The sequence below is a fragment of the Euphorbia lathyris genome, chromosome 5 (assembly GCF_963576675.1).
Source record: "Euphorbia lathyris chromosome 5, ddEupLath1.1, whole genome shotgun sequence".
Classification (NCBI taxonomy): Eukaryota; Viridiplantae; Streptophyta; class Magnoliopsida; order Malpighiales; family Euphorbiaceae; genus Euphorbia; species Euphorbia lathyris.
In genome coordinates, this window is record NC_088914.1 from 7,870,615 (window position 1) to 7,942,703 (window position 72,089).

General features: G+C 34.9%; 4 protein-coding genes across 8 annotated transcripts in view; 2 read left to right on the top strand and 2 right to left on the bottom strand.

The window, feature by feature from the left end:
- The first annotated feature begins 7,717 nt into the window (after positions 1-7,717).
- On the top strand, positions 7,718-19,918 carry LOC136229534 (mannosyl-oligosaccharide glucosidase GCS1). Of its 2 annotated transcripts, none has more exons than XM_066018391.1 (22): positions 7,718-8,207; positions 8,291-8,364; positions 8,518-8,769; positions 8,949-9,123; positions 9,690-9,776; positions 9,904-9,972; positions 10,084-10,180; positions 10,382-10,464; positions 11,018-11,125; positions 11,769-11,890; positions 11,989-12,096; positions 12,236-12,309; positions 12,827-12,952; positions 13,356-13,423; positions 13,557-13,706; positions 13,801-13,851; positions 13,987-14,043; positions 14,960-15,103; positions 15,627-15,718; positions 16,528-16,637; positions 17,189-17,252; positions 19,078-19,918. In XM_066018391.1, exons 1-22 carry the CDS (start codon positions 7,911-7,913, stop codon positions 19,217-19,219), a joined length of 2,550 nt encoding a protein of 849 aa, XP_065874463.1. In that variant the 5' UTR covers positions 7,718-7,910; the 3' UTR covers positions 19,220-19,918. The 2 variants fall into 2 exon arrangements, with proteins under 2 accessions (XP_065874463.1, XP_065874462.1); XM_066018390.1 differs by having other exon boundaries at positions 7,719-8,207; positions 14,954-15,103.
- A 1,176-nt stretch (positions 19,919-21,094) lies between these two features.
- LOC136231019 (nuclear pore complex protein NUP54) lies at positions 21,095-28,017 on the bottom strand. Its single transcript, XM_066020248.1, has 9 exons — positions 27,417-28,017; positions 27,256-27,309; positions 26,956-27,021; positions 26,716-26,826; positions 25,612-25,677; positions 25,446-25,532; positions 23,833-23,934; positions 23,592-23,732; positions 21,095-21,558 (listed from the first exon to the last, which is right to left on the bottom strand). The coding sequence occupies exons 1-9, from the start codon at positions 27,825-27,827 to the stop codon at positions 21,436-21,438; spliced, it is 1,161 nt and encodes a 386-aa protein (XP_065876320.1). The 5' UTR covers positions 27,828-28,017; the 3' UTR covers positions 21,095-21,435.
- Positions 28,018-29,222: 1,205 nt separating this feature from the next.
- On the bottom strand, positions 29,223-35,337 carry LOC136229058 (F-box/kelch-repeat protein At1g67480). 4 transcript variants are annotated; one of them, XM_066017623.1, is made up of 5 exons: positions 35,106-35,337; positions 33,096-33,166; positions 31,376-31,767; positions 30,885-31,297; positions 29,223-30,115 (listed from the first exon to the last, which is right to left on the bottom strand). In XM_066017623.1, the coding sequence occupies exons 3-5, from the start codon at positions 31,412-31,414 to the stop codon at positions 29,488-29,490; spliced, it is 1,080 nt and encodes a 359-aa protein (XP_065873695.1). In that variant the 5' UTR covers positions 31,415-31,767; positions 33,096-33,166; positions 35,106-35,337; the 3' UTR covers positions 29,223-29,487. The 4 variants fall into 4 exon arrangements, with proteins under 4 accessions (XP_065873695.1, XP_065873696.1, XP_065873693.1 ...); XM_066017624.1 differs by having other exon boundaries at positions 31,555-31,767; positions 35,106-35,333; XM_066017621.1 differs by having other exon boundaries at positions 30,885-31,767; positions 35,106-35,335.
- Positions 35,338-72,081: 36,744 nt separating this feature from the next.
- Positions 72,082-72,089, top strand: part of LOC136230876 (small ribosomal subunit biogenesis GTPase RsgA 1, mitochondrial) — a 3,387-nt gene continuing 3,379 nt past the window's right edge. The window contains exon 1 of the mRNA XM_066020070.1: positions 72,082-72,089. This exon is cut by the window's right edge and continues 771 nt beyond it. The gene's annotated coding sequence lies outside the window, so the exon portion shown is untranslated.

Sequence of the window (72,089 nt, forward strand, 5' to 3'; positions counted from 1 at the left end):
GAGCTCCCATCAGTGGAGTCAGCTTTCATGACAAGAGATTTTTGCTTCTTGTCTTCAGACTTTTCCTTCACCTCAAAATTCTTCATTGAGATCTCATGGGTCAGCAATGAGCCGATGAGTTCATCATATTTGTAGGTGGTTAAGTCTTAAGCTTCCTCAGTGAAGATCTTCCCAAGTCTCTTGAGCTCATTAATGATGTTTGTAAACCTTGCATTCATGTCAGATATTCCTTCATCATCATTCATTTCGAATAGCTCGTATAGTCTCATCTGCTGGTTCACCTTGGACTCCTTCACTTTGTTGGTTCCTTCGTAGGTGACTTCCAGCTTCTTCCAGATCTCTTGCGCCGACTCACTGATAGCGCGACGTCTAGTGTAGTGTTTTCTAATGACGAAATGTATATATTATGAGTACGGACTCTATGTCTATGGATGTGTTCTTTATAAATTGCTCTTAACTCTACTAGACGTTACGACTACTTAGGGGCAAGTGTACCCCATCGTATCAAATAATAATCCGGTTAAGACCGGGTATCGAATCCACGGGATTTATAACTGCAAGTATTAGACGACTCGGTTTTATACGTTATTTAAGCGGTGAATACTTTTAGTTGGTGTGAGACACAACTACAAACTACTCCTAACCTATTGGTGAGACAGATTTATGTAACGGAAAACTTCACAGAGTGATATGGGTGACGATAAGTTATAAATATAATGAGCAATGACTCCGAATATATCCGATTGACGATTTACTCTTGCAAAGACGATTATGTGTAGTTTGATCGACCCGTGAAGTACTTAGACTACGTGGTTCCTAGTCAAGGCATGTCTAATGCTAGGGATCAGAAACTAGGGCCTGTAAGTTCTGTGGCTTATCAATTCCTACGGTTTCCGGAGCGTCACTTCCGGTAAGGCAACACCTATACGACTCCCTAAAGATAGCCCGAATGGCGTCGGAGATCGCGTTCCCCTACACAATAATCAATTAAGAGTATCAAAACAAGCAATAAACATCAACACGTATATAGAACGGAAATTGCAAATCATATATTATAAATATGGAAAACGTAAATGTGGAATACAACCAAGCCTAGTACATAGGAAGAGTGCAAGCTAATTAAAAAGTAAAGAGGGAAGAATCGGCCCTCGGAACTAGCTAACCGGACTCAAGGCCGTCTCTTAGGTCTTGGAGGTGGAACTCTCGAGCTTGGTGAATGGAGGTGGAACGGAACTTCGACGGAACGCCGGAATGAACGAACAAGCTCTCGAGGTGGGAGAGTTTTGCTACAAAATCTGAATCTAAAACTAAAATAACAAGAATTCTATCAAAAGAAGTAAAATGTAGCTTTGTACAAGGTGTCAAGAGATGTCTAATTGAGTGCTAGTCACTCTTATTTATACATCAAGCTAGGGGAAAAAATGTAACTTCACAAGGTGCAAGTATGGAGCAACATCATTGAGTGCAGAAATCCCATAATACGCCCCGCGTATGGTGAGGCACGCCCCGCGTATATGCCCATTCCGTCAGAAATCTCCTGCATGTGGACCAATTCTATGTCTTGTTGTCTCAAACACGCCCTGCGTAGCTGAAGTACGCCCCGCGTAAATGAGTTTCTGAGATTTTATAGCTTGAATTGGAGCTTTTACGCCGTGCGTAGCTGAAGTACGCCCCGCGTAAAGGATGATACGCCCCGCGTATGGAGAGTTGACTCCGGGAGACAATGCAGTCTGACTTTCAGGATTAGGCCAATTATTTCTGACATGTGTCATACGCCCCGTGTAGGGTGGCATACGCCCCGCGTATGCTGAGTAAATTTCACATGGTGTCTGCGGATAAGGCAATTATTGCTGACACCATGTTTTACGCCCCTTGTAAGGGATGATACGCCCCACGTAAAGGATGATACGCCCCGCGTAAAGAATGATACGCCCCGCGTATTTGAGTAGATTTTTGCTCCTTGCTCGTACCTGAAATACAAATCTTAAGAGCTGAGTTAGCTTGACGTTTTTATTTCCTAAACTAATCAAAAACACGGAAAATTAACTGAAAGTACGAAATTTATTCTTATTTCTTTATTTTATCAAAACGCTTTATTTTTGTAATTAAACTTATTTATTTCTTCTAAAATTAAACTGTAAATCACGCTAAAAGATAGGGACGAAACGCCCCTATCACTCACAACCTGATATCTTATTATATTCTGCAGCATCAAGCGCACAGTGAAGCATATTTATAGCCGAAGCGTGATTTTGTAGCTTCTTGAGATCATCCTCTGTCCATTTGGCCTCAGCTTTGACAACTGTTTGGCCAGCCACAACTTCAACAAGAACAAACGGGCCTTGGACTATTGAAAGCCATGCACTCATGTTTGTTGCCTGAATAAAGTTTTTCATCCTATTCTTCCAGAAGGTATAGTTAGACCCGAAGAATAGGGGAGGCCGAGTAATGGACAGCCCCTCAGGTAAGATCTGAGTTGTTTGGTTTCCTGGGAGAAACCAAGTGCTGTTTTCAGCCATAGTGGGGATCAGCTCAAGGTAGTTAAACCTTTTACAGCGAGCTTTTAAGCTCTGATACCACTTGTTGGTCCCTTATAACGTAACAAGTTAGTTCCAAGAGGGGGGGGGATAGGAACTATTTTAAAATTTAAGTACGTTAAGGCTGACTTCTTTTTCCTTTAAAAGGATTACACAGCGCGCTGAGTCAATAAGACACTAGCTTAGTCAACTGGTGACTAAGTCAGCTTCTTTCGTTGAGTCAGGAGATAACACTTTGAGTCTATTCCTGAACTTAGATACTCAATACACACAACTCAGCTTGACCTCTTTACTTGGTCAGTTTTATTTAAGCAAGCAATATATATATTAAGGAGTTTAAGGTTAGAAAGATATTACTCAGCAGATTTATCTAGGTTCGGCCTCCAAGCCTACGTCCTGTCCCCGGAACACGTTCCGAGATTTCGAATTCTCTACTGAGCTCTTTAACGGTAGAGCATCAAACCTTTTACAATCTTAGAAGCTGAGTATAACAAGAGTACCTTCCTCTATACCTCTACTCACTCCTAATCTCTCGCTGAGTACTATAACCGAGTACTCAGCCTCTCCTTTCTAATCTCTAGAAATGATAAAGATTTGTCCTAAACAACAATTGCTAAGACACCTTAGATGATTGAATAATCACTCTAGACTTTTACACAAAAGATATGAGATTTGGTGTAAGAATTTGCTTTGTTTTTTCTTGCAGAACTTTGAGTAGAATTTTGTTCAGCGTAATGGCTTGATCAAGTTCTGTGTTTTTTTGAAGCAACTGAAGGGCTCTATTTATAGAGACGTCTGAGACATCGGTCATTTCGAATTTTGAAATAACCGTTGGAGGGAAACGGCTTCCTATCGTTGTCACTCAGTCTTGCTCAGAGCTCTCGGCCAATCAGATTTGAGTATCTTCTGTCCTCGGTCAGTGTTGAGCAGCTTTTAGTCAGCTCGGCAGAATGTCTCTCCATTTATGGCAAGGTCAACTAGACAGCGTTCTGTGTCTTCTGAACTTTACCCGAAGTGGAAACACTTTGTCTGGAAGTTGTTCTTGCTCAGCTGCTGTCTTGTACTCTTTGTCGATTCAACTCAGCGGCTTCACTCCGAAGTTGTTCAACGAAGGTCTTCTAGATCCTTCTCTTGCTGAGTTGCGTTTTGATCAGAACGACAGCGTTTTGCACACGCGGGCCGAGTTGTCTTGATCTGTTTGACTTGGGCCTTGACTTCCGTATGGGCCTTGGGCTTTTTATTCTTTATGTCTTATAAACAATTTTAACTCAACATTGAACAAACACATTAGTATAATAAATCAAAACATTTAAACTTAGTGTGTTTAGAATATATTTAATTTTACTTAAATAATTTTGTCAAATCAAAATCATGTGGAAAGGTGTTTCAACAATCATATCCTGGATTATTTTAGGTCCCTCTTCACTACTGAATTTTCTGCAAATCTGTCCGTTGTTGAGACTTTGCCGATGGTAATTACTGATGAGATGAATGAGAGTTTATGTTATCCGTTTGGTTATGAGGAATTCAAGGTTGCCATTTTCCAAATGCATCCCGATAAGTCACCTGACCCCGATGGCCTTAATCCAGGTTTTTTTCAACACTTTTGGGAGTTAATTGGTATGGATGTTTATAATGCTTGTATTGTTTGGTTTGAGAGAGGTTTTTTTCCTTCTAGCTTAAATGATACTATTATTGTGCTAATTCCCAAATGTGCTGTGCCGGAATCTGTCAAGGATCTTCGCCCTATTTCGTTGTGTAATGTGCTTTACAAATTAATTGCAAAGGTGTTGGCGAATAGGTTGAAATTGTTTCTACCTGATATTATCTCTGATAGCCAATCGGCGTTTGTCCCGGGTAGATCAATTATGGATAATGTGATGGTGGCCTTTGAATCTATCCATTATATGAAAAGACGGAACAGATCGACGAAGGGGAATGTTTCTCTTAAGCTTGATATTAGTAAAGCTTATGGCAGGGTGGATTGGGAGTTTCTGCAAGCTGTGTTAGTCAGAATGGGCTTTCACAATATTTGGGTTAATTGGATAATGTTGTGTGTAACTTCTGTATCTTATTCTGTATCAGTGAATGGTTCCCTGTTTGGTCCAATTAATCCTGGTAGAGGACTTAGACAAGGGGATCTGCTATCTCCCTATATGTTCATTATGTGCTCAGAAGTCCTTTCCCAGTTAATTTACAGGGCTGAGGCGGATGGTCTTATTCATGGGTGCCGTGTTTGTAGAGGAGCTCCATCTGTTACGCATCTCTTATTTGCTGACGATAGTTTTCTCTTTTTTGATGCCCAAATTTCTGAAAGCCAGGTGATTAAGGGAATTTTACAGGATTATGAAGAGGCATCTGGCCAAGTAATTAATGTTTCAAAGTCTGGTATACTTTTCAGTCCAAATGTGCCTGATGAGAATAGGACGACTATTTGTGAGTCACTGAATGTTATGCAACCGCTGGATACTGGCAAGTATTTGGGGCTGCCGTCCTTGATTGGAAGATCTAAGACCGCCATCTTCGGATATCTGAAGGAGCGCCTGTTAAAAAGATTCAGTGGTTGGGGGAATAAATTCTTATCGATAGCTGGTAAGGATGTGTTAATCAAGGCTGTTGCTCAGGCACTACCCACATATTATATGAGTGTCTTTTTGCTTCCAAAGGGTCTTTGTGATGAGCTTCAGCGTATGATGAATTCTTTTTGGTGGGGTACGAAGAATAATGGAAGATCAGGAATTCATTGGTTTGATTGGACAAAACTGTGTTTAAAGAAGGAGCAAGGAGGTCTTGGATTCAGAGATCTTAGACAGTTTAACTTGGCCCTATTAGGGAAGCAAGGGTGGAATTTCATTCACAAGCCGAATACGTTGGTTAGTAAAATCTTCAAAGCGAAATATTTTCCTAATACTAACTTTCTTGCTTCTAAATTGGGATCAAATCCAAGTTACATTTGGAAGAGTATTTGGAGCTCTATTGGTGTACTAGGAAAGGGTTTGATGTGGAATATTGGTGACGGGGAGAAGATCTCTGTGTGGAAGGATCCGTGGTTGATCAACGACGAGAGCTTTTGTGCGAAAAGAATTGGAGAAGTGGTTGATTTGAATCTCAGGGTGGCTGATTTAATTACTGCAGGTGAACGTAGTTGGGATTTCAACAAAGTGAATGATTTGTTGTCAAGAGAGGATGCAATTTGTATCAAGAAGATGATTATTCCTTTTCGGCAGCGTGAGGATAGGTTAATTTGGCATTTCTCGAAGAACGGGTGCTATAATTCGAAGTCGGGCTATTATGTGAATGAAAGACCTGATATCAACCGTCCGAGTCATGATGGTTGGACACGTTTGTGGCAATTGTTTATTCCACATAAAATTCGTTTTTTTCTTTGGAAGTTGGGTTCTGCGTGTTTACCCCTGAGAGTTCGTCTTATTGCCAAGAGGGTTTTGACTTCGCCTTTATGTCCCTTTTGTGAGAGTGCGGATGAAGACCTGTGGCACTTATTTACAGAGTGCGAGTTCTCAAAGGATTGTTGGCTATCAGCGGGTCTTAGTATTCCGGCTGGGGACCCGTTGGCTGTATCTGTTGATTTTGAAGGTTATTTGCTGCATTTATGTTTGATTCTGTCTGCTGATATTATGTGTAAAATTGCTGTGCTGTTCTGGGTGATCTGGGGGCAGAGAAATAATCTGGTTTGGAATGGTAAGTTGCTGTCGTCGTCGTTAGCCGTTCAGCAAGGTTTTAGTTATCTATCGAGTTGGAGGTTGGGTCAAAATCGCAGTTCAGTTGGTGAAGGGGCTGGTCATGGAGCTGTTCCAAGGTGGGAGAAACCTAAGAGTGGCTTTGTGAAATGTAATCTGGATGCCTCGTTATTTGCGGGTTCCGGTCAAGTCGGATGGGGTGCAGTGATTAGAAAGGACGATGGTTCGTTTTTTGCTGCTTGTAATTCTGTTAGTTTTGGATCCTATGCTCCTGTTCTTGCAGAAGCTTTAGCGTTGAAGGATTGTTTGGAGTGGCTTATCGCATTGCGTATTAATCGAGTAATGGTGGAAATGGATGCCAAGTCAATTGTTGACAAACTTCGGTCTAGAGAGCCTGATATTTCTGAATTAGGTGGTCTGTTACAAAGCTGTAGGGAATTAATTTCTGTTATTCCCGAGTGCGAAGTTAATTTTTGTCCTAGATTAGCGAACGGTGTAGCTTATAGCTTAGCTAGAAATGCCCGTTCCAATGCTAGTCAATTTACTTTTTTTGAGTTGCCAACATGGTTGGTGGATGTGTTTTTTAAGGATTGTTCTAATCCAGTTTGAATGAATGAGTTTTTTCCCTTAGGGCTTGATTGGTTGAGAGGTTTGGGAAGGTTAGTAAAGGAAGGGTTAGTAAGGGTTTGTGGAAACCCTTGTTTGGGAGAAATAAATTTAGAAGGGTAAGGGATTTGAGGGGTTTGGCAAGGGTTTGAAAGAGTTAGGTTTCTTCACTTTTCTTTCAATTTTCAAACCCACCAAATTGGGGGGTTTAGAAGGGTTCAAACTTTTATTTCCAATATTGTCCTTATAAAAATTACTTAATACCCAAACCGGATTTTATTTATGATCTATGTTCTCACTTCCTCCTCCCCTCTTTCCCGATTTCTCTTCCTCACCGGCAGAACTCCGTCACCGGCCAAACTCCGTCAACGTCGATTTAAGTCAATTTTCTTCTTTTTTTTTTACTGTTGATGTTGTGCTTTCTCTCTTCATGGTTGCTATGTACATTTTAGTCATTTTATAATGTTTCATTCCCTTACAAACCCTTCATTCCAAACAAGGGAAGGGTACGAACCTTTATAAACCCTTACTATCCAACCAAACAATGGTAAGGTTGATGCTTCCCTTCCCCTTCCTTCCCCTTACTCTCCCTTCCATTCCCTTCCTTTATTTACCCTCCACAACCTCCCATCCAATCAAGCCCTTAAAAAAAATAATAAAATTATAACTAAATCAGATCAGTAAATTTATTTCTGAATATGTCATCATTTTCTATATATAACAAATAAAATATGATTTTACATCCTAATTTAAAAATTCTAAACTCCATTTCTATGTAAATTTCCAAAGAGCTTAAAGATCTTCGAAAGCCTTAAAAGGCCCAATAGGTTGAGCCCAAACACTTGTACATAGCCCACTATGTTTTGCACAATTCCAGTTTCCATTTCTCATCTATACCAGCTTGGAGACTTCAACTCCCACTGTGAGAAACTGAGACGATTGGAGAAGAAAGCAAGCGCCGGCTAAGGCTTGTCTAATCCTCTTTCTCTACATTTCCGTCCCCTTATTCTACTTTCTCCACCATTCAAATGCTATAAACACTGGTCAATTGGTGTTCGTCGAACCTGAAATGGCAGGAAGTAGCCGGAGTAGTGCCCGGAGCAGAATTAAATCCTCCACAGACACAGCCGACGATGGCACTCTTCGGAGCACAAAACCTAACTTGAAATTAAGGAGAGAGAGAAGTAATGATCGAAGTTTGATTCGAATCCTAAATGTTGATCTCAAAATCGTGCTAGGAATTGGCATCATCTCGTGCTTGATTATCTTCTTTCTGATTCATAATCTGATCAAGCCCGTTGAAGAAGCTGAAAGGCCTAGAGTTGTCACTCCATTTCCTGCGCCGAAGCTCATGGACCTTCCTCAGGTAGCCTTACTTCTCTAAGTTTGAAACCTTTATCACTATAAGAGTTGAATGTTTGACATTACTTTCCATTTGGCTATGAAAAGTTTCAAGGAGAACATAAAGAGAGTTTATACTGGGGAACATATCGTCCTCATGTTTACCTCGGAATTCGGGCCAGGTATTCGTTAATTTTGGCTTACATGAATTGGCACTTGATTATCGTGCTATTGATCATAGTTTGAAAAATTATGTTCAAGTTCTTTTATTCAGTTTTCTGCTTCAATCTGCCTGCCATGTATGGGTTTCTAAATGTGTGGCTTATCGCTGGTAGGACTCCTCGTTCTCTGGTTGCTGGTTTGATGTGGATTGGCATAAAAGACGGGAGATATTTCATGCGACATGTATGCCAAGATGCTGATGAGCTTAGCACGTATGGCTGGACGCAGCATAATGGTCGTGATTTTGGACGGCAAGTGCTGGTCGATCAAGGCTTGAGGTTGGAAACTAGTTTCTTCAAATCTAAAAGTGAAGGTAGTGGCTATGGAGGAGATTGGGCAGTTCGAATTGATGTGCGAAGTGACAAGTAAATAACTTATACTCTGCAATTTGGAGGATTCCTCTTTAAGTCAAACTATGCTTCCTAATGTCATGCTATGCCTTTCCTTTTCTCTGAATAGAATTTTGAATGAAAGAAGGAAATTTCAGTATTTTGAGCAGTTCTATATCATAAAATAAATAAATAGCCTCATGGAAAACTTTCAGGTCTGACGAGGATAATGAAATGCATCAAAATGGACATTTGTTTTTCTATATGGCGGATGAAGATGGAAGTGCTCTAACTTTGAAAACAGATGGCACAGACATGCATAAGAATTCGCTCTTGGCATCAGGCTCACGTGTAGATGTTGGCGGTTGGCAGTTACATCTCCAATCAAAGGTAATATAGTGTTAAATTATTGAGGTGAAGAGCTTAGACTTTTTCACTGCTGGTGAACAGGGTTTATATGGCGACAAATTCGGCATAGTTAAATTCAACTCAGTTTTGGATGGCAGTTGCCTTAATCCAATAGTGTAGCTAGTTTAGCGTGCCTTGAAATTGTAAGATCAGATCCGGAATCTATACTTACACTGAATGACCCTTCTAGGGTGAGTTGGAGGATTAATCTTGTTAAAGATTTGAGATATACCTAATATATATATATATATATATATCTGAATTTATCACAGGTTGCTAAATTCTCATATCCTCAATTAAAATTTTCTTGTTGTTGCTGTTATTATCATCATTTGAAATAAATAATGAAACACAAAAGCCTATGAACTTAATTGCTGTAGTTATGTGTCTTCACCAGTTAGTTATAAGGGTTGACATCTAGAATTTTGAAGTTGCTAATGTTATATGCTTCAAAAAGTAAACTACGAAATAAGATATCTGCTTTTATGTTTATCTTCTCTGACTTGTGCTGATTATTTGCTGTTGATGTTAACTTATTTCTTCCCTAGGATGTTTATGAGACCCACTATTCTGGCTTCAGGACTCCTCATATTCACAATTTGTCTGATCTTGTCCTGCAAAATCTCGCTGTCCAAGTAGGTTTGCTGTTGTCTCTTTGTTAAACTCAAAACCTTAATATTGTTATACCAACAGAGGAAGTATGCATCTTATAAGTTTTCTAATGTCTTTTCTTATTGATCTACCACGTGAAAATCTTGCCAGGCAAGAAAGTTTGGCCAGCTGCAGCTATCTGACTCATCTGAAGATTCTTCGAATATCTTAGTTTTCCAGGTAGTGGATGTTGTGCAGTTTCAGATACATGTAGCCTTCTCTTTGCTCAAGCAGCCGCAACATGATGCATTTTTCAAGTCCTGAATCTTCTTTGACATGCATCTTATGCAGATTTCTGCTGAGCTTCCATTTAAAACTGATATCGTTTTTGTATCTGGAACTGAAGTGAAAAATTCAAGAGTGAAAGCTCGTGTAAACAGTCTGACAGGTTTCTTCCTTGTCTATAATTTTAGTAATAAAGTTATCTGCTACTTACTTTTCTTAAAAATATTATTCATCTTTCAATTATGTTCTCCGGCATTCTTACATTTTGTGACCCTACACAAGACAAGCCTAAGGCTAGTTCTGCTGTCAATTGGAAGAAACTTTTCATTTATCTGTAGTCAATAATATCTTTATATGTTTCCAGATACCTCCCTCACCAATAAATTACAAGAGAAGCAATCTGAATTCAGTACCAAGTTTGAACAGTGTTTCAATATAGCTGGCAAGGTACCAATCTTCAAACTTCAGTGCATTGTACTCTGCAAAATGCAGGACATAATTTGAGCACCTTACTAGCACTACATAATTTATTTGCTGTCACGTTGAAGAGAAAACTTACACACTGTCCCTATTTTAAGGAGAAAACTTGCCATGTCCTCATTATACTTTATTTCCGGTGTTTTCTCTTACCATTTCTCTTGGACATGCAACTGTTGAAAGCATATATTTGTCTCTTTTGCTTATACATTTCCCTTTTCTTCCGAGCATTAGAATCTACTGCAAACATATTTATCATCTTTCAAGTATGTTCACAGTTACATAGAAGTAGGTAATGTGCACGTACTTGCCATCTGATTTCAGGGTCAGAGGCAGAGTAGCATAATGCATGGATATTACAAATTATAGTATTTCATTCTCAGCTTCAAAGATGTTTGCATCACTAGAGTTTATAGATTATTTTGTCAACTATTCGTCATTTTTGTTTCCCTGAGGTGGCAAGTTTCAGTAGCCAATACTTTAGCTTGAAAAGGAAAGTTGACATTATATTAATATTTTTCAGCTCGACTCTGAATCCATAATTGTTGGCAAGGCTGCTGTTGCCAATATGCTAGGAGCCATTGGGTACTTTTATGGTCAATCAAAAATTTCATACCCAAAAAATTCTAATGTAAGTTACTTTTTTACTGTTTATTTTAATGCAATTAATGATCTTTTAGATGACCAATTATTGGTATATGGACATTAACAGACTAGCCTATATTCTTCCTCTTTAATTTAGATTGTATCATGCATATCTTATATAACCTAGGAGGTCTTAATTTGAATGCATTTCAAACTAAACATTCCTAGCCGTTTGTACGATTTTGAACTATTCATATGACCACAATCTAGACCACTCTATAAAACCAAGGATGGATAAAGTGAACTTAGGAAAAATAGGAGAGAGAGAGAGAGAGAGAGAGAGAAAAATTAGTGATGGAAGCTCTATGAAAAGACCGTGAAAAAAAGGAGGAACTGGTAATATCAATGAAGTGAGAAGACAAGACATTCATTGAAATAATTGGCACTAGTGAGGGTAAATAAGTGGTTCCTTTTCTACTCTGTACGCTCCCCTTGTTTGGAAATGATCTATTTGGTTGAAATATACCCTTAAAATAAGCTCTTCTGTTTTTATTTTTCCACATCAGAGCATGTTGTTTGCTCTAACTATTCACTTCAGCTGGCGTAGACTGCTATATTTGTACTTGTTACTGGCCGTAATCAATTGGAACATCTGACAAAGTCATACAGTGGAAAATATCTCATTGCAGCATCATGGTCATGATAATTTTATTGCATATTGGCCGGCTGACCTTTACACAGCAGTTCCAAGTCGACCCTTCTTTCCTAGGGGATTTCTATGGGATGAAGGTTTCCATCAACTGCTAATCTGGTAAGTTGCCTAATGCAATTTTTCTCTTAATTTTTATTTTTTAAGAAAAAGGAAGTAAAAATTTGATAGATGGGTGTAACTTTATGTGGCATGAGCAGGCGCTGGGATATCAGAATATGTTTGGATATTCTTGGCCACTGGTTAGACTTGATGAATATTGATGGATGGATACCACGGGAGCAAATACTGGGATCTGAAGCTCTAAGGTAATGTTAATATATTATCAAGTAGATGCAGAAAATCTTCATGGGTATATCAATATCAATTTGAAGAGAGAGTCAAAATATGGCTGTCATTTCTTCTTTCATCACTGAAGCAACGATGTCTTTTCTGGTACAATTGCAGTAAGGTTCCAGAGGAATTTGTTGTTCAATATCCAACTAACGGAAATCCTCCAACATTATTTTTGGTAATTCGTGGTAAGGCTATATTATTGGTTAGATTCTAATTTAAAATAGTGGGATTTCAATAGCATGATTATCTATTCTTGATTGATGAATTGTACCTTGCGGTACAGTTTCAAGATTTTATTTTAAATAATTGGATATTATCTATCACTTTTTCCTTTCTCAATAAAGCATAACCTTTGTTAAAAATCCTTATGTGCCAACTTTTGTTTTAGATTTTGTATGGTTGGTTGCAGCATCATGTGTAGGATCCCTAATTGATATGTAAGCGTTTGCCTTATCCTTCTAAAAAGCAAAGACCATCGTTAGAAGTAAAAGAAGCACTCCTTGAATAATTTCTTTCTATTCCTTCTTGCCTGTGCTCTTATTTACCGGACCAATCCAGCTGTGTGCATCTTGTAATCAGCTACTTCCTCATATTTACTGTGTATTATAATTTTGGATACTCTCTTTCTATTGTTTTAATATTTCTGTTGAAAATTGCTACAAACAATTTAAACATAATAATGTGATACTTTGCTCATTCCAGATCTACTCCATGGCTTAGAAGAACATAAGTTTACCTCTGCTGAAAGCAATGAGATCACTTCTTTTCTAGATCGTGCTTTTGTTCGTCTTGATGCTTGGTTCAACTGGTTCAATACTAGCCAGTCAGGTATTCCATCCATTATCTTCTTCTATATCTTCTATTATCTTTTCTATTGGCGGGGGCTTGGGAAGGAGGGGTTTATGGGGTTTGGAGATCAATGAGATGTAATTCTGCTAGAATAGTCCAATGTTATTTGCAGTATAATATATGTCAAAATTCCTAAATAGTTACAAGGTTGTTTGAAACTAAGTATCTTATACATGTTAACCGAAACATTAGTGTTTGATTTATGTATGCTACCAAAGTCCTTGAATTCAAGGCTTGATATTGAATTTTCTCTTGGTGGAACTGGGTAAATATGCCCTTCCAAATTATTTGGGCATGTCTAGAAGAGCAGAGTTACTAGATGAAACATTTTCTGAGTTCAACTGTTGTGTTGATTTTATTTGTTCTTTTTTGTCTAATCCAGGGAAGGATATTGGAAGCTATTTTTGGCATGGGAGAGACAACTTAACAACCCGTGAACTAAACCCAAAGGTTTTATACAGCATCCCAAGTTATCGATGACCTTAAAACGGTTTTGTCTTCAAAGTTAAATTTTTGAATGACTAATTATTGAAGTTCAGCCAAATATTTGGCCATATTGTGACATTAGTTCTGGCATTTCTAGACATTGTCGTCTGGGCTGGACGATTATCCCCGTGCTTCCCATCCTAATGAAGATGAACGTCACTTGGATCTTAGGTGTTGGATGCTTCTTGCTGCAAATTGCATGCATTCTATCACACAGCTTTTAGAGAAAGAGCACAAATCTAAAAAGGTATGGTAGAAAGATAATGTATCTGAAAATTATGAATGGTATTGAATTTAATTGAATGCTTTACAGTCATTAGAATTTTTTTGCTATAATTCAGGATTATGGTTCAACAGCGGAGCTACTTTCAAATTTTGAAATGCTGAATCAGGTTTGTCTCTTCCAACACTTAAATGCTTTCTTATTGATGGGACATAAAACTTTGGAGGTTTTTCAGTATGCATGCAGTTGGCCTACTGTAGTGTTATATCCTTTTTGACCTGAAACTTATTTGATATTTTACCAGATGCACTTTGATCCTGCATATGGAGCATATTTTGATTTTGGAAATCATACAGAAAAGGTACTCGGCTTACTCGTCACTGTTTTCCCTCAGAATTTAGTTCCTTTCACTTTTGATGATGATGATGTGCTGTGTAAGTGTTATATGCTATGTTGCATGAAATCTTTGGTTTTAAAGCGTTTCGGTTTACAAAACATTTCGGAAAATGGAACTCTTGGAAACTTGTATAGAACGTTTCGGGTCATGTTTGGAAACTCGTTTCTTAAATTTGGAAACTCATTTCCTAGGATATAATATGTTTTCAGAAGTTGATTAATACTAATCACATGTTCAGTAAATCTCTAATATTATCTTGATCATCTTCTATAAGCTTCCAAAATGGAAAAAAAAAAACTCTTTATTCCCTCTATTATGTGACTTGTATATAATTTTTTAATGTGTATATGTATAGAATTTAACATACATTCTTATAATTTTAAATTTTTTTAGATATATTCCTGAATTTCACTTTTCCGGAACAACTGGCAGTCCGTGGGTTTTGTCTTCCTAAGGCACATTTTCATCCATATATTTTTATTATCTACATGTTTCCTTTTCCTATATTATTTAGAAATGTCGTTTCTGTTTCAGTGTATCCATTTCCATGTAACATAGGATATATGTTTCTGATGGAATATTACTTAGTTGTAGCTTGTACTCTCTTGATGTACCTATTATTTCTTATGGAAAGTGTTAAAGTATTGGTCACTTTCAATTGGTTTACATGTTGCTACCCTGTTGGAATAAGCATGTAATAATGTAATCTAAAAACCTTAGTTTTATATTAGGGGTGTCAAAACGGGTTATCATGTCATAAATTCATAATCATGTGATGTGATCTATATATTCCACATATGTCATTGTGTCAGAAAATGACAACCCTATTTTACATACAATTTTTATAATGGAATTCCCAAATTGATTGCGGAAGGTAAAGCTAAGTTGGAAAGAGACAATCATCGAGAACAGCTACAGAAAGAGAGAGCTAGTTCGGGAAGTTTTGGAAAGGCCAGAACTGAGACTGGTTCCTCATGTTGGATATGTCAGCCTTTTTCCATTCATGGGGAGGATAATTCCATCTGTGAGTTGCTTGAACATTTATCATGAATGTACTGTTTCGTTGATTATTGCATGGGTAAAATACATCCATGACTCCTCAACTTTGGCATTACTAAAATGCTAGCCCCTGAATTTCAAAACCGGATATAAAAGTCCTTGAGTCCTTGATTTTGACATATACTAATATAAATATCCAAATAACCGTTGACCAGTGTAAACACCGATTGACCATATGAATTTTCGGTAAATCACACAGGTAAAATACACCCATGGCTGCTCAACTTTTGTGTTGCTAACATGTGATTTACACTAGTCAACCATTATTTGTACTTTTATGTTAGTGTCTGTTAAATTTCAGGGACTTTTATGTACGGTTTTGAAGTTCAAGAGCCATTATGTTAGTAATGCCAAAGTTGAGGGGCCATGGATGTATTTTACCCATTATTGCACACATATCTCTCTGTTGTTCTAATATCATGTTGTGCCAAGATGGAATTTATAGGTCTTAAATGAGCTTATTATAGATGTTCTTGTTTACACCTTAGGATTCATGGATTCTGGAAAAGCAGCTGGACCTCATCTCAAACAGGAGCATTTTATGGACGGATTATGGCCTTCGATCTCTTGGCAAAACCAGGTGATCGTTTCTGGACTTTCAATGTCATTTGGTATTTTATTTGATTTTCGTTATTTTTAGTAGGTTAGGGGTGGCAATTCGTGTAAGTGAGTTTAGTTCATATCGTGTCAATTGCCGGGTTAGTGAAATGAGTCAACCCTTACCCAATCTCAACCCAATCGGGGTTGTCCTGTAAATTCCTACCCCTTTTCTGTGACAACCCAATCGGGTTAATGTCGATTTCGTGTTGTGTTCACCAGTTTTAAGTAATTTTTTTTTTTTGATGAAATTTAAGTAATTTTTACTACCTTTGTTAATGTTGACAGTTAAAAGTATAGGAGGTTAAAGTAATGTTTCTAAATATTTATTTCATTTTTGGATTAGCATGGTAACTCTGACCATCTAAAAGTTATAACCAGAATCTATCTAACAAACTTTTAACTCTCTAATCTCATGTTGGGTTCGTGTGATGTATTTATAAGTGGCATATAATTTTACTATTATTCATGAAGGGTGACATGTTAAATACGGGAGGTTAGAGTCGTGTTTGTTGGTGACAATTATAATTTTATTACTTTTTTACTTAAGGTGACATGTAAAATCATAAGAGGATATGATAATATTTTAAATACCTGTATTATTTTCGATTTAAGAGGTCAACTCTAATCTAGTCCTATGTGTCAATTTCGTGACGATCCAAAAATAACCTATTGCGTGTTTAATAAAATATTAATCCACTAATTTATCGGAAAATTGCTACCTCTAAATTTTGGGAGGGTATATGTTATTTTTATTTGTCAATATCTGAAACGCCTACCTGTATCTCTCAGTTCTGTGTACATGAAACGCAACACGGAGCATGACCCACCGTATTGGAGAGGCCCAATCTGGATGAACATGAATTACATGATTCTTTCTGCACTTCACCACTACTCTAAAGGTATCAACCCAACCCCATTTTAAACACCCAAAAAGTAGAGAGATGGTCAATAAAGTTTGGGTCATTTTCACAAAGATTACTGAACTTCATTTACTTTTTAATAAAATCATTGATTTCAATCCAATGTTATTCCGAGCCAATTTGTGCATAAAAACTCACTGGAATGTTAACCTGAGATAGAAAACAATTTAGTATATGCTAACTAAGTGCCACGTTGGATAAGGATATGATTTAAAAAAAATTGTGGCTTAGAATGTGCTAGTGGCTACCACATTTCTGCTATGTCAGTCATAAAAGTTGGGAATTCTGAACTGCTTAGTTGGATATGCCGTTTCAATATTATTCCAGTGAGTTTTTGTCCACAAATTGATCGAAACGACTTTATTGAAATAAATATGAATTTCAAGTGATTTTATTGAAAGAATATAGATAGAAAATGAAATCCAGTGACTAAAATGGACCCTAAATTTCAATGAACTTCGTTGCATTTTACTTATACTTATCTAAATCCTCATGCCTATTTCCGTTTAAATTTTGGCCAACCTGTGCAGAAGATGGACCATACAGAGATAGAGCTAGGATAATCTATGAGGACCTGAGGAACAATTTGATTAGGTAAAGTTCGCACATATTTCTTTGGTTCCTTGCAACAATGCTCTGAACATAATAACTTCAGAAATAGCTGCAAAGCATTTTGGTAATGCCAAAGATTTGCAAATTATCTTCTGGTTTATCTTTGCTGTACACCAGTTTGGTATACCGTACAGCGGTGGTTTTCACCTGGTCAGTGGTGAATTTGGTCAGTCACCATTAGATTGTGAATCTAAGCCTTACGATGATTTTAATCTCCACCACATGATTTTAATAAGCTTCAATCCAACGGTGATTGACCAAATTCACTTGGTCAGTCACTGATCGGTGAAAATTACTCTACCATACAGGATAAGGTGCAAAAATACGCTTAAAGTTGGCAACCAAGAGCGATTTTATCCTTCACGTGATAAATGGTGCAATTATACTCCTAACATTTGTAAGATAAACCAAATTTACCTCGAACTATTCATGAATCTCGTTATATCCACTTCAGTATTGCGTTATGTTATTACTCATCAGAAATAGATCAAAGACATGTATATACATTGATTTGTTTTTTAATATCCCTTGAGCAGTCTTTGATCTAGTGCGAACACGAGATAGTAATTTTTTTAATTTTTTTCACGCGTTTATGTCTTTGATTTGTTATTGGTGAAGTGGAGATAACGAGAGTCATAATTTCTAAAGATTTTCCAATTTTTAAAAGTTAAGAGTAAAATTGGCCTGACTTGGAAAATTGCACCTGTTTAGATTTAGGGGTAAAATTGCTCTTAGCTGCAATATTGGGTTATTTTTTTGGAGTCAATTATATTTGTGGTCCTTATATTATTGGAAATGGACAAAAATTATCTTAAATTCTTAACAAGAAAGTCATTTCTATTTAATTTTGGTTTCACTCGTTGCCTTTTCCCCGTTATCAGCAAGCACATTCGCCAGAAATGCCATGTGGATGACAAGTCATCAAAATGGAAAATAAATAAATAAATATTTTTTTTACTTTCCACGTGATGAGATTTTGATGGCATGTCATGTCATCCATGTGGCATCTCCGACCAACGTGTTTGCTAGTTTTCAGACAATAGGGGAAATCAAAGTTAAGTAGCAATGGTTTTTCTTGTCAAGAATATAAATGTATGGCATTTTTATTTCATTGAGTATGGTAGCGATGTAACCAGGGCGTGGTGGGACGGGGAATGCATTTTCCATCCCCGTTCCCCGAGTCGGGGATTCCCCGTCCTCACGAGCTAGACGGGGAAAAGTTTATCCCCATCACTGTCCCGCGGGGAATCCCTGTCCCGATAGGGATCCCAATTCCCCGTTTACCAATGCTCCAAAAACCTTATCCCCATTTCCTGTTCCACACAGGAGATTACCGTTTATATTAAAAAAAAATAAAAATCAGTGAAGTCTATATAAACATTTAAGAAACAGTAGCTAATAATACCAAGTATTAATAATCATTCTTAAATTTTCCAAATCACAAAAAAACTAAAGATTGAAAACAAACGATCACCTAATTAAAATGTACTTAAATCATCCTAAAAAACTAATTATCACGGGGAATGATTGGGGATCCCCATCGGGTACTAACAGGGCAGGGTTATCTTTCCCCATCCCCGCAACGAGGGACAAAAGTATCCCGCCCCATGGGGATCCTTATCGGGGATTTCCCGCCCCCGTCAGGGCGGGTCACCGATGGGGATGGGGAATCCTCGCTCCATTTACATCCCTAGAGTACGTGGGCATAATTAACTTGTGATTTTTGGGGTAAAAGAAGTAATTTTTTGGGCTACTTAATTGTATATGAGATATTGACAAGGAAAGCCAATGCTTTTGCATTTTGCAGAAACGTGGTTGAGAACTATAACCAAACAGGGTTTTTATGGGAACAGTATGATCAGAAGAAGGGTAAAGGGAAGGGTGCACGTCTCTTCACTGGTTGGACATCGCTTGTGCTGCTAATGATGGCAGAAGCTTATTATAACTGAGCTATTTCACACCCTTTTTTTCCAAAATTAAATAGATTTAGATTTGAAGCACCCAACCTGTGGTTTTCATCTCATTTTTTTATACAATGCACCCAAAATTTTGGATATGTATAATTTTAAGGATAAATAATTAATCAGTCATTTTAAAAAAAACACATTATAAATTCTCTATCTTTTGTCATTGTTAATCTTTTAGTCCTGCATTTTTTTAGATTTTTAACCGTTATATTCGGAATAAACAGTCCGACAGAAAATAACAAACTAACTAGGTCATTTTGTATCAGACTATGACAGTCCTGAACCTAAGATATGTTTGGTTAAATTTTTTTTTTTAAAAAAAAATAGACCAAAGGGATAATAACTAATACTAATAGAATAGAAAAGAACTGTCTTTTCTGTATACTTTCCCCGGTTCCGACAAAAGATAAAGATTTTATAAATGTCTTTTAAAATAGGACTAAACAATGAGTTACATACAAAGATGAGAATTAATAAATTATTTACAGTCATTTTAATTCTGCCTTCATCTTCATCTAGGAGAAGGCAACAAGCAATCAAAGCTTTATACATCAAAAGTTCCCTCTATTTTTCCAAATAATGGGACTAGCTTTCTGAACTTAAAAAGATGTTTCATTAGTCCTTTAACTTTATTTAAAATGACTGGTTGAATTTAAGTAATTTAGTTGTTAGTTTTCTGAATTTGTTTAAGGTGATATGTATTTTAATTATTAAATTCTCTGTTTTATTTTGTTATCTAGAATTTAAAATGTTAATTATATTATTTTAAGCAAATTGAAAGACTTGTCTATTGCCTAAATATATGGAGGGAGGTCTTCGTGTGCCAGCAATTAATGAACTACTTACATGGCTTACTTTTTGGCATTATTCAACCAGTTTATTAATTCGAGCTGCCAAGGACTACGCTTGTAAATGGGACGGGAGTGGTTCCCCATCCCAACCGCATCCCTAAATAATTTGGAGGTCGGAACCATTCCGATGGAGATCACCATCCTTGTCTCCACATATGAATCTGAAAATTCTTTCCCTATTTTTCTGGAGTTTTATTTTTCTAAATTTATGGATAAATACACATATAATTACACATCAAATTGATAAAAGATAATTATACTAATTCAAATTAATTACAACTAATATGGATTTTTTAAATTAGAATTATAATTTAAAAAATTTAAGTATAAAAATTAACCTGAAAAAAGAATATATAAATTTTATTAAGAATTTTGAGAATTCTCACAAAATTGGAGACCGGATTCCCACAAGGTAGAAGAGCATTCTCCATTCCCAACTCATTTCTATTTAAAAATAAAAAATTCTTTGTACCCACTTCATGGGAAAGTTTATAGGAATTTTCCATCAAAGCGTATCCCAAAAGGAATGAAACGTCATTACCCCCATTTGCTATCCTACTAAGGAGACCCTCAAAAACAAAGTTCATAATCGCATGAAAACCTTAAAAAGAACAAAGTTCATAATCGCATGAAAATCCCTTGGACAAGTTACATGTCGGAGATTGGAAGATAACAAAAAAAAAAAAAAAAATGGGACAAAAATTCAAAAACAACTGATGTGTTTTCACATTTTGTCCAAACGAAGACCGATTCTCATTTTACTAAAAAACGATGCTATTTTATTTTCATAATATAACAATTTAAAATTGGTTAATACCATATTTACTATGGAACCAAATTTTTTGTTTTCCAAAATCATCATTTTCAGAACTCTCTTTAAACATTAACTTCCTCTCTCATCATCAAACGTTTAAATGACCTTAAAATTACTTAGAATATCATAAAAAAATAGTCATTTTAATTTTGAGATCCTTATTTTTAACAAAGCACCTCAATCATCTCTTAGTCACACAAAAAAAACCTCACTACCTGTTTGGAGAAAACAATTCCATAGGTATATGATTTACAAAACATGAACAATGATTTTTTTAAAACTTAACCCTAAAAAAAATGTTAATTTGGAGTTCTAGCACTGAGCTGATTATTGCCTTCCTATCCTTCCGAACCCAAGTGCACTTAATGTATTTGGAAGGGATCCGAACGGATAAAAAGGCTAAATTTTTTTTTTATCTATTTTGTCAAGTGCAAAAACACCAGATTGGGTTGGATAAGGTTAGTAATAATTTGTTACTATGAAATCTGATTAAAAATGAATGCAGCTAAGAAATATTTCTCATCTCCTTATTATTAGATTGCATCCTCAGCCATTTCTGTATCCTCCGGCTCCCGCATTATGATTTTCATGTCTCTCATATCTCGCTTCAATACATTCCCAACTCTTGCAATGGCTTCTGTCTGCTGTTGTAACACCTGCCCAAACAAAAATATATATTTGTAACATACCAAATCATAGTTGTCAAATCGAAATTCTACTCGTGAATCGAAATCCCTCATTTTGTGAATAGTGACTCATGCATCGAATAGTAAGATTATGTTGAAATTCATAATATTATATATATTCACCATGGTGAACTCAAAATATTATCAAATATTAGTCTAGAAATGCAATTTTAACGTAAAAAAAGAAATCATATCAACCAAATGCTTAAAATTCAAATATAATACAAATGCAATTCTAATAAAACTAATTAAAAAATAAGACTTTGTTTAATAATTTAGTGGAGATGGAGAGTTTGAATTTATAACACTGTTGTTTTGAGTTGTCAACTTGATAATGATGGAATGGCACTAGTTTGAGTTGATAACTTGATAAATAACAACCCGACTAGAGGAGAGTGAGGTTAGTAGTTAGTGTTGTTGAAGTTTTTTATGAACAGTGATGAAGTTCCGGTTCGAAATAGAGCTGAATCGATTCGAATCGTGAATAGTAAGATTCTGTTATAATTTAGATTCGCCCTATGGATCCGGCTCGAAATAGTGCTGAATCGAATCGTAAGATTTGAATTGCAAATCATGATAGGTACAGTCTAAAAATAGTTTTTTTAATTGTACAACATGCGAATGCTTCTTGGACTTAAAGTATGTACAACACATGATAATCTTACCGTGTGTTAAAATTTCATTAACAAACAGAATTGTAAAGATTTAAACTATGAATCCACAAAACTAATGGAAAACTGAACCAATTTTCAAAACCAAAACCAAATCGAAATATAAGTTAACCAAAACCGATGTACTATGTTATGGTTTTTCATTTAAAAACCCACGGTTAATCGAACCTATGTAGTACAGAAACTCTTTTCCATTAGCGTTTCTGCGTTTTGTGTCCTTTTCCATTATCGTTTCATAGCTATAATTTTTTAGAAATAATTTTCTTGTGTCCGTTTCCGTGCAACAGAGAAAATATATAGAATTTTAATTATTCATATATAAATATGCATATTTGTAATTAACTTTTAAGTTAAAAATATTAAAAGAACTTCAAATTTATTTGTACAAGTGATTTTTATTAATTGAATCTAAATTTTAATATTTAAATAATTATATATTAAATTTAAAGTGAATAAGTATAGATTAAAAGTCCTATTTCCTATAAAGAATCAATAATGGTTAACCAATTGAAATATAGATTAACCGACCGAAGTAATAAGTTAACTAATATAAGGTAAACCGAATTTAACGGACTGATTAATACTTGTTGTTAATGAACTACTTAACTGACTATGTACACCCTTAATTCTAATCCTCAACCCAAAAACTTAAGCTGATAGGTAAGACCTAAAAATAGTTTTTATTATTTGTGACAGTATTAACACATTTAATTTTAACATAACAGCATAATAAACGTCAGTAACTAAGCAATATACATAGCTTTCTTATCAAGTTATTTACCCCTAAGGTTATCGGGGAAGATCAATTTTTCCTTTATTGTACAAAATAGTCAATTCTGTCCCCAAGATAGAAACTTTAGCTCAATTTTACCCTCATGCTAGAAAATCTAGTATTGGGGATTGAGGAAAATATGGTAGTGGATAGGAAAGAGTGGAGGGAGAGAATTTGTGTCGCTGACACGACTTGATTTCACGGTTTTATATGATGGTTCATGTTAGCCGACCCCGAATCATTTCGGGACTAAGGCTTTGTTGTTGTTGTTGTTGCTGCTGCTAGAAAATCTAGTCCAAATTTACACTTTTTTAAGTAAATGCAGACGAAATTTAGCGATGAAATTCCTTAAAAAATGTAAAATTGAGCTAGGATTCTACCATGAGGGAAAATTGAGCTTCCCCAATAACAATACGGGCAAAACTGACCTTTCTCCCCATTAAAATACTTACTGTGAACCAGCTACATGAGGTCATAAAAATTAACCCTCAATTTCATTAATATAATTCTTGAAAATGACAAATCTTATCATATTGAGTCAAAATATGTCCTATACTTACCTCCTGCATATCAGCGAGACTCTTTTCATGTATTTTGGTTGATCCAGGAAGACAAATAGAACCACCAGCTCCGACTTGAACACGAGATACACTGAGTAGGTTCTGAACCTTCCGAGAAAGTTCAGCTCCAGGTCCTTTCAGCTGAGAATTCTTATGATTGTTAAAACTATCACTGACCGGTAACTAAGTGAAAAATAAATAGATGACTAAATAAAGAGAGAACAGTACAAGAAACATCTACCTGTCTGGAAATCGCAGCTAACTTTTCAGCCAACTCAGCTTCCCCTTTCATTAATGGCATTCGATAACCTTTACCCTCCAATGCCTCAATTATTCTCATCACCTTCACGCAATCAAGTAAATAGAGATTAGTGCGAGTCCACCAATAAATGCCTAAATTGCTCATACAAGATAGAACAGGTATAGCCATGCCACCCAGATGTAAGGGGAGGCAGTTAACCCGTAGGCCAATTGGCCCAAGCATTGGCAGAGAGCTCCAAGGAAACTTCAGCAATGAGTGTTGAATGGGGCAAATCAAATAATTTCCAAGGCAGGATGCCGACCTAGTCCGCGATGGACTAGCGCAGATGTCTCCATGTGGAAGGAGCCCTGCGGGTATTATGGGGTCATCGTATACACAAGGAATCTTGCGAGACGGTATTCAAAAGTGGCTAAGGAGTACTGGCATAGGTTTGACTATACTCTCGGAAGCAGAACTTGGCAGAATACTTATAGGGGAGAAATTCCCTCTGTATTAGTTGGCTAGCCGATGGCTTGGGGACGTCTTGGCACCAAACAGAAATGTTGGCCTTAGTCCAAGCTTCTCCCATGACACCAAACAACCTTAACTAACTTTAGGACACCACATATTTACTGATGCAACTTAGGCAGATTTTAATGTACTGGCCAAAAGGAATTGTGCAATTAGCCACATAAAAGATGATGTACCTCCCGAGTCCCACAAATCCTATATAAATAAACTTTCAATGGCAAGTTTAAACAATGTCATTACAAAAGCAACACTGATCTTCTACTGATATGCAAGACAAATTATAATAGGAAAAACAAGTTAATGTTTACAAGCCAAATAGGAAAATTTTCGTGACAGAAAAGAAGGGCCATTTGGGAAAATAACTTGCATATTGTCAAGGAACCAATTGAGTTAAAAGCTTATGCTGATAGTTAAGGTCCAATAATGATTTTTATATTAATCTCTGACACAACCCCGCACGTGATGCCTTCTGGGCTTGAAGCGTGTACAACACAAGTTCATCTTACCATGTGTTTTTAGTTTCACCAATTAATGAGATTGTCAGGATTCGAACCCTCAACCACTTGGTCTAAGATATTCTGATACCATGTCAAGGAACCAATTGAACTAAAAACTTAAGTTGATAGTTAAGATTCAGTAATGGTTTTTATATTAATCTTTCACACATATTACCAAAATTAAATGAAATTATGCATTCTTTCATGGTCAAGTCAAACAAATTAATCTTCTTATTCCTACATTGTGCTTCCGCTATATGCATGTGTTACCATAAACTTTTGGCAAACCCAAATGAGTTGCACATTTTTATCTCAAGTATAACTTTTAATAATATTTGGTCTTAAATCAATAGTGTGTTGTGAATTGAAAATGAAATTCGGATACCAAACCATACTTATTCCTAAAACATAAAAAGCAACAAAAGAAAGGCTAGGGAGATTTTATCTTGCAACCTTGATTCGTCTATCTTTCGTTCAACATTTAGAAACTATAACAAGCCATACACTAAAACTTCTATTGCAAATGATGAAATTGTTCAATTCTCTCTCCATGATTTCCAATAAGTGGGTAGATAGAGTTCTCACCCGTAAGAGGCGCCTTTGGAGACACTGCTCTTTCTGCCTCAACCTTTGGATCCATGGAAGAGTCTCACCTTGAAAATGTCTTTGAAGCTGCACAAAGTAGTTATAAATGAGAGGCAACTCAAAAAGTATGAGCTACAAAGGAAGTAGGACTACGAAAAAAGAATACCATCTTCACATTGCTTTGGGTCATCCGCAATCTATCAGCATCTGAAAGAATAACTTCATCTTGGAGCTGCATCAATCCAGGATTACAATGACAAAGAATCATTACAACAGTCCACCAAAAATTATGAATAACTACATGTAAGATTGCATAAAGCATAAACAAGAACAGACATCTTAAATTACTTTCAATGAAATGGCAAACCACTGGGGGGGGGGGGGGGGGGGGGGGATGCATAGATTATCTGCTTTAGCCTGAACAAGTAACTCTCAGCAGTATGTAATTTGAGCCTTAATATCTATTCTCCTAAATGAATTCACCTTCCCATGTTATAACTATGCATCTTGCTCTGTGGTACATTGAAGATATTATTTTGCTGAAAATCTGCATGTTGGGGTAGCTAACTGCCAAAGATTGTCTTATTATGTAATGCAAGTTAATATTATTCCATCATATAAATCTCTTAATTCAGGTTTGGTACAAAGAAGCACATTAAAACATTCTTGACAACTTATTCTGGGAAAGAATGCCAGCTCTGATCCTTTTGATGTTAGTAAGTCAAGGCATACTCTAAATTTGACCACCATTTAGTAGAGATTAAGGCAGATCCCAAACTCTCTCTTCAGTAATTTCATATTCTCTAACTCAATCTAATAGTTTGAATTAAACATCTCCTAATGCAGAAATATATGAAACATGAGAGCAGATGTGCAATAGGCAAATTCTAGTTGGTAGCGTAACTGTCCTCTGAGCTTGTAAAGATCAAACAGTCATATTAGGTGTCATTGAAGTACAAAGTATTTCTTCTTATTAAGGCCAATGTCCTCTGCTGACACAGACTTAGAATTTTCAGAAGCAAACAACACTTTAAGGTTTTAGATCACAAAAATTGGCAATAGTTCTTCTCTAGCTTTGATATCCTTGAACCATAAAACTGAAATTTAGTCATAACAGCAATACTCGTAATGATGTTGATGACAGGAAAACCAGCATCTCGGAGTTGTTAACAGTAACAACATTCTTATTATACTAGTAAGTTCAAAACTCAACAGAACATAATACAATCCATCCCTAGTAACTCATAACTAAAAAGAAGTCAAATGCTACCTTAAGCCGAACAGAAAGATCTTTGAAACCTTGAACAAGCTGAGGCCAAAGTCGTTCTCGATCTGAACTCTCCATGCCCTGTAACTTTGTCATAGCCTCCAACCACATGATCTGCCAATGGAAACTATTCTTCGAATTTAGAAGTGCAAGCTCAAGGACATGATTAAACACTCTTCTTTTTAACAATCATTTCGAAATTAAAAACATTGATTACAATGACAAATGAAATGATATACTTACATCTGAATCTGATACACCAGCAGGCTTCACTCTATTTGGTGGATCAATTACACTAAACAGCATATACTGCAAAATTATCATAATATGTTAGCATCCAAAACCTCAATTCCTCCCTCAATTACTCGGCCTAGATTCTGATTTTGAAAATTTTGACAGATTAATATTCAAGGAACGAATTCAAGACGCAGTACACCTTTTTTTTTCCTACCTAACATTTATCCGCAAGCAAACTACATAAACAAAATGCAAAAATGTACACAAAGATATAAACAAAAGAGAAAGCATAGCAACTAAACTAACCTTGAATAAGTACTTAGGGTTCCCGGGATCCTCCTTGTATGCGTCCACAATCGCCTAAAAAATTTAGAAATTGGAAAAAGCAAAATCAGATACTGTGTAGCACAATCACAAAACCAAAGCTGCAATTTTAGAGACACGACGAAAGAAAAAGAACTTAGAACCTGAATTTCACGGTCAGCAAGAGATGTAGGGAGCGGAGCCACGGGGGCCATCTGAGTAGTCAATTGTGCATTAGGAAACGTTGTTTGAGGGGTCGAAAATGGAGTCTGGAAACCGAAACCAGTAGACGGCTGCTGAAAAAACGGAGTCTGTTGTTGTTGCTGCTGCTGTTGAGTTTGAGCAGAGAATGGAGTAGAAAAGAGAGAGGAGCCAAATCCAGTTGCAAACGAGGAAGTCGATGGAGTCCCGAAGGCCGGAGTGGAAGACGGTGTACCAAATGCCGGAGACGGAGTGGCAAAGGCCGACGATCCAAATGCTGGGGTGGAGGATGAGGCACCAAAGACCGACGATCCAAATGCGGGGGTGGAGGATGGGGCGCCAAAGGCCGGACTTGAAGTTTGAGCACCGAACATTATTGCAACACCTGAAAATGAAGCTCGCGAGACTAGATTTCAGTTTACCTGTGGTTTCAAGGAGATGGCGCCATGAATTTGAGTTTCTACTATTTAGCAGCACTTTTGCAGGTCAAGTGTTTGATATTTTTCCACTTAGAGCGTATAATTAATTTCGGCGAAATGTTTTGGCGCTTTTATGCCGTAGATGAGGAAAAGAAATTTATCTAATGTTTATATCCTCGACGAATTTTACCCAAACGTATAAAATTATATTTTATACTAAATGTTTATAAGTTGAGTGAATTTCAAAAATAATTTATCAAATTATCTTTTTAATTATGAATCTTTTCATCTGTTGTATATTTCATATATACGTTATTTTATTATTAATTAGTAACATATTACAAACGTATGATTAGATTTGGAACAAAAAAAATTTAAAAGTATACTGTATTTTGTATGAATCGAACAAAACTTTTTAAAAATTTCATTGAATTTAAAAATATTAATCTCTAATTCAATTATTAAATTTGAAAAAGTATGAATTTTTTTAAACAACGGATGTCCAGTTAGAGATTAATATTAATTTTTGAAATTTTTTGTTCAACTCGTACAAAATACATTACATTTTAAAAAAATCCACGTCTAATATTGTGTTTGTGATATGTTACTAATTAGTGATAAAATAATGCATAAATGAAATATAGATGACAAGATTCATAATCAATAAGACAATTTGATGGATTATTTCTCAAATTGACCCAACTTGCCAACGTCAGGAGTAAAATTGTTCTTGGTTGTCAACGTTTGAGGTAAAATTGCATTATTTTAGATGTTAGGGGTAAAATTGTTCCTGGAAGTAAACGTTAGAGGTATTTTTACACATTATCCCATTTATGGAAGCTTTTTTGGGTAATAAAAATCTTTGGTGCATTAGAATCAATTTATTCCAAAATTAATTTTTTTTCAAACGCAAATAAAAAACTGACCCCAACAAAATAAATTTCTTTTTCAAACTTAAATGGAAAATTGATCCCAACAAACCAAGAATCATGCTGTGATTTTCACCTCCTCAATAATTGACCAAGTGAATTTGATCAATCACCATTAAATCTAGCAGGTGTCTTCAGTCACTGACCAGGTGAAAATTACTGACCAATCATGTAAATGTTATCGAATCTCTAAACAACTTCACTTTGCATCATAGATGCAATGACAGATTTAAAGGAGCTAGTCGTGTTTGCACACCCAGTGGCAGTGGCCGTTCGAAAACACAAGAAAATGTATTTTATACCCTATTAAGATCACAACAGAAGCCATTTTCATCTGAGATCACAGAGATCCCATCCCAAAATCATAGTGAAATAGAATAATGTAAAAAGAGATAAATGGTGCATTAAAACAAGAACAACATTCAATAATAAATATGTCCAATGAAATTGAAATTTCTGAAATTGGCTTAGGCTAATCAAATGGTATTTACAACAATTAACTGACACAAACAATATGTTAAATAACTTAAATTGTAGAGATAAAAAAAATCGAGAATTTCAATAAAGTCTTCCTGAGATGAATGCACCATTCCGTGTGAGAAATTCTACTATGGTCCGCGAGAACAGTTGTGATGACGTATCACCATCTGAATGGTTAGTTGTGACGACGTATTAACCATTCCATTTCATGCCTCAATGGTCACACTGCATAAGCACAGACCAGACGGCTTAATTTCAGAAGTTCGCCACTCTGAACCCGGGGAAGCATTAGGATCATACAGCAGCGTCAGGTATCCGGACTCTTTCTCTAGCGAGAACAACAGAAGCTTCCCGTCGAGTATCCCAAACTGAAAACCGATACTAGAGCTCCCCTTCACCGGAATTGGTACCATTTTCCACGAATTATCCTCAGGATCGAATATTGTTAGCTTCCGCTGATTCTTCCACTCCATACAGAAGAGCTTTTTCCCCAGCACAGCATGAGCAGTAACCATAACACATCCATTTTTCATTTGACACCATGTGTGCATCTCAGGATTGTAAACATCAACACATTTTGAGTTACCAATACTGAAGCTTGACCTTCCTCCCATCACATATAGCTTCCCTTCAAAGCTACAAGCAAAACAGCCCCACCTCGGCCGGCGAAGACTCTCTATCAGGGTCCATTTTTCGGTGTCAGGATCGTACATTTCAACGCTTGAGAGGCTATTGCCATCAACTCCATAGCCACCAACAGCATAAACTTTGCCATTGACCTCTGCACATGCGAAATCGTAGCGCGCAACATTCATATCGAGCAGTTTGCTCCAACTGCAAATACAAAGACCATGTTACAGTACAGTTAGAACAATTTAAAATCTCATCGGTAGATCAAATAGACGGACTCGTACACAGAAAAATGTACTCGTACACAGAAAAATAGGGTAAAGTTGAGTAATGAACTTTACCTACGTCATACCTAAATTTCATTTTGTACTAAAAATATATCTGAACTAAATAATTTAGTATGTTTTATCAGTCAATAACCAGTCAATGCGATTTTGGCGAGTAAATTACACCAATGGTACCTAAACTTTACCGTAATTCACATTTTGGTAACTAAATTTCATTTTATCCAAAAAATACACCTTCTCAAGTAAAGATGGCTCGACAATTTAATATATTTGACCAGTCAACGCAGGTTTAACCATTTTAAATTAAAAATTAAGACCAATCATACACTCAATTAACATATACAATACTACCCTTTAGCTCTACATATATGTTAAAGGGTAGTATTAATAATTTTATGCTAATTGAGTGTATTGTAGGTCCTAATTTTTAATTCAAAATGGTCAAACTCGCATTGATCGATCACTAATCGATCAAATGTACTAAATTGTCCAGTCACCTTTACTTGAGTTATATTTTTACGACAAAAATTCTAGGTATGAAAGTGTGAATTAGGATAAAGTTCAGGTACTCTTAATGTAATTTACTCATCAAACTTGCATTGACCAGTCATTCACCAGTAAAATTTACTAAATTGTCAGATCATTACTTCATACTTTTTTATTTTCATGCCTGCAAACAAACATACCTGTTGAGGCAAGAATCATATTCATAAACATCTGCAGAAGCAGATGATGTTCCTTCAGTAACTGAATAGCCAGCCATGACAAGAAGCTTTCCATTCAGAACAACTACTCCAAACCCGGCTTTCACAGGACCAGGCATAGGAGAAAGAAGATGGCGTCTATTTCCAACGCAGTCCATAACCTCCCACTGGCTTTCCTTTCCTTCTGAATCCACACTGAGGACATATAGCCATTGCTGAAGCAACCCAGCCAGTTTTCTCACAACAAGGAATTCTTTGCTTTTAATAACTGATCTCCATTTCTTGCAGACTGCCCCCATGGCTGGGAAGTGGGGACGAGGGACAAGTGCGAGGCAATACTTCGCCACATCGTCAGGAAGCCCCGGGAGAATAGGGCTGTCTATATCAAAACCAGCCTGTGAAGGTAATAGAAAGTTGTTCTTTGAAGTATTTGACTTATCTTGGATGAGTGAAGTGGAGAATGACATGTTTACCTCTGTATATCGCTTCTTTCCACATACAAAACCAGGCATTTTGAGAGAATTAAGAGAGATGTAGATGATTCTTTTGAGGAATTAAGAAATTCAATCTACTATAACTCTCCCTAGAATAATGTATCAGTAGTTTTAGAAGACAGATGTTTTTAATTAGAGAAATTCATGATAACCATCACCTATAGGAATTTTACGAGACCAAGGCATAAACGATGTTGCTGATCGGATTACTTGAGCAGTAAATGCTGAGGATTTTCTGTGTCTTGTCCAGTCTGATTCACATTCCATACCAGAATTTTCCCTGTTAAAAAGATTCCTTTTGGTTGTTTTCTGGAAACTGTTCTGTATATCTCTAAGTATGTCTCTTTTTCCTCCACACATTGCCCAAATTTCTACACATAACAGTGGTAAAAGAGAAAATCAATACAAATGCTGAAACAACTAACAGCTATCCATGACATCAGGCTTGCCAATTTCTGACATGAGCGCACGAAATCCATATGTCATGACTCCTTCGACATGATTATCATTTTTGTTGTATTTATATCATATATAATTATGTATGACATGACAATCCATTTTGATAATAGGATGAAATACAAATTGAACCTCAAACTTAGCACATATGACAATAGACTCCGAACTGTTTTTTTGGTCAAATTCCATCTTGACTTGTGTACACATCTTCCATAATTCAAGCAAACAAAATCAAGAAATCAATATCAACTCCTTTTCAGGAAAAAGAAAAGTATAAAAATTGGGTTAATTACAAGTAGATGCCCTGTGGTTTCGCCGATTTATAGATGGTACCTGTGATATTTTTTTTGCAAAATTTTGCATTTGGGTTCACGTTGTCAGACTTTGACCGATAACGACCTCAAAATGAAAAATTTTAAGAGTTAAAATGATATTTTAAGCAATTTTAATTCCTCAACTTTTTAGGTTTGAAGTCATTTAGGTGGTGGTTTTTTATGAGAGAGAAAGTTAATGTTTAGAGAGAGAAAACTCCAAAAATGATGATTTTGAAAAATAAAAAATATAGTTCCATAGTAAATATGATACTAAAGAACTTTAATTCTTGAAAATTTTCATTTTGAATTCGGCCAAAAATTTGGTAAAGTGAAAAAATTGCAAAATTTTATAAACCACAAGGTTGGAGAGCATCTACTCGTAATTAACCCTTAAAAATTTAAATTCAACTATTACTTCAACAAGTGAATGAGAAATGCTTGAATTGGATGAAAAAAAATTCTACTTTTATGTTTAATTATGTTATTTTGGGTAAGGAGGTATACTTTTTTAATTTTGATAAGAGATTTGATGGTGACATATTATGAAAAATGTGATACAGCAGCGAGAGCCAAGCCAACAAGCATTTATATGCCAAGCTTGGCATGAAATATGGCCAAGTTTGTTAAGCTAAACTTGCAACTATACCAAAAAAAAAAAGGATGCGTAGCTATTTATATAGACCCGATTAAGGGCATGTCTAGTTCAGATGTTGTTGTTTCTTGTTGCACGTAGGTAGTTAGTAGATGTTAGCTAATTTTTATACCAAAATAGCTATCAACAAATATTTCTCAATGTTAACCTAACACTTCGTATCTATTGTTTGGAGTAAAAAACAGCGAGTCACAAAAAAGAAGAATTAAACGGGCACTAATTCACCATGAAAATTGTATTTTTAGCCAATTAAAATCAACAGACTCCCCAAACATACCAGTCAAAGCCATAGAACTTAGCCAATCTCAACCCGCTGTGACTTCCATCTTCATTAGGCTTTTTATACACCTGTCTTGTCACACCAAAATGAATTAGAAGTTAATTGAAAGCTCAACAAACAAGAACTTCAGAAAATAAAAAGATGATAATGAATTTGCCAATTCATTTTTAGAAAGAATAAGATTTGTCTCCAACCACCATTCTACCAAATTTTGGCAATACTTTGGAAGCACATAAAAGAATGATGTAGTGATGCAAAAAGCAAACATAAAATTACCAAAAAAAGCAAAGCAAATATCTAGCATACTCAATTTTAGGAGTGACAATTTTGACACGGTAACATGCTTTATAGAGACAATGGCCCTGTTTACCAAATAGTAATGGCCCTGTTTATCAAATAGTTGTTAGCTAATAGCTGATTACATTTTTTGTTAGCTGATTTGATTAGCTTTCTGTAAACTTGATAAGCTAATTGAAAAGGCTTCTAAAATGAGCTTTTTCAAAATGAGCTTTTAAAATCCAATAAGCTCTTTCAAACCTCACTTCACCAAACACCACTGTTAGAGGTTTGACTAGTCAGTCAAAACCTGCTTAAATATCTAATTTTAAGCCAAAAAGCTCTTTACCAAACAGAGCCAATATAATACGATTATGACATGATAACCCGAATTGCACCTCTGGCAACTTCATGCCTCACCACCCAAAAAGGCAAACAAGAAAGAAGGAACAACTTAATTCAAAAGAAAACAGAAAATAAAAGATGATAATAAAGAATTTGCTAATTCATTTTTAGAAAGCATAAGATTTGTCTCCAGTCTCCACCAATCTACCAATTTTTGCAATGCTTTGGAACCACATAAAAAAATGATGTCATGCAGTGATGCAAAAGCAAAAAGAAAATTACCAAAAAAGCAAAGCAAATATTTAGCATACTCAATTTTTGGGGTCACAATTTTTGACACGGTAACACGACCCGTAGAGACAACATAATACGATTATAGTAAGGGTCTCCTATATAATAGATATATTAAGATTCAGTCTAATATCATAATGAATAATAGAAGAATAGGATGAAGATCCAAAAGAGTCGAAGAAGATTCAGATCGAAGATCCGTAATTATATGAAGAAATTTTTAGCATTTCAAACTTCGAGAAATTTTTCTTTAGCTATTATTGCCGAATTGGGAGTTTTTCAGGTGTTGTGGCCGGTCAAAGTCATGCAAGTTAAAGATTGGGTAGCAACGGAATGATAGTTGAAATTTGAGTTAATTTTTCTGTGATATCAGGCAGAGTTCAATGGGAGCGGATATCAGTTTGTGAATAAAGTCGCCCGCACATAATATGATTATAGCATGATAATCCGAAGTGACCGGAATGGCATCTCAGTCAATTTCATGCCTCATCACCCAAAAAAACAAACAAGAAAAAAGGAGCAACTTAATTCAAAAGAAAACACAACTAACTTTTGATAGGCTTTATTAGACTCCACGTAATATCTAAAAAGAATAAATCTCAACTTCATCTATCTTACCTACCAGAAAAAAGAAAGAAATATCCACAGCCAGGAAAAAAATTTGAAATCTCATTGGAGAAAAATCAGAATGAATTGTATGAAAAGTTCTTATCTAAAACCCAATAAGCAGAAGACACGAGTAACCAGATCTAAAAATCAACAAAAAATACACCTAAAGATCCAAAAACAGTGCCTAGAAACACATCTTACGCCATAAATGAACATCTAAACAATGAACAAAATCTAAAATCTGAAGATTAAAAACAAATTACCATAGAACAAATTCCAGTAATCAAACAATCTTTGATTTAGGTACCAATGAACATCAATCTATCACAGATAAATTGAAACCAGATTTGAAAAAACGGAGAAATGAATCGGCAGCATAAAAATACCAATAGGATCTATTGAAAGAAGAAATGCTGAAAGATAGGGGGAAAAAGCTGCAAAACAAGCTAATCTATAAGCAAATAGACAGAGATAAAGACGATTCACCTGAAAATAGAAGACAGGGAGATTTTGGGAGGAGCTTTCGTCGGCGATATGTATATATATAGAGAGAGGGGGGAAAACTGGGGGTTGGAGAAATGAGAAACGAGAAATGCGGATATATAGAGAGATAAATGAGATTGAAAATGGCGGATTTGAGGATAATACTGACAGACAAGGACCACGTCAGTTGAGATTTCCTTGCGTCCGGTGAAAAAGGGGGAAGAGATGATTATCTAGATATAAAGGAAATGGAGGGGAAGATTTTATTTTTCTTTTTTTATTAAAAGTTTTACAGAGTCAATATTTCTTTGTCTGAAAACCGAATCGTGATAAGACAAGATAATCATTAATGAAGTTCTGTCTTAAAATTCACATGCCATTAATAAATGTGGTTATGATATACTTACTGAATAATATTACATAGGAATTAGCTGTTAGCCGTTAGTTTATTACATTAATTGATTTGACTAGCTGTTTGTATAGATTTGTTTAGTAAAAATTAGCTGATTGATAATAGCGGTTTGTGTAAAAAGACGAATATTTTTAATACATAAAAATATACATAAAATAATTAGGGTTAAATTAGTTCATTAATTTCAATATTGCAAAACGCTAATTGAAAAAGGTCCTAAAAGGAGCTTTTCTAAATTAGGGTTTTCATCCCAAAACTCTCTCCCAAACCTCTCTCCATCAAACACTCCAATCAGCGGTTTCAGTGGTCAAACCGCTAAAGTTGGTCAAAACCGCTCTTTTTATCCCAAAACGCTATTTACCAAACAGGGTCATAGTCTTTCATTTTTTTTGGTACATTAAACTCTTTATTTTTTTATTTTATCAATTAGTAGTGAATTTAAAACTCGATTAATAGAAATTATTCATGTGTTAGAAATTTTTATTTTAACAGTTCGAAACTTATGATGTATTGCAGTTACGTTCATATGGACTCTGATGACCACGTAAATTTGGTCATTCACCGTTAGATTTAGGCAGATTAAAATCTTAAGGTGGAGATTCAAAACATTCTAAGGCTTATATTTAATCTGTCTAGATCTAACGGTGAATGACCAAATTTACGTGGTCATTAGGGTCCATGTGAATGCAACTGTGAAATATTGATACTTGTAAAAAATCAACGTATGTATATCCGATACTTCGAGGATGGGGATACGTACGGGATACGGCTAGGAAGTATCCTTTTTTCTTTTTCTTTTTTTTAATTAGGGGATACGCCGGGATACTTCAGGGGTACTTTTCATAATTAATTAGTTAAAAAATGTAGGGGTTTTTTTAAAAATTAATATCGATCCACATCCATTAACAAATTAAAAAACTTTAAAAATATTATAGATGTTATTTATAGTTTTATAATGACTTTATGGATATGATTTGTGGGTTATATATGTATGTATCTTTTAAAATTTTGATTATAAATGATATATATATTATTTATTATATATAAAATTTATGTATCCCCGTCATACTCATATCTCATATTTTTTAGAAATGTCGTTTGTTGTACCTGTACCTGTATGCATACCCGTATCAGTGCTTTATAGTTCAAAACAGTTTTTAATGTGTAATGTGGTTATATAAAAACTGTAAAAATATTATTTCAAGCCGTAAAAAATTATAATTTCGAACATAAATGAAATTAATAACACTTCCTTAACTGTATTAGATCTTCACAACCGACCAATTTGACAAACAATAGCTTAATATGACAGAAAATAAAAAGATCAATGTGTCTAAATAAAATATTAAAATCCTAATGCATCCAAAAAAAATGAAAGATCAATGATATCAATATATTTTTTACCTAATTTTAATTTAGGGAAAGTACAAAACACATCTAATAACATTACAGTAAATATGTTACAGATTGAAATTGAAGTAAGGATTTTGATCTTAAATCCACGAAGAAATTCTTTACAAGTCAAAGCTTGAATGAGTGAATCCCAAGTAATAAGAACAAGCTCTCAAATGGAGGCTAGGTTTTTTTTATTAGATTGATAAAAATTGATTTCATTACAAAATAAGGAGCTTATATACCTCCTCCAAAATGCAAGTAAAGGATTAAAAGACCTCAATATGACCACTAACAACTACTCAACCTTAGGGGTATGATTGGTACAAAATAAGAAAGGGGTATGGGGGCATAGAACAAATGGCAAGACAGTAATTACAGAATCTTCAGCTCTTGTCTTCCTTCTCCTGAACTTGGCGAGGAAGTCCTCTCCAATCTGTCAATGCTCTGTGTCACCTAACCCACGCTCCGCGTGAGTGACGCTCTGCCCCTGATCACTAACAATGCAAGACATTGCCCCTTTCGAACAACGGCTCCACGCTCCGCGTGAGTGGAGCTCTGCCCCTCATCAACCAAGACCGGCCCTTCTCCCCTTCCAACAATGGATCCACACGAAGCGTGATATATCGGACGCTCCGTGTGGGTGACTGTTCGTTCAGCTCTTCCTCCCGCTCCCACATCAGCGTTGCCCCCAACAAAATAGCAAATTTACTTTTAATATCTAAAATGCTATAACTTATATCTATGCGCGACAAGTGGTGAATACATAATTGGTCTGTTGAGAAGCCGATTTATATAAAAAAAAAAATTTGCTAAATCGAACTTACTCAAAATTTTCTAATATATACATGTTATCATCTGAGTAGTCTATGGACAATTTTTACATACCAATATAAAACTTCTCAAAATTAAGCTAGATTTGTATTACAAAAGTAAAATTTTGAGTCGTTTTTAACAAACTTTAAAAAATTTATTCTCTATCATATATTAATCTAGTTGAATTATGTAATCAAATACAACCTCAATGAGTTAATTTTGTATTTATCATATAACAATCCCCAATTTATCAAATACTCAATCAAAGTTCTAAAGACAAATCACCAATTTATCAAATACGCAATCAAAGTTCTAGGTCAAAGGCCAAATTTATCAAATACATAATCAAATCACCAATTTATCACCCCCACATCCATAAATTTTGTGGAGACAGGGGGCCGGAGCTACCCTTAGTCATGGTGGTTCCGGCAGCCGGAGGGCCCGGGACCCATGTATACGTCCATGTGCGCGACCTTTCAATATGATGAATTATCAATCGATGACGTGTGCCAAGAATTTTTCACTATTTTTTCCACCACTACATCAATAATCGATCTGCTTATTTATTACATTTAATTTAATCTTTATAGTAGTCGAAGACTCGTGCGTTACACGGGATGCATAACATCATTTAATAAATTTTATGATTGATAATTTAAATATTATGTTAATTTTGTAAAAAACTATGTTTAAATTATTGATTAATTCTTTAAATAAATCATAATATTATTTAATAGTAATCAATAGTCTTTTATATTATTGTAGTATGATAATAAAAATGCTTCCAATATTTTCTAAAAAAATGCTTCCATTATTTTTTAGCATGTTTATATTAATATATATCTTATGTAATATCAGTTAAATTTCATTTTATTAGGTAAATAATAATGTAATTTAGCATAAAATTTGAAAAAATAATTTAAAAAATATATGATTATTTTGCATAACAATTTATTGAGCAAAAAATTGTACACCATTAATGAAATTTATCTAAAGAATCCTTATTGAACATGTGCAAAAAAAGTATATCGCCATTGAGATCAACATTTGTTTTGTTCCTCCGTGATCGTCGAAACAACAGAGCAGGACGAGAGCATGGGAAAATAAGGGGCCATGTAGCAAACCATAACAAACCCTTTTTTTATATGTTCCATAAAAGCTTATTGCTCAGTTGGTATAGGTTGTGGGTTCAAACTCACTCTCTTAAAAAACTATAAAAAGAAAAAAGGTTAAGGTGTAAAAATGCCCCTAATGTTTTGGGTCAAGAGTAATTTTACCCCTAACGTTTAAAATGGTGCAATTTTACCCTTAACGTTTGTAGCCAAGAGCAATTTTACCTCTAACGTTGATAAATTGGGTCAATTTCAGACACAATTATAAAATACAGTCTTTTTTTCTTTATTTTGCACCAATTGCATATCAATTGGTTCTAAAAAAATGATATCATGTTTTTTATAATTTAATAATAAAATTGGAGATTAATATTTATAAATTCGGTGAATTTTTTTGAATTTTTTTTATCTAGTTCGTACAAAAGACAATATTTTTTTTTTATTTTCACATTCCAACATATGTTTGTGATTTGTTACTGATAAAATAACGCATGTGTGAAGTATAGATGACAAGATTCATGACCGAGAAGACAGTTTGATGAATTATTTTTCAAATTGACCCAATTTATCAACGTTAGGGGTAAAATTGCTATTGGCTTCCAACGTTAGAGGTAAAATTGCACCATTTTAGACGTTAGGGGTAAAATTGCTCCTAATCCAAAACGTTAGGGGTATTTTTGCATCTTAACCCCCAAAAAAAACCTCTATTACTAGTCCATTCCTATTTTTTTTTTCTTTAATTTAATTTGATTTACAAATCCTATGGTACATAATCAAAAAATTATTCATAATTATAACTATTAACTTATGGTTTGATTTATTATACCTAGATTGCAACCCCTAATGGAGAATATAATAAGTGGTGTATGCACTTTTCAAACAAATTGACATGAATGGTGAAGGATTAATCCTTCAAATTGGTATATATTCTTAATTCAACTTATTCATAATATATTATCCTCAAATTTTAGTTTTAACAAAAAATCTGTGGCTATTAGTTACACCAGAAAGTCTGAAACTGAAAGATCGATGCTTGCTAATAATACTTCACAAAATTGTTGTCTACATGCTAGGATTACGATATATTACTCACCCAGGGCCGTCTTAAACATTTTTGGGGTTCTGTGCTAAATGAAAAAAATTGGGCCCTATTCATTAAAAAATTAATAATTTCATATAATGTTTCTACAAAATGAAACACCAAAACACTTTTAACTTGATTTTTAACATAATAAATATAATAAAAATAAGCAAATTAGATCTTGTATAATAATAATAATAAAATTGGGCCCTTTAACACGCTTAGAGCGTTATTTTTCTGAATAAGTTAATATTCATTTAGTTTTTCACATAATAATTAATAACAATAATTTATTTAAATTTGTATAATAAAAAAAATTGGACCCTTTTAAATTTGGGGCCATGTGCGGAAGAGCTCCTTGTACACCCTTCTCCTACTCCCCTGTACTCACCTTATAATTACATATTATTCTCCACATTAGTTATTTAGAAATTAAGGACTTCGTATGGTTCACCTGCTTCAGTTTAATATTTTGTTGTTACTGATAGGTAGTAGATATTAGTTGATTTATCTGTTAAAAGTAGTTGTTTCGAAACTTTAACGAATATTTTTTTTATCTCCTATTTAAAATTAAAAGAAAAAACAACCCTGAAGAATGGAAACAAACGAACACTTTTATAAATAAAATATTATTTTTGTATAGCATATAATTGAGGGGTTAAATGCATCATTGGTCATTGAACTTTCATTGTTGTTTTAAAATAGTTACGCAACTTTAATTTGTCTCAATAAAATCATTCAACTTTGAATTTTATCTGAATAAAGTCATTTGGTAACTTTAAGAGACGAAGAAATCGAAAAGATATTGTGACTTCCACGTCACTACTAGTAAACTTTCACTGTTGACCGAAACAACATGTAACTAACTACCACCTAGGAGATCGAAACATGTGGCTGCCATCTAGCTGGCATGTGTCGTTTTGGCCAGCTAGGTGGTAGCCATGTGTTGTTTCGATTAGCGACACAAATTGAGGGTCTGTTTGTTTTACTTACTGTTTGTTGTTGTTGTTGAAAAAAGCTGTTTTTCCAAAAAGCAATAATTCTCTTCTTTTGTAAAAAAAAACTATTTTTCAAGCGTAAAAGACAATCAGGAGATCTCTAACCAAACACATGAAACTCTCAATTTTGAAGTGGAAAGACAAACATGAGCATGAAAAGTAGCAACCAAACACTCATGAGTACTGTTTATGTGGTAGCCACGTCACTTTTCGACGTATTTTTGTTTTTGAAGTTGTTAGAGTGATTTTATTGAAATAAAATTTAAAGTTAAATAATTTTATAACCATAGTGCATTTGACCAATAATTAAGTTGATAGAAAAGAGGGTAGATATTTATAAATTTAGGGTACAAGTGGTGGCACTTTCAACGGTAGAGACTTGGGAAGGTGATTAATAGGAAATTCTGGTAGAGTAGAGGCGGAGTGGAAGTTGGTGGAGTCCGGTCGAAGTTGACGGCTCAAGTCAATGTTATTTGAAGCTTCAAGCCAAAGGAATGGTTTATTTATTAATTGTGCGCCAAAAGGAACAAAATCTCCTTAATTTTCATATCATTTCACTTTAGCCCGATCACATTTTATTTTATAATCTTATTAATCCAATCGAGTTTTCGTCCTATTTATAGGATTTACACAAGTAACTTTGTATTTGATTAAAAAAACGACTATTGAAATTTTTAAGAAAGAGAATCAATAACCTAACATTTTGCAAATACAAAAAAAGTCAAGCACTATTGAATATTAGTTATATTATTAGGGTTTCGATATTTACAGCCCTTAGAGCTGTAAATAAAATCCAAAAATTCCTATTATTAGTGTTCATTTAGTTTTTCAATACATAAAATTTATTGATACTTAAATGCTTAAATATTTAAATGCATATATTCATAATAGATTGTTATATTTCCAATACAAATAAATACTTATTTTAGAATTAAAATTCTCTTTTTTTTTTTTTTTGATTGGAATAGAATATAATCAGATCAGGATATATCCTGTAACAACAAAACAGAAATAAACTCAGGGACTTCTTCAACCAGGACAGTTGCTTCTTGGCATCGAGCACCCCACTTGGCTAGTTCATGTGCTGGTTTGTTGCAGTCTCGTCTGGTAAAATTGAATTGGACGTATTGTAGAGTGCTTACAATTTCCCCGATGTCCTCCAGTAGGAATGCCAAATCCGCAGGTGGTACCGTCTTTCCATTTAGATGATCCACGACCGCCTTTGCATCAGACTCGATACACAGTGTCCTAAACCCCGCATCCCGTGCAATCAGTAAGCACTCCTTTAACGCCAGTGTTTCAGCCATTTCAACCGATAAGATCGCTCCCATTGGGATCCCAATCGTCAGCAGTACTTCTCCTCTACAATCTCGGATCACCGCCCCAGCTCCACAAGCATCCCCTGCTATACCAAATGCTGCGTCGACATTCATTTTGTATTTTCCTTCAGGAGGCGGTTTCCATTTCTGCAACAGCACTTCCTGCTCCGATCGAACTGTTTGATCCGAGACTCCCAAGTTCCATTCATCCATCAGGTTTTGGGCTCTCTCAACAGTGGAACTAACTCTTTGACTGTCATCTCCGTATACTCGTTTATTTCTGTCAAACCAAATAAGCCATGCGACAATCACAAACAGCTTCCTCTCCTTCGCATTCAAACGCTCAAGGGCGGTTTCCACCCAAGTCACAACTGACTCTCCGGGGAACTTGTCGATCCGGACTCCATTTGGGAATAATTTCCACTGTTCTTTCGCCTTAGAGCAATTTTTAATGATGTGAATATCTGTTTCTTCCCCTCCTCCACATCCCCTACACCTTGTCTCTACCTGAATCTTTCGTTTTGCCAAATTAACCGAGCAAGGTAGGATCCCTCTGCAACCCCTCCATAGGAAATGCTTCACTTTCGCTGGCACTGTTAACTTCCATATTTTTTTCCAAATCCCAGGACTCATTGTCGAGGTCGATGTGGTATCCATTCGACAGCGTCTTGCCTGCTCTGCACAATGGTACCCAGACTTGACCGAATATTCACCAGTTTTTGTGTTAATAATTAATGCTTATATACAACCCTAAGGGCTGTATATATCATTTGCCATATTATTATATGAAAAGAAAAAAAAGTAACCCCATAAAAATTTCCGCGTAAAAATGATGGTGCTAGGGCCTCGGTTGACCATCAATGGATCTTCTAGCTCGATTTGTAATAATATCTTTCATATTAGACATTTCAATTCATTTGCTAAACAAAATTCACAAACTTCTTTACATAGCTTACCCCATCCATTTCACCTATATGTTTGCAAATTGTGTTTCGTCAATTTAATCATTTGTACAACATCAGTAATGTTTTGATGCTTCACTTATAGAGAGTGTGATAATAAATTTGTTAAACCTAATAATTTTTTTCATTAAATGAGCATTAATGCAAATTCAAAACTGAACTTTATAGTGACCAAATTCTATACATTGCTTGCACTTTTATGATTAGTGGCATCATCATGTATTCTCGGATTGGTTTTGAGCCTTTCCTGCATAACTTAGGTGGAAGGTGAAGAAGACTCTCTTTTTGGGGGTCTGAGCCATTAGTGAAACTCTATGTTGGTCCCGTATAACGTGACAAGGTTAGTTCCAAGGGAGGGATAGGAACTATTTAAAATTTTGTCCGTTAAGGCTGACTTCTTTTCTTTGAGAAAAGGTTTACACAGCGGCGCTAAGTAGATTTAAGACACAAGCTTAGTCAACTGGTGACTAAGTCTGCTTCTTTCCTTGAGTCAGGAGATAGCACTTAAGTCTATTCCTGAACTCAGCTTCTTAGTGCACTCAACTCAGCGTGAGTTCGTAACTTAGTCAGTTTTAATAGCAAGCAATATATAAAGGAGTTTAAAGGTTAGAAATATGTTACTTAGCAGACATATCCTGGTTCGACCTCTCTGACTCTCTTTTTGGGGGTCTGAGCCATTAGTGAAACTCTATGTTGGTCCTGTATAACGTGACAAGGTTAGTTCCAAGGGGGGATAGGAACTATTTAAAATTTTGTCCGTTAAGGCTGACTTCTTTTCTTTGAGAAAAGGTTTACACAGCGTTGCTAAGTAGATTTAAGACACAAGCTTAGTCAACTGGTGACTAAGTCTGCTTCTTTCCTTGAGTCAGGAGATAGCACTTAAGTCTATTCCTGAACTCAGCTTCTTAGTGCACTCAACTCAGCGTGAGTTCATAACTTAGTCAGTTTTAATAGCAAGCAATATATAAAGGAGTTTAAAGGTTAGAAATATGTTACTCAGCAGACATATCCTGGTTCGACCTCTCCGCCTACGTCCAGTCCCCGGACTCGTTCCGAGCTTTTTGAATCCTCTACTGAGCTCTTTAAAGGTAGAGCACGAAACCTTTTACAATAGAAGCTGAGTATACACGGGTACCTTCCTCTATACCTCTACTCACTCCTATACCTACCGCTGAGTACTATAACCAAGTACTCAGCTTCTCCTTTCTATTCTTCTAGAAATGATAAGTGTTTGTGTAACCCCCTCACTTGGATCACATGATATCTCACACAATATCAGTTATAGACATGCTTTCAATTCTCAATCATATAAACTTCAATCTCATATAAACTTTACATATTATACATAAGAGAAAGCATACCCGATCGTGTTGAATAGATCGAACCAAGTGCGACGGTAAGCATATTGCTTATATATGTGTATGAATGTATTGTGCCTTGTGACTTGTTGAGTGTGAGATGTGGTTGAATCTGATGTGAATGATGTGGATAATGTTTGAGTGTTTGTGATACGTCATGATTGATAAGAAAGTGATATGATTGAGTATGTTGCAGTGTTATGAGTAAATACGGCATGGTGAGCCTTATGCACATACTGGAACTGGATAATGGTTGGATTATAAATGAATATAAGCTTGCTTAGATGGATATGTGAAATGGTCCAAGTTGAGAGTGCTATCCGAATATTGTGAGCCGGAAGCACATGTGTTGAGATATATGAGAACGTGAGTTGAGTGTAACTCCTCCGTACAGATGATTGTATTCCGAATTTAGTGAGCCGGAATACAGATTGGGCCCAAGGACCATTTTAAATATATTGTCTAAGTATAGCAAGGCCTTACTTACTAAAATAAGTATTACTATAATAAGTGAAATAAGTGAATTGCACCTTGCCCTCCTAATGTCACATAACATTTATACAATTAGCCTTAACATAAACTTAATAAAAATATAAACTAATGAGTGCTATATGATTTACAAGACATAACTCCACAAAGTTCATGCAATCTAATCCTTTTGTCTTAGATCATCACATGACCTACTTGCACACATTCTGCCATAACTTACTCTATATTAATCCAAATGCCCTGATTCTTGAACATACTGAAACTAGACATATATGAGTATAACATATCCAAAATTCACTTTAATATCACTTCTACACAATATATGGCATGCAAAATGATTCTGTCCTGTTTCCAGCCAAGAAACAGACTATCCAGATTTGCATCTACCATAATTCACTCAACCTATCTCACACTAAACACAATGGATTGCCAAAACCTTTTACAGACATATACTTCAAGTAGTTAGGAACACTTTTGTATAAATAACATTTCTCAAATTATGAATCTAAGGTCCTCAAAATGCTACATCAACATGGCTGCCTCACATGACATTCAATTTCGAGGCAGTCATGTTCCATCTAGGTTTTCTTCATCTATATATGGAATTAAAGTCCCATATTTTACAGAGGGTTTCATAACACATATAGCAACATATGTTATTCTTTATGTATCTTCAAATTCGAAGAATATCAATATGAAAAACATGCTCCAAAATGACTGAAAGCAGTACCCTAGATTTCTGTTTAGGGCACTTGATACATATCTTTCATTTGGACAGCCTAAAACCAATTCAAACAACACCAAAACTCAAAAAACTCAATCAAAACCCATCCACAACAAATCCTATGATAATACCTAGGTATTTCAGAATCTCAAACTCATAGAAAACAAGCTAAAACAGCATACTAACCTTCAACTCGTGTCTATCACCTAGTATGCTTCCTAACTTGACTTGTTTGACTCGAAATTGGAAGATTTTTCTTTGGAGAGGTTTAGGGTATGAACAAGGAAGGTTTTGCTGAAGCTTTGGTCGAAATTGTGGCTGGAATAGATAAAGAATGAGTTGTGCACATCATTTGGCAAATGAATAGGTGTATTTTGTCTTAATATTGGGGTGACACCTCGTGCTTGCTCACAAACCTCAAATTCAGCCCTCCTAAAGTGTAACTTAATCAATTTAGGACATATGAATTCATTTATTCATCATTTAAGTCCTAACTCAATTAACCAATCGTTACATCTTAACGATACACTAATCGTCTACTAATCGCACGGTAATCGCATTATGCATATGAAACTTCTAATGACAATGCGATGAATCTAAAATGTATGTATTCAATCATGAAAACATATATGAATGTGGAAAGATGTATATGTTAGGGTTTTAGGGATGTTACAGTTTGTCCTAAACAAAAATTGCTAAGACACTTTAGATGAATGAATTCACTCTAGACTTTTACACAAAGATTGGAATTGGTGTAAGGTTTGCTTTGCTTTTCTCACAGAACTTCAAGTATGGATTTGGTCAGCGTTTCGACTTGATTGAAGATCTGCATCGAATGAAGCATTTGAAAGACCTATTTATAGTGACACTTCAAACACCGGTGATTTCGAATTTCGAAATAACCGTTGGAGGCAAATGGCTTCCTGTCGCTTTCATTCTGGACGTGCTCAGTGTCGTTGGCCAATGAGATTCTTGTATCTTCTGTCTACGGCAGTGCTCAGCAGCATTTCGTCAGATGAACAGAATGTTTCGCCATTTATAGTAAAGTCTTCCAGACAGCTTACTGCGTCTTCTGAGCTTTACCCAAAGTAGAAATACTTTGTCTCTAAGTTAGTTCTGTTCTGCCGCTGACTTGTACTTCTTGTCGTTTAACTCAGCAGCTTCATCTTGAAGTAATTGATAGAAGGCTTCTCGATCCTTCTTCATGCTGAGCTAATGCTTTGCTTAGAACGACTGAGTTTTGTCTTCCTGGGCCGTGAGGTCTTGATCTGTTGACTTGGGCTTGGCTTCCTCTTATGGGCCTTTAGGCTTTTTATCTTAATGTCTTATAAATCAATTAACTCAACATTGAACAAACACATTAGTGTGAATAAATCAAAGCATTTAAATTTAATGTGTTAGAATATTTTTATCATTCACATAAATAATTTTGTCAAATCAAAATCATGTGGAAAGGTGTTTCAACAAACTCCCCCATTTTGATGTTGGCAAAAATATTCAGTAAGGAACTCAGTGTTGAGCTCCCCCATGATAGTTGACCTTGTTTTACTCAAGATACTCCCCCGTAAGGGTTGAGCTACTGACTTAGTTTTACTTTAAACATTTCAAGGTTTAATCAAGTAAGTCTAAGGTCAGTTTTCAGAAATAGGTCAGCTTATGGAACATATTTTATTTAACTCAGTTAAGATGAGCGGAAGATTTAGATAACAGAGTACGCTGAGTATATCTTTGTTCAATGAGTTTTAGTTAAGAAGACATATAAAAGAGGTCAACTTATAGATCAACACAGCAGACAATCATGAAGCAATGTAAGCACATAACACGGTTGATTCAATGAAGATACGTTAAATATTCAGCACAAAACATAAGTAAGCATCACATAAGATTAGTCAGTTTTGAAAAAGGTAGATACATGCATAGTTTTGTATTAATGGTCAGCACATCAAAATACATAAGGAAAAGACTACAGGTTTTAAAATCTAAGTTTAGCAATCCTAGTCAAGCTATTTTTTCTTGCTGACTTGAGCAGAATGCTCTTTGGCTTTTCCCTTTGATTTCTGCTGACTTCCAGATGCTTCTCCTGTTTGCTGAGTTCTTTGAGCTTGTTCTTTCTCCCCCGTTTTGCCACCATCGGGAGGAGGAGGAATGAAGGTATCGTTGAGGGCAGCACGAGTTAACCGCACAGAGAATGCCTTAAGCTTGCGCGTGATTTCATTTATACCATCAAAAACAGGAATACCATCATCCAAGATTTCATGGGGAACCCTGATAGCCGAGGCACTGAGCATACTTAGGATGTATTCTTGAGACTTCCCAACCCAGGTAATACTGTCAGTCAGCATGGCAAAAGCTTGATGAAACATCTTAAGCAGAGCCGAGTCATAATACTGACGTTGAGCATTAGTATGACGCACATGGTTGAAAGTGACTTGAGAGTACTTCAGAATTTCATTCGTCTTGAGTTGGTCAGTTTCCATCTCTTCCTTACTCAAGTTGAGTAGACGGACAGCCTCACTGATTTGCTCAATGGAGCATTGGGAGGAGGAAGAGAGTTGCTCGTTGGTTCTTGCTTGCTCAGATTGAAGCTGGTTGAAGAGTTGATGAACTTCAGTAGAAGTTCCATACAAGGAGTTCGCAGCTGACAGGTTTTGAAGTTGACCCTGAAGAGAGTTCATGTGATTGACCATTGTCAGCTGGAGTTCGGCCAGCTTTGTTATTGATTCCTGCTTGGGCTGTTGAGACTGGAGTGAAGTCATGACACTTGGAAGATCTTTAAGACCTTTGATTTCTGTGAGAAGCCGAGTGACAGATGAAAGTTGAGTTGGCTCAACAGGAATTGACCCAGCGGCGTCGATATTGGTTTGATGGAGGTCCTAGAGTAGAGCTTGAGTTGAGTCAATGATTCTTTGACCAGACTCAGTATCATTCAGATAAGCATAGGATCCATCATTATTTGACCCAGTTGCCGGAATATGAATAAAACCGGATGGAGGAGGTGTTTGGTTCAATTCATTATTTGAAGTACCAGCATGATCAACGGCTAGATTTGAGTTTAAATTGCCAGCAGGAGCTGACTGGTTGATATTCTGCACTTATGGTTGTGGAAGAGGATGACCGGCAGAATTATCTACTTGCTTAGAGTCAGGCTGAAGCTGACTGGTTTGAGGAGGTTGAGGTGTTTCAGCACTGACCTGAGCAGGTATTTCCTTAGCTAGCTCAACATGTTGAGGAGCAGGAACTTCGAGCACTTGCTCGGTATCACCTTGGCTTAGAGGAGCAATTGAGTCGGCATGTTCCTTAGGCTGAGAAACAGAGGCTTGCTTTTCCTGTTGCTCTGGTGGAGACTCAGTGGGATTTGAGAAGAATTTGAACTGCATATCTGAGAGGTCAGTGATCGGATCACGCAGTGGGGAGTCACCCATAAGATCAATGACAGGGGATTTATGTGCCTTCTTCTTAAGTCTCCTTAATCTCTAGTCTTTTGAGGAGAGGGGTTAGCATGAATGGACTCAATTGAGTCAGTAGGTGAAGGTGCCCCTTGATCAGCATGATCATTTGCTATTGGCTCAGCTTCTTCTTCAACCTGTTCAGTGTTGGTTGGTTCATGCTGCTCAACATCCGCTATCTCATGTTGCTCAGCATCCACTGTCTCCTTAGCATCAAACTGACCACCCAGTTCATCTTCATCTTGGTCAGTGGGGTTTTTCTCAAGAACAATGTCCTGACTTCTCACAAAATGAGAGCCTTCAGAGATAACAACTCCAATTGGGGGTACGTCGATGGGACTTAACCCAAAAGAGATTTTCTTCTTCTTCCTAAGTGGTTGCTCATCAGGAGTGTCCTCTTTTTCTTCTTCTTCCTCAGGCTCAGTTGCCTTTTGAGGTTTTCTGCTGACTTAGGCTCAGCATGTCCTTGTGCCACTTGAGGCTTTGTTCCTCTGGATACAAATCGAACCTTTTTCGGTGGAGAAACATCATCTTTTGAAGCGGTCTGAACAGCTTTTCTCTTTCTATCCTGTTTGTCAGCTTGAACTTTCCTTTTTTTCTTTCCTTCTCTGGTCTGCATCCCCTCGGTTTCCTGAACAGCGGCCCCTTTTCCTTTCTTGGGCAATATTGGTTGATCATAGAATAAGCCAAACAATGCAGCTGCAGTAATTTCTGTACCCCAGGTGTGGATTTCCTCAACCAAGCTCACCCGGTGATCTTTGAGGATTCTGGTAATAATGGAGTCTAACCTAAGGGTTCCAGTACTTCTTTGAAACCCACCGATTATAAAGACTGGCATGTTGATCGGCTTATAGGTCAGTATGTGCCAGATGAAGCACTGCTCAAAGTTTGACGCTGAGTTGGTGGAGTTGACCTTTGGAAAGAGGAAATTGGTCAGTATGTAGTGAGCCATCTTTTGATATTGACCCATGGAGGTACTCGAGATTTCCCCTACATGACCAGGAGGTTTACAAAACTCAGCGGGATACTCAATTTTATCTTGGTCACCTGATTTGCGAAGTTTTGCTCCTTCATTTTTCAGTTTTAGCAGTGAGGCAAGGTAAGAAGGGTTGATGAAGATATCTTTCCCTTTAACCTTGGTGACCATATAGTCCCGGTCATCATCAGCGGCTCTGAGGTTAGCGTAGAACTCCTTCACTAACTCAGGATAGGTGGCTTCTCGAGTCGAGAACAGCTCGGTCCAGCCATTCTTTGAGATCCACTCACAGAAGGGTTGTTTAGCTTCCAGCAGGACTAGAGCAAATCCCTTCGAAAACCAGCCAGAGGACTTGAGCAACACAGCTTCCAGCAGCAATGTACTCAGCTTCAGTGGTTGACAGGGCTACTGACGCCTGCTTCTTACTGAACCAGGACACAAGACAGCTTCCAAGGAAGTGACATCCTCCTGAGGTGCTTTTTCGTTCAAGTTTGTCTCGTCCGTAGTCAGCGCCAGTGTATCCAATGAGTGTGAAATCATGAGTATTGGGATACCATAAACCCGCATTCACTGAGCCTTGCAAATATCTAAGGATTCTTTTTACAGCTATGTAATGAGATTCCTTAGGGTTAGATTGATATCTAGCACAATAACATACTGAGAACTGAATGTCCGGCCTACTAGCAGTCAAGTAGAGTAGAGAGCCAATCATACCTCGATACAATTTGTTGTCTACTGACTTACCATTTTCGTCAGCGCAGAGGACAGTGTCAGTGCCCATAGGGGTAGATATTGACTTGCAATTCTCAAGTTCATATTTCTTCAATATCTCCTTAGCATACTTAGTTTGACTGATGAAGATGCCATTTTTCCCTTGTTTGATTTGAAGTCCAAGGAAGAAGTTGAGTTCTCCCATCATTGACATTTCAAACTCAGTCTGCATCTGCTTACTAAATTCCTTGCACATGGACTCATTAGTGGCACCAAAAATAATACCATCAACATATATCTGAGCCAGTAGGGTATCTTTACCCTTCCTCTTAATGAATAAGGTTGTATCAGATTTACCTCTGACATAATTTCTAGTCAGCAGGAAACTGGTCAGACTCTCATACCAAGCACATGGTGCTTGCTTGAGACCATACAGAGCCTTTTTTTAGTTTATAAACGTGGTTTGGGAACTTGGGATCCTTAAACCCTGGAGGCTGATTAACATAGACTTCCTCGTTTATAACTCCATTAAGGAATGCATTCTTAACATCCATTTGAAATAATTTAAAGTTCATATAACTTGCATATGCACATAAAATTCTTATAGCCTCTAACCTTGCCACTGGGGCGAAGGTCTCACCTTAGTCAATACCTTCTTGCTGACTATAGCCCTGAGCTACAAGTCTTGCTTTGTTTCTGACCACGTTCCCTTGTTCATCTAGCTTGTTGCGGAAGACCCATCTTGTTCCTATGGTCTTCTGGCTTCTTGGATTTGGCACTAAGTCCCATACTTCATCTCTTCTGAACTGATCAAGTTCTTCTTGCATTGCACTCATCCAGAACTCATTGTGCTCAGCTTCAGAGAAGTTCTTTGGTTCCTGAACTGAGACGAATGCTACGTTGCTGAGGTATCTCCTGAGTTGATTTCTTGTCATCAGGGTGTTTCCAGCAGCATCAAGAATAGCACTCTTTGAGTGTCCTCTTGGAATTCTGATCTCTTTTGGTAGAGTGATGTCTTGAGCTGGTTATGTTTCAACAATCTCTGCAGGTATAGATTGGTCAGTGAAAACAATTTGACTTTCGCTTTTACCTTTGGTCAGCCCTTGAGGTAGTGACTCAGTGGTTGTTTCTTGGTCAGCGGGTGCTGAGTATGGATCATCCTCAGTCAGCTGCTTGTCTTTTCATGTAGGGTTAGTTTCATCGAACTCAACGTGTACTGACTCTTCTAAGACCTGAGTTCGTTTATTGAAAACTCTGTATGCTTTGCTGTTTGTTGAGTAGCCTAAAAAGATAGCTTCATCGGCTTTTGAATCAAACTTAGCAAGGCTGTCTTTAGTATTTAGAATAAAACATTTACAGCCGAAGGCACGAAAGTATCCAATGTTGGGCTTTCGTCCTTTCCAAAGTTCGTAGGGAGTCTTCTTTAATATGGGTCTGACTAGAGCCCTATTAAGTATGTAGCAAGCTGTGTTGACAGCTTCTCCTCAAAAGTACTTTGGAAGCCTATGCTCACTCAGCATTGTCCTGGCTATGTCAACCAAGGTTCTATTTTTCCTTTCAACAACCCCATTCTTTTGAGGCGTTCTAGGAGCAGAAAAATTATGGTCAATGCCGTTGGCTTCACAGAATTCAACAAACTGTTGGTTTTTGAATTTTCCACCATTATCACTTCGGATGTGAGCCAACTTTAGGTCTTTATCATTTTCAAGTTTTCTTACTAATGTTGAAAACGTCTCAAAGGTTTCATCCTTACTACTCAGCAAGATGATCCAAGTGTACCGAGAAAAGTCATCTACAATTACCAAGGAAAATCTCCTACCACCCAAGCTCAGCGGCTAGACTGGTCCGAAGAGATCCAAGTGTAGCAACTCGAGTGGACGCTTGGTTGAGACAATGTTTTTACTTTGAAAAGATGTTTTAGTTTGTTTTCTAGCCTGACAAGCATAGCACAATTGATCCTTTTCGAACTTAAGTTCTGGCAGTCCCTCAACTAGTTGATTTCTTGCTAATTTGGCCAGGAGGTCCATGCTTACATGACCAAGTCTCCTGTGCCATAGCCAGGAATTTTCTTCCTTTGAGACTAAGCATACATTTTTTGAAAATTTCTTTTCCAAATTCAGCATAAAGACATTGTCAATACGAGGGGCAGTTAAAATCAATTCATTTGTTTTTCCCTCGAGTATTTTACATCCAGTGTCATCAAATATAATTTTTCTCCCATTATCACATAGCTGAGCTACGCTGAGTAAGTTATATTTGAGTCCGCTGACTAGGGAGACTGACTCAATAGTAGGATTACCACTAACGGTTCTTGACCCTACTATCTTACCCTTTTTGTTGTCTCCAAAACTTACGCTTACACCTCGTCTACACACAAGTGTGATCAACTGAGTTTCATCACCCGTCATATACCTCGAGCATACGCTGTCAATGTACCACATTTTTTACTTCTCAACACACTTTAGGCTTACCTGCAATATAACTAGTTATCTTTAGGTACCCAAGTCTTTTTGGGTCCTTGTTTGTTAGGCTCATCAGGTAAAGCATCATATTTAATCTTATGACGACACATTTGGACAGTGTGTCCATTTTTCCCACAGAAGTCATAGCTAACCTTCCGTTTGGGATATCTCACAGACTAGTCAGCACCCCAGTGCTGAGCATCCCAGCACACCTTTGTGGTGTGTCCCTTCTTCCCACAGAAGTCACACTGGACATTCCGCTGAGGATTCCATCTCTGTTGACTAGTACTTCGGTACTGAGTGTTCAGAGGAATATTTCTTTTATTCGGAACCTTGAGTTGATTCTGAATAGATATGACATCCTTTCTCAGTTTTTTAGAATCTGATTGGACCTCAGAGACAAACTTATGCATAGTTTCTACGTTGTTATGCAAAGTTGAGTTGTCTTGGAGAAGATATCAAAGGTCACTCAGTTTGACCTCTTCAATCTCGTCACATCGCTTGCTGAGTGCTCTAACCTTCTTGTTACACTTTTTGATAAGTGTGTAGAGGTCACTCAGGGCATTTATCATTTCATTTCTGAGCAGGGGTAGTGATATTACCTCAGTTGAGTGTGCCTCATCGTCAGATACTACGGAGGGGTCAGCATGCTCAAAAACACAAGGCTCAACAAGCTCATCTGCCATGAAGCAGATCTTTGCTGACTCAGTGGCATCAGCTCCTGATGATGATGACTCATCACTATCACTCCAGGTTGCCACCATTGCCTTCTTGCTGTTCTTCTTTTCCTTCCTCAAGGTAGGACAACTTTATTTGATATGGCCAGTTTGATGACATTCAAAGCATGTGATTGGCTTTGAGTTGTCCTTCTTGTACTTGTTGTCGCTGGACTCAGCTTTTTACTTGTCAAACTTCTTGTAAGGCTTCTTTGAATACTTATCATTCTTTCTGAACAGCCTTTTCATGTTTCTAGTGAACATGGCCATCTCTTCATCGTCTGTTGAGCTCCCATCAGTGGAGTCAGCTTTCATGACAAGAGACTTTTGCTTCTTGTCCTCAGACTTCTCCTTCACCTCAAAATTCTTCATTGAGATCTCATAGGTCAGCAGAGATCCAATGAGTTCATCATACTTGTAGGTGGTCAAGTCTTGAGCTTCTTCAACAGCAGTTTTCTTGGCTTGCCAGCTTTTGGGAAGACTCCTCAGTATTTTCTTGACTTGCTCTTCCTCAGTAAAGATCTTGCCAAATCTTTTGAGCTCGTTGATAATGTTTGTGAATCTTGAGTTCATTTCAGAGATTCCTTCATCATCATTCATTTCAAACAGCTCGTACAACCTCATGTGCTGGTTCACCTTGGACTCCTTAACTTTGTTGGTTCCTTCGTAGGTGACCTCCAGTTTCTTCCAGATCTCCTGCGCTGACTCACAACCTGAAATCTTGTTGTACTCTGCAGCATCTAACGCACAATGAAGCATGTTTATAACCGAAGCATGATTTTGTAGCTTTTTAAGATCATCCTCTGTCCACTTAGTCTCAGCTTTAACAACCGTTTGGCCGTCAATAGTTTCAACATGAACAAATGGGCCTTGGACTATAGAAAGCCATGCACTCATATTTGTTGCCTGAATGAAATTTTTCATTCTGTTCTTCCAAAAGGTGTAGTTAGACCCGAAGAACAGAGGAGGCCGAGTAATGGACAGTCCCTCAGGAAGAATCTGAGTTGTCTGATTTCCTGGGAGGAAACGAGTGCTGTTCTCAGCCATTGTGGGGATCAACTCAAGATAGTTATATCCTTCTCAGTGAGCTTTTAAGCTCTGATACCACTTGTTGGTCTCGTATAACGTGACAAGGTTAGTTCCAAGGGGGGGATAGGAACTATTTAAAATTTTGGTCAGCGTTTCGACTTGATTGAAGATCTGCATCGAATGAAGCATTTGAAAGGCCTATTTATAGTGACACTTCAAGCACCGGTGATTTCGAATTTCGAAATAACCGTTGGAGGTAAACGGCTTCCTGTCGCTTTCATTATGGACGTGCTCAGTGTCGTTGGCCAATGAGATTCTTGTATCTTCTGTCTACGGTAGTGCTCAGTAGCTTTTCATCAGATGAACAGAATGTTTCACCATTTATAGTAAAGTCTTCCAGACAGCTTACTGCGTCTTCTGAGCTTTACCTAAAGTAGAAATACTTTGTCTCTAAGTTAGTTCTGTTCTGCCGCTGACTTGTACTTCTTGTCGTTTAACTCAGCAGCTTCATCTTGAAGTAATTGATAGAAGGCTTCTCGATCCTTCTTCACGCTGAGCTAATGCTTTGCTTAGAACGACTGCGTTTTGTCTTCCTGGGCCGTGAGGTCTTGATCTGTTGACTTGGGCTTGACTTCCTCTTATGGTCCTTTAGGCTTTTTATCTTAATGTCTTATAAATCAATTAACTCAACATTGAACAAACACATTAGTGTGAATAAATCAAAGCATTTAAATTTAATGTGTTAGAATATTTTTATCATTCACATAAATAATTTTGTCAAATCAAAATCATGTGGAAAGGTGTTTCAATACTCTACTCTCGAAGAGCTAGAATTCAACGTTAGGCACTTATTTCACGAAATCCACATGTTAACAAGATGTGAAACTGTACTATAGTGAGAGCCTCTCATCAGGCATCTCCTAATCGAGCTAAACTTGTTTCTTGATGTTTGCCTTTTTCTCTAGAAATTTCTCCATTTTCTAAAGATTACATTACTTTATCGTATTGTGATTGATAAAGAATATCTTTTCATTTACATGAAACTCCAACAGTGTTCACAACCTTAGATTGATAACTAAAAAAGTCACATACCATTGTATTATAGTCTGCAACAACAACAATCCTAACTGAAATTGGTGAGTAAATGAATATAATGCGTGTGCTTATTTTCATTTAAAATGAGTCTTTTTAATCCATTAAACTCACCTTTCATATTAAAAGCTTCACCATAGCATTGACCTCGCCTATAGAGAGATAATTTATTCATTATAAAAAAATAATTCATGTGATTTTTCAAAGACTATGCAAAAGTATCACTAACATAACATGTACTACCACTAAAAAATCGTTCTAGAACTTCATCACGTTCATTCAAAAAATTTACAACCACAAATTTTTGCTCATTCACAGAATTATCACGAGACTTATCAACCAAAAGAGAAAACAAATTCTCATCAAGCGCATTTAGAATAAAAATTTTCGTTTCTACTGCACAGGCCTTAATTATGTCCTTCTGAATTTGAGAGCAGTTAATTGATTATTTTTCAGAGTATTTAAGTTCAATAGTTTATTTATTTACTTTTTCATTTTCATTGGAATACCTTAATTATGTCCTTCTGAATTTGAGAGCAGTTAATCAAGTTGAGCCGAGTTTGGCTTGCTTAAACTCGGTTCGAGAGAAAATTAACAAGCTCGAAGTGAACTTCGAGCTTGGTTCGAGCTCAATTGATTAAGGAACTTATATGATCGTGGGATACTTATAAGCATCTCATTTAGTTGTTCATGAGCAACTTGTTAATTATGTTCATGAACTTTGCTTGCGAGTAGCTCGTTAATTGTGTTCATGAACTTTGCTCGTGAACAACTCATTAATTATGTTCATAATCAAGCTCACGTAAAACTCGTGAACAAATAAACAAGTTGAATCTAGCCAAAATGTATAACTCGTTAATTATTTTTAACCCACTTTACTTCAATAGTAACTACTACATCGCATATGCAACTAATTGTACATAAAATTATTTATCCCACAAATTTCAACCTTAAAATAAACTATGGCATAATGATCCATCATAAAAGTTTTTTATATGAAAATGCTTATATCATTCCATTAAATGAAAAAAGTACAATAAAAAAGAACTGATGAGACATTTCTTCGACAACTCCAAGCCCGAGTAGAAAAGTGATAACACAACAGACCTAGCTTCGGCTACTCCTCAGGGTCGTTGTTTTGGTCTTCCTAAAGGTGTCTATTAGGCTTCGGTCTGAAGTGACTTCGGCCTCATCTTGTCTTCGGTCTGAAGTGACTTCGGCCTTATCTTATCTTTGGTCACCCTTTGGTTACCTGCTCACCAAGGAGACAAGAGTTACTTGCTTACCAAGGGGACGGGGATTACTTGCTCATTAAGGAGACCATTCTGACAAACCGCCTCCTCCTTGCTATTTATTGTTTTGCATTAACTCTTATTTACAAATCATGCCATCCTTTTATCTTTAACATTTTACCCTTTTAAATCTTATATTTTAATTGTATGCATTTTCCCTTTATATAATTTGTCATTTAGGTTTTAAGATACTATAAATTCATCTATTTCTTTATAAGCAAATAACTTTTATGAATAAAAACCCTATTGAAGTTTTGTTAAGGTTTGTAACTTTCAACAAGGAGGGATTTCTATTTCCTACATATTTAGTCTACAAAACTTTTGGATTAACTCCTTCTAGTTTAGCTAGAGAAGAAACTCTTTGTGGTTTAAAATCAAAACCCTCTACTTCGACATTAATCTATATCAATATAACCTCACACTACTATATGCTAAAGTCAATACAAGATCCACAGATAGAATACAACGACTATAAATAGTAATAAAAGCCATAAAAGGTACAACTAACACAAACGAACTATAAATCATATACTTTTGGTAAATCCAAGTTCGTAGAAAAGCCGCTGCAGTCCAATCTTCTTCATTTAGGCCCTTCCGAACATTCAGGTATGAGTCATTTCTTTTGAAACCAAATAGAAATAGTGATCTACATATAAGATCATTTGTTTTCACTCTTGCTAAATACGAAAAAGGTACAAATGAAGAATTATAGATAGTGGGTACAATTCAAATGGATAAAGTAATTTTTAGTTTTTTTTTAAATGTTTATATCATTCCATTAGATGAAAAAGTATAATTATAGCAAAAAAAAAAACAGTAAGAAATAAAATCTCACATAAGTATAAACTAAAGTCACTACAAGATTCATGAATATGGATAAAAAGAATGTCATAAAAGGTACATTTTTTTTCATAAATTGAAATTAAATAAATATATGCAGTCTAATTTTTTTTATTTATATATAAAAAGCTTATAATTTATATATGGTCTAGGATCTCAAATCATCACGAGCCTATATATATATATATATAGGCTCAATTTTGACGTATGCATCTATATGTACTTTGATTTTATAAATTTTTTTGGGGGTACGGATATAATTTGACTTTAACTTCGTGCAGATTTAATCTACGTATAAAATGGTATAAATTTAAATTTAACATTTCCAAGTAAGATATTTTATCCGTACATTACCAAAAATTTGAAAACTCTTGTTTGATTGATATTTAACTATCACATCAGACCTTCTAAGTTTTTTTACCTATAAATTGTAGCAGTTTTGTACATTTTTAGTTTGTTATTTGTAATTAAATTAGTAACGCATTAAACATTTTAGATACTTTGATAAAAAAAAATTATACTTAACTTATATGTGGAAAACTTAATTATTAGTATTTTAACAGGTTTTTTTATAACTATGTTAATAACACATTAAATATCTTAGACATGATTAATGTTTGGAATGTCTGATATGAGAGTTAAATAACAGTTAAATCAGTATTTTCAAATATTCGGTAATATATGGCTAAAACTAATCTTACTTAAAAATATTAAGTTAAATTTAAATATTTGATAGCTAAATTTACACTTCACCTAAGACAGTAGAATAAAATTTGACTATTATCTCTTTATTTTACTTTCTCTTTTTCTTAGTTTCCATAGATGATGTTTGAAACTCACAATGTCATGAATTTTACATGCACAATGGAAAAGAAAAATACAATGTTGCATATATTACAAATTATATTTATGTTAGATGCCAAGCATAATATGTCTTTCCATAAAAGCTAGATTCCAAAGAAAATTAAAATTATAAAAACTTACCATATTAAAAGTTAAAATTTAGCTAAGAACAAGGATCAGTTAGTATTATATTGCCGCTTGATGGATGATACAATAGCAATGGCACACAAAACTATGTTCATGAATGAGATGATATCATATTCATATTCATATGAATCCAATATCTTTTATTTTATTTTCAATATTAACTTTGAGTTTATTTTTATAAATTTTGTGATTACTCATTCGAGACTCCTCAATTACTGTTTAATTATTAATTACTCCCTCTGTTCCACAATAGATATCTTTGTAGTCTTCTATTTAATGAGAAAGAAGGAAGATTGTCTTCCTTTTTCCTCATTGCACCGTTCTGTTGTTTTATTTTTCTTCTTCTTTGTTCAATAAATTATAGTTGAATTGCATATATTTCACCAAATCTCTTATTCCGCTTGAATTGCATATGTTGTTTGTTATCTTTTCATTGACAACTTTTTTCTGTTTCAGCAAGAGCAGAAATAATAGATCTTATACGTAGATCACTACATCTACGTGATTGCAAAAGAAATGACTTAGATCCGAAGATTCAGAAGAGTTTAAATACTGAAGATGAGAATACATGTGTTTTTCTGCAAATTTGGTATTTGAAGAAGTATATATTTTATCTATTGTTTGTTTTATCTGTACCTTTAATGGTTTATTTTGCTCGTTGTAGTCGTTTTTTTACCTTTATGGATTTTGTAATAGGCATAGCCTGTATTTATGTAAGGTTTTATTCCCTACTTTTCTTGTTGTACTTGATGTTTTCGTATTTATAAAACAATGTATGCATTTTTATCAAAAAAAAAAAAAAAAAAAAAAGTTCACATTCTAACGTTTTCAAGGAGACTCTTCAATGCCCAAAACCCCCCATTTCTTCTTTTTCAATAAGTATGCCATGTGAATCAATAGGTTGGGATGAAAATGGTCCACTAGTTGCCTTTAAAACTGCAGCACACCAATCCTTGGATAAATACAATAAAATAGATCAAAAGCAAACTAATAAGGATAAACAAGTAATTTTAGACAAGCATTAAAGGCAATCTTAATTCATGTGCCCATCTCCTATAGGGAGTAGTAGTTTTTAACCCATACGATGTACGGATCTATCTTAACATATAAATATTAAAAAATTAAAATTTAATAATTAAAATTAATAACATAAATATATTATCTAAATTAAATTTTATTATTTTATTTTTGCATTTACTTTAAATAATTCCTTTATAGATAATATAATAATATAATTAAAATTAATATATTATATTATATTTTTATCAGAAAAAGTAACACTCCAGCTCCATCATTACTGGTTCAATATCTCAAACTCAGTGTTGTAATATCTGATTCTGAAATATATATGTATCTCTATATATGTAGATTGATGTAGAACTTCCTTTATAAAGACATGGAATAGTTGTGTCCCTTGGAAGACATCCTCTATAAAGATGTAATCATCGGATGTGGCTAATGGTGAAGAGAAATGTTGATTCAGGCGAAATGATGTGCTTCTTGGATGAACAGGTGTGAGATTTGCTGAAGTGGTGCCTGTCACGTTCGTGACTGCTGGGTAGCGGACGTGACAGGGGAAACTTGGTCTTGGACAAGTAAAGTTGTTGTCACGTTTGTGACTGCTAGGTAGCGGACATGACAGGGAAACTTGTTCGTTGGCAAGTAAAGCTTCTGTCACGTCCGTGACAACTGGGTAGCGAACATGACAAGGGTTGTTACTGTACTATCTTCTTTTTGTCGTCTTTTTAAGTCGAGATTCCTCAAATGTGAATATCATCCATTTTAGTATGTTTCTGCTCAAATCATAAACAAACAAGTGAAATCTTGTCAAAACATTTTTAAAAGTAAACTAAATGTAGGAATATAAACGTGAAAATACATGCGACTATAAGTAAATTTCGGACTTATCAATTTTGCAATTAAATATTTTGGAATCTAATTATGTAATTGTTATTTTTTTTTTGAAAATCAAAACCTATATAGAAATTATGTTTCAACACACATCACTAACCAACTCCTTTATATCATGAGAATTGTTCAATAGGACACAAAAGAGTAAGCAACCACATGGCTAAACTACAAGAAAACTAATTGTAGCAAAAGAGGTCATCGAATTAGCACAAAAAAAGAAAGTTCCACGACTTGCTCCACCAAACGGAACATTAATCACATTTGTTCATAAAGGAGGAATATATCTCAAGAGTATCACAAAAGAGGGCGAATGAGGAAGGACTCGCAGTAGACCCTCGTGAAAACCAAGGTAATCGATTCTTGTCACTTTCGTCCTCCCATAACGAGAGTAGCTAGAAGATTTATTCGGAGAGGATTACTCCCCCATTGTCTGTCATGGAAAGATGAAGAGCGAGATACACTCTCATCACTCAAAAAAGGCACGCAAAATACTTAAGTTATCTAAAATCACTAGTGTGTAAACGCAAAATCCTAGTATCTTTAAGCGGATTCGGATCCCCACATCGTATAAGGAAGATGGAAAAACCACAACTCTTGCAAGCGAAATCACCAAGGGGAAGAATAAAACTGTTCCAAGAAGACATAAGGATCAATGGAAAAAACCTGGAAGCACGTCATCCGGCCACACAATTAGCCATGAGCCCGAAGGAAAAGAATTAGTGGCGAAGCTCATCCAAAGGGAATTAAGAAACACACTCGAAGGTTAAGGCTCGGATGCCTGATGAGAGAAGTCTCGAGCTAATTCTCAAGACAAACTCAACTAAGGGATATGTGTACCCCGTCGTTATCAAGTAATAAATCTGGTTAAGTCCAGGTATCGAAATTCACGAGATTTATACCCATAAGTATTAAACTGCTCGGTTTTACACGTTACCTATGCAGTGGATACTTTAGGTTTGAGTTTGGATAACAACTATAAACTACTTCTAAACTACGTGTGAGACAATTTATGCATTCAAGCCCTTATGGGATGATACAAATGGTGTTGAGTTACAACACGTAATAAGCAATATTTCATAATATACACAAGTAACAGGTTACTTTTACAAAAATGATTATATATATAGCTGACCATCTTCTTGAGTTTCTTATCATGATTCCCTCTTAAGGCGATTCTAATTCTATAGGTTCAGAAAATAGAGTTAGTAAGTTCTGTGGCTTGTCAATTCTTACGGTTTTCAGGTTGTCAATTTTGGTAAGACAACACCTATGTGAATTCTAATGAATTTCGGAGTTTGTAATCAACCTACACAATAATCAATTATGAGAATCCAAACAAAGAATAAACATCATTAAGTATAGTGAAACTAAAAATCGTAAATCATATATTATAGATGTGAATGGAATACAATCGAATCTAGCACATGTAACTGTAGCCGAGTTTGTAAATATTCTGGCCCTGTTTGGTAAAGAGCTTTTTGAAGTAAAATTAGAGGTTTGGAACACCTTAGAGGTTTTGACTAGTCAAACATCTGTAGTGGTGTTTGGTGAATAGAGGTTTGAGAGAGTTTATTGGTTCCGAAAAACTAATTTTGAAAAAACTAATTTTAGGAGCTTTTTTTAATTAGCTTATTGTTATCTTTTTATGAACATTTTTACCTCTAATTAATACTTTTTAATTCCAAATAAATGTTTTATCATGTTCTTATTTGTTATTTTACACAATCAACTAAGTTTTACTAAACAAGTTTACACTATCCACTAATCAAATCAGTTAACTAAATAAGTTATCAGCTAACGATTAATATAATCAGCTATCAATAGGGCTTTTGATAATTTATAAATTAAAAAAAAAAGTTAATTAAGTAATGAATAAGGTCATAGCATTGTCACCTACTAATCTGCAAACCTAGAAAGAATATATTCTGAATGAATTAACGGCTGAAATTTTCGTGCAACAACTGGCCACTATTGGACTTTAGAGAGCTGAGGGGGCCATTTCTGAGTATTAAAGTGTAAATCATCATCAAACTATATATTTTCTCACCAAAAAGTAAATATTACTAATCGCAAATCTCTAGAAAGATGTGGATTTGCCCACGACAAGACAATGACATAACTCATTGTCTTTTCACTACATATTTTTATTTTACTTTTAAATTCAATTTTGTTTTACAAAATTATAATTATCATTTAAGGATAATGTTTTTTTTTTTTGAACTGTTATATATATTTTATTTTTTTGTTGTAACAAAATGTTTAGGTGGCGGGCAAACATTAGTAGATTTTCTTTAGTTGATAAGAGGAAGTTTTGATAAATAATAGGCTTAATATAAGATAAGGTGGCAAAAAATCCTTAACGTTTATAATCGGACAGAATTTTACTTCCAACGCTTAAAATGATGCAATTTTATTCCTAACGTTGTTAAGTTGGACCAATTTAAAAAATAATTAATTGAATTGTCTTCTTAATCATAAATCATGTCATCTAAACTTCACATGTAAGTCATTTTACACATATTAGTAACAGATCATAAACATATGATTAAATATTAAACAATTGGCGCAGAATAATGAACAAAATATATGTGTTTTATAATAATGTCTAAAATTGACCAAACTTGCTAATATTAGAGGTAAAATTGCTGTTGACTGCCAATATTAAGGGTAAAATTGCACAATTTTAAACGTTAGTGAGTAAAATTGCTCTTGGCTGTAAACGGTATGAGTATTTTTGCACATTATCCTATATATATATCATTAATCTCATGAACATGAATAAAAAAACTTGAAGATTTTTACTATCCAAATAAACAAATGGATTCAAATATGGGTTTGAGTAGACCCGGCAAAGCGACACACGATCCGATGACACGACACGAGCACGACATGCTTTTTTAGTGTTAGTGTGTAGGGTTTTATGACACGACACGAAATGACACGTTAATTTTTGTGTCGTTTTCGTGTCAACCCGAAAACACGAAACTGACCCGAAATTTAATTAAAGAAATTAAAAATTATAATAAATTAGGTTAACAATAGACATGATTTTTCTTATTTATTAGAGTATAAATATAAAGAGTGTAAAAAAAGCAGGTCAGGTCGTGTCGTGTTAGCATGTTAGGTCGTGTTAACAGGTCAGGTCGTGTCAATTTAATTGGTTGTGTAAAAAATTCGTGTCGTGTCGTGTTTACCGTGTCGAGAGCAGGTCGCGTTCGTGTTCTGATTTTGTGACACGAAAAGTTTTCGTGTCGTGTTCGTGTTACAAGTTTTGACACGAACCCGAAACCTGACACGACATGAACACGGAAATTCCCAGGTCTAGGTTTGAGTAGGGGTGACAAGGTGTACTGTATCCGCGGGTATGCGACACTACCAGACCCTAATAGGACTGCATGTACCTGTATAAAAGGGTATGAGATCAAAATCATTACCTGCGACAGGTATGTGAATATTCTCAGGATACTCGGTACCCGTTATAATTCTTTTATATATTAAAAAATAATATTATTTTTTTTAGATGTAAGATGTGAGATTTAAACCCCAATATTTTTTTATTCGACAATTGAATGATACCGCTAAACTAATTTATTTTTATTGATTGGGGTCAATCTGTTCAATTTTTAGATGAATGATTTATTAAATCTATACTTTGTTAAATTTGTAATACCTTTTGTCTTATGTATTGATTCATAACGGGTAAGAGTACCCGTTAATTAAATGGGATGACTATGAGATGCAAAAAGTATACCCGTTAGGATGATAAGACGAATAATTAAAAAATAAACAAATAAGAGTTTGAGATTAACGCTACCTGTAGGTACTTAACCCGTTGCCATCCTTAGGTTTAAGGCTTATCCTTTGAAGATTTGATTAATTTTGAATATACAGCAGAAAAATCTTACCTTAAACTTATATTATTGGTTGTTGTTAGCTATTTTTTTTTTATTATTATTCCTAATAGCAGAAAAGTTAGTTGATTTTCTTTAGCCAATAATAAGCTTAATATATCACAGGGTCTCTTGAACTTGAACAATAAAAATTCATTGGTTCTATGAACTTATACTAAACACATATTTAGTTTAACTGAACATATATTTAGGGTCTGTTTGGTTCAGCTGTTAGCTAATAGCTGTTGCGGTTGCTGTTAGTTGTTTGCAGTTGCAGTAAGCTGTTAGCTGTTGCTGTTTGTTATTAGCTGTTTAATTATTAGTGTTTGGTAAAATTATATTGAACTGTTGCTGTTCGGATTTAAAATGTCTAAAATGGACATGTTTTAAATTAATTAACGATGAAATTATAAAAGGAAAAATGTGAAAGAATGCTCATAACGTTTACAACTAGGAATAATTTTACTCTTAATGTCTAAAATGGTGCAATTTTACCTATAACGCTGACAGCTAAGCGCAATTTTACCTATAACATTGGCAAATTGGGTCGATTTCATATTTTTTTTTTGTGATTTAATAGTAAAATTGAAAATTAATATTTATAAATTCGATTAAATGTTGGAATTTTTTTCGTCCAACTCATACAAAAGATAATATATATTTTTTATTTTCTTAAAAAAAATCACGTCTAATCATATGTTTGTGATCTGTTTGTAACGATGATAAAATCGTGCACATGTGAAGTGTAGATGACAATATTCATGACTAAGAAGAGAGTTTGATAAATTATCAAATTGACTCAACTTGTCAATGTTATGGGTAAATTTGCTTTTGGCTACCAAAATTAGAGGTATAATTGCACCATTTTAGACGTTAAGGGTAAAATTGCTCATACCTATAAATGTTGGGGGTATTTTTGCACCTTATCCTATTATAAAATAAAAAAATGTGTTACACAAATTAATAAAAATAATCTATATAACAAATAAAAAATTTATTGAACGAAACAAAACCTTGTTTTTCCGGTAATTATATTGTAGAAATATAAATAATGTTAAAGAATAAACATATTTTGTAGAATTAAGAAGGATAATTCTGTCAATAACAACTAACTACAAACAGTTGTTTATGAAAAGCTCCAAATAGGAGCTTTTCGTGAAACGCTCCAAAACGCTGCAGTTTCCAGAGAAAATGCTAAACGCTGCAGTTAGATAAACCTAACCAAACACTATATTTTCTGCGGTTTGGAGTGAAACGCTAAACGCTCCTCCGAAAAGCTGAAACAAACACCCTCTTAGTTTAACTGATGTTTACTGTTATTCTGGAAAAACGTGGATTCAATGCTTTAGTAAAAATCTGTTTTCCATGTAAAAACGGTAAACAACAACTCTCTAGCCCAGGGCGGATGTAGGGGGGTCAAATGGGGCATTTGCACACCCTCCCTCATCCCACTAATTTTTTTTAAGTCCAAAAATAAAGGTTAAAGTGCAAAAATACTTTTAAAATCTTGGGTTGGGAGCAATTTTATCCCTAACGTCTAAAATAGTACAATTTTATCCCTAATGTTGGAAGCTAAGAGCAATTTTACTCCCAACGTTGATAAATTGGGTCATTTTGAGAAATAATTCATCAAACTGTCTTCTCGGTCATGAATAATAGTGTCGGAAATTGAACCAATTTATCAACGTTAGGGGTAAAATTGGTGCAAAATTACAAAATTGATATGCAATTGGTGCAAAATAAAGAAAATAATGACTGTATTTTATAATAGTGTCTGAAATTGATCCAATTTATCAACGTTAAGGATAAAATTGCTCTTGGCTACAAACATTAGGCGTAAAATTGCACCTGACCCAAAACGTTAGGGATATTTGATGCGTAACAACCCGAGAATCCCAGAAATGGATGATTACGAGTCAGAAACATTATAATTTACGCTTTTTATCAAAAAAATCATGAAAATAATGCATGACAATTGAACGATTTTGCATTTTTCGTCACAAAAAAATTGAACAATTTTGCCTTTTTTGTCATAAAAAATTGAACAATTTTACATTTTTTTGTCTAAAATTGTTTTACGTAGAATTTTACCCCCCGCTCCCTCAAATCTTGGATTCGCCACTGCTCTAACCAAACATCTAAAACTTTCAATTCTTTCAATATAAAAGGGCAAACATTAGTTCCCTAACCAAACACTTAAAACTCTCAATTTCAATATGAAATGGCAAACAAGAGGTGAAAATAGAGTAAATAAACACCCCTTAAGGTCCTGTTTGTTTGGGGGAAAATATTTTCCCAATTTTCTAGTGTTCGTTTTGGCAGAAAAATAAGTCAAACGAAAATATGTTGTAAGTTAATGGAAAAGGAAGGAAAAAATAAGGGAAAATGTTTTACCCTTTTCAAAGGTAAAACATTTTCTCCAAAACATACGCGTTTAAAGAAAAATGAGGAAAACGTTAAAAAATGTAAAAATACGAAAAATATGAAACACGAAAAAACATGAATAACGTGAAAACGTTACAAAACACGAGAATATGAAAAAAAACCCCGCAAAAAACATGAAAAGGTGAACAAACGCGAAAAATACAAAAACGCAAAAAAAGAAGCAAACACTTAAAAAAGCACAAAACATGAACAACACGAAAAAGTGACAAAACACGAAATATACAAAAACATGAAAAATACAAAAAACACGAAAACGCGAAAAATGCTAAAACACAAAAACGTGACAATACGTGAAAAATGGATAAACATGAAAAGACGAAAAATGCAAACAAAATATGAAAATGTAAAAAACACGAAAACATGAAAAATACAAAAACATGAAAAAACGTGAATAACACGAAAAAGTAAGAAATTGCGAAAAATAAAAAACGCGAAAAAAAAGGGAAAAACCGAAAAACTAAATGTGAAAACACGTAAAAAATGAAGAAAAAATGCAAAAAAAAAAACACAATAAAGTTAATAACACAAGAAAACGTACAATTTATAGTAATAGATTTGAGGGTAATGTTGTCTTTTGAATGAAAATTTATATATTATATTCTATCTTATTCCACTAACCAAACCAAACATAGGAATAATTATTCCTATTCCAAGGGAATTTCTATTACATTCTTTGCTATTCTATTCCTTTTGGAATATCAATTCTATTCTATTACATTCCATTCCGCGAACCAAACAGCACCTTACAGTTTGTGTCTTTTTTATGCTGAATTTGTGCTTAATACATGTGAATCTCTTTTTTGTGTTTTATATATACAATTGAAAATAAAAAAAATATAAAAAATCTATATTTAGTGGTAGTCAAACACCGAAAAATATTTTCCAGTATTGTTGTCAAACACAGAAAAATATTTTATTTTCCTGCACAATATTTTTTTTCTATAAAATTTTTCAGAACACAATATTTCCTCCAAATAAACAGGGCTTAAGTGTATGTTAGCCTCTTGAAAATTGCTTAAAGTGTCCAAATGTCAAAATAACAGATGATTTGAACAAATTAAAATGTATATAACTTTATGTAAGAGATTTAATGGCTCATTATATTATAAGTAAATTTAGAGGTTTATAGATCACTTTATTTAAAGTTATATAATCAATCAGTTATTTTAAACAAATTCATAGATTAACAAGATATGATGTAAATTTAAAACATCAATGGATTTTTTTTTTTTTGACAAAGTCTGCAATGTATTGACCTTATAATCGTTTATTTATTTAGAAAAATTATTTTTTCTATAATAGTTTATTTATTTAGTTTTTTTTGTTTGACTAATATATAAAATAAGTTATGACTTAAATCAAGGATTATAAAATATAATTCAATTATCCATATTAATTGTTTAAATTAAAATATTTGAATTCTTTTTTTTTTAATAGAAAATGCTTATAATTTTATTAAATCAAGACATAATAAGTACAACAAGAAAATAACAGTAAGAACTCTACAAGATCTACAAAAAGAATAAAATGACTATATAACAGAAAAAATATTTAAATTCTTAAAAAAAATTAAAATAGTTGAAAATATGTAACAAACCATAAAAGATGAAAAGTAAATTTTCATTTTCGAATCCAAAGTTCTTCTCTTATTTTAACTTTTTTATCTTATAATTCTACACATTAGAAATAGAAAAATAATAATTTGTGAAAGAATATTTTCCGTAAAACAAAGAAATGAATATACTTTTTCAAAAAAAAGAAAGAAAAAGAAATGAATATGCGACTTCAAAGACTAGACCTGCTCAAGCTTTACTTAGACCGTTACGCGGAATGAACATCTCTAATTTTCAGACATTTAATTTTTGATTCACACACAAATGACTTTATTTTATTTTTCATTTTTCATTGCTTATATTAATTAAAATATGTGAGAATGAATAGTCAATTTAAGAAGTAATAAAATATACTGTAGTTTGTTTAATAAATTGACCCTTATTCACATCCAAGAGACATTTTTAAAACACGAATAATTGCCTGACAACTGTCATTAATTTTTTAACTAGGAGTGTTTGGTAGCTGCTTTTCGACCTCCTGTTTGCCTTTTCACTTTGAAAAGGAGAGTTTAAGGTGTTTGGTTAGACACCTCCTGTTTGCCTTTTGTAACCGAAAAGTAGCTTTTTATAAAAACAAAGAGTCCCTGCTTTTTGGAACAGCAGCCTTTTCAAACAACAGACAGCAAACCGTAACAGGAAACAGCAAACAGCAGATAAAACAAACGGACCCTAGGTAATGTAAAATAATTAACACAAACCCCGTGTGTGTACAGTTGGATATTATTTGTAACATTGAATATGTAATGACCTGGGTCACGTCAACTTTAAAAATTCTAGGCAAAAAGAGACAATGATATATATCGATAGACTCAATATCAATGTTTTATAAATGGGTAAATAATTTATTAATTCTATTTTTTTTTATAATTAATTCTATCTTTTTATTCGCAAGTTCATCTATTAAAATAGATATATTAGTTGTGTTTGGCAATTACATGTTAGCTAATTGATTACTTGTTTATTAACTGATTTGATTAACTGATTGGATTAGCAGATTGTATGAACTTGTTTGATAAAATTTAACTGATTGCTAATAGCTGTTTGTATAAAATGACAAATAAGAACATAGTAAAATATTTATTTCAGATTAAAGAGTATTAATTAGGAGTAAAGATATCCATAAAAAGAGATTGAGCAATAAACTAATTGAAAAAGCTCATAAAATAAACTTTTTCAAAATTAGCTTTTTGAACCCAATAAGCTTTTTCAAACATCTCTTCACCAAACACCACTATTAGAAGTTCAAACCTCTAATTTTACTCCAAAAAGCTCTTTACCAAAGAGGATCATTGCAAAGTCTTTATTTTTTTTATCAATATTAACCATTTGGTCTTTTTGTATATATATATATATATATATATTTTTTCAGATTTTAATCGTTATATTTGATATCAACAAACAGACAAAAAATAACAGAGTAACATGGTCATTTTGTATATACTACTATAGCTATCCTGAAAACTAAGACATGTTCGGTTAAAAATCTAAAAAAAAGTAACTCTGTATTGTAGGATCAAGACATGACATATAAACAAGTAACTTTGCATTTAACTCAGGAAAACCATCATCCAATTTTGTAGCAAGCCGATCAACAACCTATCATTTTTCAAATACAAAAAAAGTCAAACATAATTGGATATTGGTTATATCATTATATGAAAAGAAAAAAAAAACAAACAAAGTACTTCGACAAAAATCTCGACGTAAAAGTGATGTTGACGAGTCCTTGGAACACCATCTCTTCTAGCTCAATCTGTAATAATATCTTCTATATTGAGCATTTCAACTTCATTTTCTGAACAAAAATCATTGACTTCTTTGTTTTTTAGGGCAGCTCCACCATTTTCTAACAAATGTGTTATCACAATCTCTATAAATGAAACATCAAAACATTGCTAATGGTGTACGAATGATTAGATTGACGAAACAGAGTTTGAAAACATATAGAGAGAGTGGATGAGAAGATTTATGCAAAGAAGTTAGTGATTTTTGTTTAGAAAATGAAATTGAAGTGCTCAATATGGAAGATATGATTACATATGAATTAGAAGACTTCTTATACTGTTTCAAGGACTCGTCACCATCACTTTTTGTGTCAAGGTACTTTGTTTGTGTTTCCTTTTCATATAATTTTTTTTGATAGATTTCTTTCTTTCTTTTTTATATTTGAAAAAATGCTAGGTTGTTGATCGTCTTGCTACATAATTGGATAATCGTTTTCCTGGATCAAATACAAAATTACTTTGTTGGTATTTTCAACCATGTTTGACTTTTTTGTATTTGAAAAAGTGCTAGGTTGTTGATCGTCTTGCTACATAATTGGATACTCGTTTTTCTGAATCAAATACAAACTTATTTGTTTGTATGTTATGTCTTGATCCTACAAATGCTTTTGAGAATTTTGATCACTTACAATTGTTTCGTTTGAGTTATATTCAGAAGATTTTTCTTATTGTGATCTAACTCAGCTTATAGAAGAACTCAAACTCTTCATTTCAGACATAAGATCGAATGCAACATTTTCTAGTTCATCACTCTCTATTTTCTTTAACATTTCGACTTTTAGAGATGCTTTTAATTTTACCTTGCAACAACTTCTGTTATGAAATTAATTAAGACTAATGTGAACAATAAGATAAGTGATGATTTTTTCATAGATCTTTTGGTGTTACATTTTATATTATTTATTTTATTTTATAAATACATTGAAGTACAATTTTTAAATTCTTTTTATATACAATCTAGCCTCTAACCTTTACGAAGTATCAATTAAAATTCTTCCGAAAAAAAACGTATCAATTAAAACGACAACATTCTCACATCAGTCGACTAGTCGTTTAGCAATTTCTTATCTTTTGGGTGTCGTTTCCTGTACCATTTGGATAACTGTTAAACTATTTCCCATATTCCC

What these genes read in the sequence shown, in the direction of transcription:
- LOC136229534 (XM_066018390.1), top strand. Translation starts at nt 7,911, where the DNA reads ATGGCAGGAAGTAGCCGGAGTAGTGCCCGGAGCAGAATTAAATCCTCC. An exon ending in ATTGATGTGCGAAGTGACAA is followed by an intron (nt 8,770 to 8,948) that starts GTAAATAACTTA and finishes GAAAACTTTCAG; the next exon opens with GTCTGACGAGGATAATGAAA. An exon ending in CATACCCAAAAAATTCTAAT is followed by an intron (nt 11,126 to 11,768) that starts GTAAGTTACTTT and finishes ATCTCATTGCAG; the next exon opens with CATCATGGTCATGATAATTT.
- LOC136231019 (XM_066020248.1), bottom strand. Translation starts at nt 27,827, where the DNA reads ATGTTCGGTGCTCAAACTTCAAGTCCGGCCTTTGGCGCCCCATCCTCC. An exon ending in CTGGTGTATCAGATTCAGAT is followed by an intron (nt 26,827 to 26,955) that starts GTAAGTATATCA and finishes TTCCATTGGCAG; the next exon opens with ATCATGTGGTTGGAGGCTAT. An exon ending in CCCAAAGCAATGTGAAGATG is followed by an intron (nt 25,533 to 25,611) that starts GTATTCTTTTTT and finishes TACTTTGTGCAG; the next exon opens with CTTCAAAGACATTTTCAAGG.
- LOC136229058 (XM_066017621.1), bottom strand. Translation starts at nt 31,414, where the DNA reads ATGCCTGGTTTTGTATGTGGAAAGAAGCGATATACAGAGGTAAACATG. An exon ending in TATGATTCTTGCCTCAACAG is followed by an intron (nt 30,116 to 30,884) that starts GTATGTTTGTTT and finishes TTGTATTTGCAG; the next exon opens with TTGGAGCAAACTGCTCGATA.